We start from the raw sequence: 72,089 nt of genomic DNA, 5'->3' as shown, positions 1-72,089 counted from the left end.
TTGATCTACACACCACACACACACATCATATACACAATAAAACAAAAGACATAGAAATTCTATGCATCATCTAACTCCAGAATGTTTACATCAAAGGCACTGTGAAAGTATAAGACATTGCTGCTCCATTTTTAGCATAACTGACAGTATCAAGCCCCTTATATGAAGTTCTACGTCAGAGATAGATGGCTGAAGTCACTATAGCTTTGGTACATAGTTTCCTGACTAGGGAGTCAATCAATGTTTAACTCTAGTATACCTCATGAGGCTACTCAGCAACCAACAAGCACAAAACATTCCGGGAATAAAAATAATTACACACAGAGTTCTTCCCTAACAACAGATAACAGTGCTACTTGGGAGACGCATTATCTCCCTAACACAATACAGCTAAAACACTTTCCACAGTGAATCATCTGCAGTTGCTGCTGGGAAATCGTTAATGCCATCCTTTGAACATATTCGCTGCTCTTTGTCATTGCCTCAGCTATCTGAGAAAGAATACTTCTGAACCTTTCCTTATCCTTATATTTAGAAACCTAGCTTCCCTATTCCCCATGTAGAAATATACTGGGGCTATTTGATAGTTTCTTTGCAAGGATTTGAACTTAAGTCCCTGTTTCTTTATATACAGAGTGGGGTACCAGCCCGGTATTTACAGAGTAGATATAACAATTCATGAAAATATTTAAAGTATTGGTCACATCTACCAAAACATTAGCATTCAATAAGAAGCAACAATTTCTAATCAGATCTTCCATTTCCAAGGTACTGTCCATCTCCCTGCCAGGGAGCCTGCTATAATTCTCAGAAGAGTAAAAGATGATGCAGGGTTTGGGATGTAGCCTGCCCCACTGAAAGGTTTTTATTGCCAACCTCACATTTCAATCCTGCTAGAGATCGGTGTTGAGAGTCATATGGCACCTTCACCCTGTAGCTGAACTTGGAAAACTGGATCTCTAATTAAGATGCTGACGTCCCACCTAGCATTGGGACACATCCCTTCATGTCACCTTGACTCCATACCTGCATCCCCACTTGAACAAAGTACCCAGCGCCACAATGACACTACTTATCTTCCTCTGATCCAGAGTAGCTGCCTTGATTTCTATATATGACTATTCCTTGTGCTTCTCTAGACTATCCAGCCATTCTACAAAAATGTCTACATTATGTATCTGTTAGAGAGCAAGATGTCAACCATCTTCCCAGAGTGTACCTGCTGTTAGTTTTCTACCATTCGTGGCTGTGTTACAAAGGAGGAACTAGTCGCAATCTTGATCATTCATTGTCTTTTCGCTTAAGTGATCGCTTGCTCTAACACAGACAAACTGAAAGCAGCCCTTTCTAGCTTTCACCAGCATTAACCACCTTTCAGCTAAGTGCACCCAGATGATGTTAATTAAGCCTGACTGTGGGACAAGGCTGTGCAGGGGCCACAGACCAAAGAGCATGCTGGAGAAGGATGCCGCTCCCATCGAGTTATCTTCAGCAAAGAAGCGGAGCTGATATAGCCAAACACACTGGGTGTTTGTTGTTAATCCCTTCCTATCTCCCCTATCCCCTGTATATCCTACATGTTCTACTCCTTTAAGCCCAAATTTTGTAGAGTACCTAAAGAGCTCCATCTGCTCCCAGGTTTCCAATGAGGTTGGCAAATGGGAAACAGGGGCTGAAAGAAGGAGAAGCCATGGAAAGAGAGCTGGAGTTTTTATGGCTCTATTACCTTCTTGTAGACCTCTGTTTACAATAATGACATCATTAAACCACATCCCAACCCTACCACACAGCCAGTGTCCCCTTATTTCTAGAGACTAAGTCTATTACCTCTGACTTCTCTACATTTTGCCTTGGTGATGTTTGGCACCTCGGTCTTGCTCTCTCAGGTTGGTTTGTCACTCTAAAGTCTTCCTTATAATGCTACCAACCGACTAAAAATGAAGTTTTCCCTTTGCATCCACAGAGATTACTTCCAGAGCTCCCAGATACTAAATCCACAAAAGCTCAGATGGTTGTATAAAATGGTAGTGTTTGCATGTAACCTAGGCATCTTCTCGCACATATTTTAAACTTCCCCTAGATAACTCACAACATTGAATTTGACAGCTCTATAAATTGTTGTTAGGCTCTTATTCAGGGAATAATGGCAAAATATGTCTGCACAGCTTCACTGTAAATACTTTCCCCAATACTTTTTATCTGTGGTTGGTTGGTTTCTCAAATGTGGACAGTAAAAGACACTACCTGACCATAGTGAGCTCTGTAGTGTGTTTGTCTAAACATGCCGTGTATGGTATGCACTACTAGAAGGAAGATTGCTGTGTCCACCAGTACATAATATTATGTCACCCAGCATAAGCACTATGAGCTCACAGTGGTAGGGTGAGTTTTCAGATTGAGAGTGGATCTCTATAGGAACTGGAGCAAGAATAGATAGTTATGGGTGACCAAGGGAAAGGGACAGGAATGAGAGGATCAAACATGGAAGGGAGGGAATATGGAGAGGCAAACACTGAGGGTCATTGAGAAACTAATATGGAAGAAGTTTCCTAAAATATATACATGAATGAAGGTGATCTGAATGAAATCCCCAAGTAACAGGAGAGGCAGAGCCTCATCTAGACATCTCTTGCCCCCAAATAAAGTTTCCAAGGCAAAAGATAGGTTACGTCCAATTGAGCTGTTTGCCAAAGGGGTTCCATGGAAACTTACCAACATTCCAGCCTATTGCCAAGACTGTTGGTGGCTCCCTAAAAACGGATGGTAAAGCCCTATTGCTGAAGACAACACCTACACAACTAAGTGAACATGAAGTTGAGTTAGTGCCTACCTAGAGCCTTCACCACTATGTAGTAGTGGTAGTGTTCATGGTACGTGAAGGTACACTGTATGCTACGAGAGGAGAAAGGTAAACACCAACCTAGCTACAAGGTCTTTGATCTACAATGCTGACCTTCCCACAAGACATCTTTTAACAGAATTGACTGTTTGTCTTCACTGAATGTCTGATAAAGTCCTGCCATGGATCCATCTGGCTCTGAACTCTTTTCTAGCTGAAAGGTTATATTTTTTATGACTATTTCGGTTTCCTCATTTGTTATGGGTCAGTTTGTGTTTTCCATGTCTTCTTGCTTTGATTTTGATGGTTTGCCTGAATCTAGAAATTCACACATTGCTTTTAGTTTTCCAGACTTTGATTTTGATGGTTTGCCTGAATCTAGAAATTCACACATTGCTTTTAGTTTTCCAGCCTAATGGAGTACATCATGTTTTATTCTTTTTTAATATCATGAAATAGCTACAAATACAGATATGAGAATTCAAATACTTGCAAACAGAAATTCCTTTCTCTAGCTGACTAGACATAAAATTTATTAGATCATCAGGGGACAAACACAGCTGAGAAAGCTAGAGCTCAAATTCTGTTTTGAGAATGATATCAGCCAGCTCCGAATCAGGTTCTTCACTTCAAATCCTTCCTTAATTCCATTGACATCTCAGACCTCACAGGTACCCCCTGTGAATCTGCTTCACTACAGTAACAGGACATATTGCTTTAAGATTCAGAGAGGGAAGAAATATTTCTGGTTTGTCTCTCTATCTCTAAAGAATCTTCAGCCTGGTCCCTCAGACAATTTATATCATAACAAAATTTCATTTCAGGACAACTGTCTTCAGAAAAATGGAAGGGCAGAACATAATCATCTCTCACCATGCGATCTCAGGTACCAATAACATTTCTCCCCTGGAGCATTTTCAGTTTTAAAGTTACTATAAGGAAAAGTATTCCTTAAAGACCTTTGCATACCATGTGGCCAGCGTTTTGGTTACTGATTAAGCATCTATATGAACAGAGTTTGCCCTGTTACATGGCGTCTACAAAGAACCATAGAGAACAAAGACATCAGTGGACATCACAAGAAGAAACTCCCTCAGTAAATAAGTAGAGCATCCAATTTATGCAGTAACAATAAGCTATCTCTTGCCATTTGATTCCAGAGCATTCAAACTGTATCTGCAAATAAGCAAACAGAGGAGAAAGATTGTTTAAGCTGATTTCCAGAGGCAGGCTAGGTTGCATCAAAAAAGCAGTGTGGGTGGACTCAGGAGCAGCTTGCACCTTTTCATGTCAACAATTGGGAATCACAGACCTTGTTGAAAAACGTGTCAACTGTGGGATGACCAAAGGTAGATGAGTTAAATCTCATATAGCTTCAAGTAGAGCATGGTGATACACGCCTGAAACATGAATAACAGAGGCTGACACAGAGCTTAGTCAAATTTGATGTCAGTCCATGCTTTGGTCTAGTATCTCCTCACTATGCTCCCTTCTCTATGCTTTGGAATTATAATGTGTATCCTGTGCCACTATATGTTGACTAAGGAGTGGAATGTGGTCATTTGAAAGACAATGTTTCTCAAAGTGAGTGGCACTATTGGAGGTGTGACATTCTTGGAGTAGGCGTAAACAGTTGGAGAAAGTGTCACTGTTGGGGTGGGCTTTGAGGTCTCCTTTGCTCAAGATCCACCCAATATCACAGTTCACTTCCTGTTGCCTGTGGATCAAGATGGAGAACTCTCAGCTCCTTCTCCAGCACCATGCCTACATGCCTGCCACCATGTTTCTTGCCATGATGAAAAGAGACTAAACCTCTGAAACTGTAAACCACCCAAATTAAATGTTTTACTTTACAAACGTAGTTGTGGTCATTGTGTCTCTTCACAGCAATTGAAACCGTAACTGAGAAAGAGTCTTAAAGCCTTTTTTACTAGGTAACTGCAAAATACAAGAATCAGACCTTCCATTGCAATAAATTAATATTGATTTGAAGAGAAGCCAAACATCATTGTGGACCTCAAGCTAAAGTAAGGGCTAGGGAAGATTAGGTGAGGAAATAACCACAGAATGAGTTTGGGAACTTACTATGTTGTGATTATTTCTCAGTTTCTGGAGGTATAGTTGAGATAGATGTACTCAGATGTTGGCAGAATCTCCACTTACTTTTTGACCTGTGCATGCAGACTACAATGATTTAAAAGGTCAAATGAGAGGCATTAAAGCTACCTTTGCCAAGATATTTATTTAAGCCAAATCAATATTGTATTCCTTGAAGGATTAGGGAGATTAGTTCTACAAATAAGAACCTTAAAGATGCATATATTAAGGTTCCATCAAAATCTCTCTTTAGTTGTCCCAATTAGCATATGCAGAAGAAGTATAGATCACAGGTAATGGCAGTCAATTATCTCAAACCTAAGCAAGTAGTGACTCTACTTGCAGCTGCTGTACAAGATGTGGTACCCTTACTTGAAAACAAATTAGCACTCTCCTGGTACAATCTCCTGGCACCTTGTTTGCAGTTATTGCTCTCCTAAATTTTCCCCATACCTGTCCATAGGAAAAAACAGTAGCAATTTTCTCTTATCTTGCAAAGCCAGGAGTACACATTTATTGTCCTTTCTCATTGGTAAGTTAATTCTTCATCACGATGCCATGCCTTAGATCATGGGGATTTTAATCACTGCTATTTTTCACAAGGTATTACATTGACCTATTATACTGATGATATTATGCAGATTATGTCAATGAACCGGGAGTTATAAACTATCTTGTACTTGTTAATAAAGCACAAGCACATCAAAGGATGATAAGTAACTATGACCAAAATTACCAGACAGCAAAGTTTCGGAGAGTCTAGTTGTAAGTGCTATGATAGTCCTCCTAAGGCTAAGGACAAAGGTTTCCATCTGGTCACACCTGCAACTATAATAGAAGAATGGTGCTTAATGGGCCTCTTTGAATTTTGGAAGCTCCACATTCATCACTTGGGTGTGTCACTCTCTAGCCTCTATACCAAATTATAGGGAGAGTTTTCAGTGGGACCTAGAACAGAAGACTCTTCAGCATGTTCAAGCTTCTGTATGGGACATTTTGTCATATGAGTATACAATTCAACAGAATCAGGGGTACTTGATGTGTCTGTCAATAGTGACTTCAGCAGAACCCAGTTGCAGAATCACAGAAGAGGCTCTTGAAATTTCAGGACAAAGCAACACCACCATCTGAAGTTAACTATTCCCCTTTTGAGAGACAGCTAACAGCCAGTATTTAGCCTTTAGTGGAAACAAAATGCTTGCTGGTGGGCAACAAAGTACTGTGCAAACTGAAATATCCATCTTGAGCTGTCATCTAGCCCATCAAGCAATAGAGTTGGATGTGCAAAGCAACAATTCATCACCAAATAGAAGAGATGCATCTGTGATGGATTTAAGTCAGTCCTGTAGCCATGGGTAAGAAATACAGACAAGTTGCCTAAATGGTTCTATCTTTGCTCCTATTATAATTTCTGGTCGCTCAAGCATGCACTCATGGTCTCATTTGATGTGTCTTATTTTCAATTGTCTAAGAAAGAGAAGACTAGGTTCTAGATTACAAACAGTTCTTTGACCTCTTCAGGTACCACCTAGAAGCAGACAGATAAGCAACACAGTCTCCTGAACAACCCAGAGATAGTAGTCGAAGCTGAAAATGGTTGGACATTTTGCTTGGAAAGAAAAATGGTCATCTGCATGATTATATACTAATCTATGAGCCATATAGTTGGGCTAAATGATTATGTATGGGCTTGGAAGAAAAAGGATTGAAAAGTGGTGAAACAGACATTTGTTTGAAGAGTGTATGTATAGCTCTCTTCAATTTACCTAATAGTATGAAGATATTAGTGTCTCATGCAAAATCTCATCAAAGTTGTCTTCAGTGGAGGATGACTTCTACAATCAAGTATATAGAATGACCTTTTCATTTTGTTAGTAGTCATACTCTTTTCTTGGCCATCTTTGTCATTACTCAACAGACCTATGAACAAAGAGTTTCATGGTGGCAGAGTTGGAGGTCAACAACATGGACTTTCATTCACTAGGTTGATGCGGCTATGACTATTTCAGAGTACTAAATCTCCCAACAGCAGAGGCCAACACTGAGTCTCTGCTATGTCACCATTCCCCCAAGGTGACCGTGCAGTAACCTGTAGGCAGGGTTGCAGTGGCATTTCATTGGTATCTTAATAAATAAAGCTTACCTAAAGATCAGAAAAAAAAGCAACCACACTGGCCAGCCTCACAGACCAGGCAGAAATGACACACACTTTTAATCCTAGTAACCACAATGACATACACTTTTAATCCCAGTAACCACACTAGCTTGTCATAGAAACCAGGTTGTACTGTTGCACCCCCTTAATCCCAGAACTAGAGAGGATTGTAAAATGGGAGGAGAAAGCTTTCAATCTCAGTCTCATTCTGAGTTTTCCTGGAGGCTGGATCACCATTTTAAGATTGAGGTCGAGGTAAGAGCCAGTGGCTGGCTGTTTTGTTTTTCCTGCCTTCAGGCTGAACTCCAATATCCATCTCTGAGTTTTTACAGGGTGACTACTTTATAGCATTTCCACTGTCAAAGGTCAGTACTTAGTCATTGCTGGAATAATTATTCTAAATATGCATTTGCCTTTCCAGCATATAATGCATTGTCATATCATGTCAAAACTACCACATATGATTTGTGTAATGCCTAATCCACCATTGTGGATTTTACTCAAATTATTGTTTTGTTTGTTTTGTTTTGGTTTGGTTTTTCGAGACAGGGTTTTTCAGTAGCTTTGGAGCCTGTCCTGGAATAGCTCTTTTAAACCAGGCTGGCCTCGAACTCACAGAGATCCAACTATCTCTGCCACCCGAATGCTGGGATTAAAGGTGTATGCCATGCCACCACCATATAGCCTCAAACTATTGCTTTTGCCCATGGAACTTACTTTGCAACAAAAGAAGTGTATCAGTTGGCTCATTCATGCTCATGGAATTCAGGGTCTTACCATGTTTCGTGCCAATTTGAAGATTCTGCCTTGACAGAATTCTGGAATGACATTTAAAAGATATAACCATATCATTAATTAGTTAGTAATTGCCTTGAGGCCCTGAGCATGCCCCTTCAAATGGCTTCATATGTTCTGAATCAACATCCGATATATTATAGTGTTTCTGTGAAAGGATTCAGGGGTCTAGAAATCAAGGGGTGAAAACTGGAATGGGTCCCATTCATCATTATCCTCACTGGCCTACAAGAAAATGTCCTGTTTCTTGTCCCCATGACCTATGTCAGCCTAGAAGTTTGTGTTTCAGTAGAGAGTTGGCCATGCTTCTACCAAGAGGCACAACAAACGTTCCCTTGAGCTTGGAGCTAAAGCTTCCCTGTGGCTACTCCAGGTGTCAAATGACAGATTAAGAAAGGAATCACAGTGTTAGCAGTGTTGACATTGACTACCAGAGAGAAATTTGAGTACTTTTCCATAATAGAGGTAAGGAAGAGTATGTCTGAACCACAGAGATCACTTTGGGTATCTCTTAGTGTTGCCATGCCCTGTGATTAACATCAGTGAAAAACCACAACAATCCAATCCAGGCAGGATAATAGATGACCTAATCACGTTTGCAGTGAATATGTAATTTACCTCTCCAGATACAGAACCTAAAACTATTGAGGTGTTTGCTGAGGGTGAAGGAAACATAGAAAAGGTTATTTTAAAAGATGGCTATAAATACTAGCTACACAGACGAAGATCAAATTTGCCATGAGTATTTCCCTTCTACTTTTAAGAATATATGTTTCTCTAAAGGAGATCTCCTGGGTGGATTGGGGGCAGGTGGGCATGGGAACTTGAGGGATCAAGGGTGGTCTGCCTCACTTCCTCTTCCTCCCAGCATTCTGTTCTGTTTACTCCACCCACCTATGTTCTAACCTATCAGGCCAAGCAGTTCCTTTATTAATTAACCAATGAAAGCAACAGATTGATATATGACACTCCCACATCAAGAATATATAGAGAATAATTTCTATTAATCTCTGAGATTACTCTGGGAAATACTCTACTTGTATAAGTTTGCAAATGAAACAAAATCCAGTTTGAAAATAAGTTTCAGCTGGCTGTGAGGGCGCAATCTTCACATCTTAACCCTTTGGATATCAGACTGTAAACAATTTTTAAAAGCTGAATTATGTTCCCAAAGTTTAGCAACCAAAAAGGGAAAATATAATGTAAAAAGTAAGAATTAAATATCAATTGAAAGCATGCAGTATCTATCAAGATGAAGAGAACTATAGAAGAACAATTTATGAAAAACTAAAATTATTTATGAATAAAATAAACCATATCAAAGTAGGATGCTCAATAACATGAGGATTATTATCTTTTGCATATTGGTACTTAAATGTCATCATAGTTACAATTCCAAAAGTTTTTAGATAGAAAACTTCAATTTATACATTCAACATAAATTTTAGAACATGCTTAAAGCAGTGTTGAACTTGTAGGACCCAATTTTGATGAGTACAAATATATATAAATAATTGATACAGTATGAAACTCTTATAAGGACAAGTCAATTCAATGTAATAACAGAGTAAAAATAAATACACATAATACACTGAGATACCTTTGGATAGATATAAGAATAGAATTTTATATATAAAGTCTTTTTAATTAGTAATGCTCAAACCATTATCTCTATCAATATTTGAATACTGACTCAGCTCATTCCAAGTGTTTGTAAAATATATTTTGACATTGGTCATAGGCTTAAATATAAAAGTAATTTTGTCTACTTGGGATCAAATTTTGACACTTGGTAAAAAAAATAAAGTAGTCATCAAAGGCAAACAAAATAAGAAAAAAAATGACTATATAAATATCAATTGTTTTTCAATAAAATGATGCTAAAAAATGTAAAACCAAGCTAGGAGAAAATATCTAAAACACATGCCTAGCAAAAATAATGTGCTTATGAATCAATAAAAGAAAAGCAAGTGATTCTTTTTTAAAAATGAGTGAAAGAGTTGAAAGGATGCCCTAAATACTGGGCATCCAAGGGCTAGTGCCATGAGAAAGTTCATCAAGTATCCAGGGAGGCTAGTGACAAAATACAAAGAATACTTCACATACCCCAGAATAGCTACAGGAAAACAACAACAGCAAAGAGTCCTTGACAAGAGTCAAGCGATAAGGACATCCTAGAGCTACTGGAATTTTTCTTTTATATTGCTGGTAGAATTAGCAATTCTATGTCTTTGTTTACCTAACAAGTGTAAAAGAACATATCCTCTAAAAGACCTGTATATGTTTTTCAGTCTTTAATTCAAATAGAAAACTGAAAGCAACTTTACTGTCCAGGAGAAGGATGACCTAAAATCAGTATGGGGAAGATTCACACAGTGTGATGATGCTTAACAGGAAAGGGAAGTTCACCAGAGCCAGGAGTGACAAATATCAACTCTGAGGTATTGTCTTCAATGGAGTAGATGCCAGAGAAACACCCCCAGTGCACTGCTTCACTCTTGGGGAGTAAGGACCAAGAAAAACTACTCTTGGTGATGGCCTTCAGAGTATGCGTTGTCTTTTATTAAGATGGGACTGAAGGGGTCACTGTGAGGACACAAGAGAGGACCAACATCAATGGAGATATTCTGCATCTAGTGGAGGTGGGTGTCGGGGTCCAAAACTTTAATCTGCACATCTAAAGTCTTTGAACTTTATTTTCTGTAAACCACATACTCCTTGTAAAACATACAGGAAATCAAAAGTGTTTATCACCCTTCTTTCCTATTAGCAATTAAATTAATAGGTTTCTCTAAAAATTCTCTTTTCAATTTTCAAAAACTGACTTTGGCAATAAAAGCAACTGAACCTTCAATAGCTGTAAAAACTAATAGAAAAAAAGACTTGATTATAGAGAATAAGTTGTCCAATTCTATGCATGTTTTTAAATGGATCTTTTAAACTTTTCTTCTCCAATATGAATAAATTATACAATAAGTTCACAAAATGAAGATGTGTCCTGAGTTTTGCTACATCCCAACTGTGTTGATGTACCTACCCTGTTTTGATGTGAAGCAGATGGCGCTTTATGCCTGAGGTCTGATATCACACTTGAACAATATTTAGATATACTAACAATGACTCCAGCAATAGAGATTACTATAATAATATGTTCTTGAATTGATGTTATGTGCCAAGTCCTTTGCTCAGTTTACAGAAGTCAATATACTTTATGTGGATTGATCATTTCCTTATCAAATATCTGGTCTTTTTTCAGAAGACATTTCAGAGATGATGACTGAGTCTAGAGGGACATGGAAGTCTATGGAAGGTGATCGTTCATGTGACCAACAAGATGCTTAAAAATAGATTCTTTTCAAGCACTTAAAATTCCCTGCTTATTTTACTTGCAAGATTGACGATTACACACAGCAGTCAAGTTTACCCTCTTTAGCACATCTACATCTCAGTGATTTTGAACACATTATTTATCACTTAGTCACCATTGTAAGGAATATGCATATTTCCATCACTCAAAAATCTTTCCTTGCTTCCTCCCTAATCGTAGTCTTTACTCTCTGCTCTCATCCCTGTAACAACTGATCTTTATTGTCTCTGTAATTGACCTATTGTTTGAGACTGGGGTGATTCGTTAGACCTTGGTTTGTTAATTTAGCTAATATTGAATGCATCTGAAGTTTATGTTTTTTTGTTGCTGTTATTGTGAACAAAAAATGCTTACCTATTTCTCACTTGTGTTGTTTGGAGATAATTGTCAACTTTCATATAGAATCACCTGAGACAGCATTCTTAATTTAGTTTTCTTATTGGGAGACATATGGAAGATTGGCTAATTCATGTTCATTGAAGTGGAAGGTTGTACACACTATGGGTGGCACCATTCCCCAGGCAGGAGACTCTAAATTGTACAGGAATAGAGAAAGAAAGCTAAGAACTAGCATGCGTGTGTTAACTCATTGCTCTCTGCTCTTGACTGTGGATATGATGTGACCAAATTTTTGCTGTAATAAGAAAATTAGGATATATTGCTTCCTTAGGAGTAAGGAGTGAGTGTAGTGGGGATCCTTGGTTAGTCTCAGAAATGAGTGGTAGATTCAGGGGGGGCATGGTGGAAACAAGTGTGAGTCATTTGGTCTTTCCTAGAACAAGAATTGCTATGAAATGTGTCAGAAATTAAGTCTCCCCTCTCTCTGACTCATGACGTAAGACTTGGTAAATGCATGTAAAGAATGGTGACTCATAAATGTGTCTTTTCTGGAAGTGACTAACACGATCTGGTAGTGTGGGATGAGCCGCTTTGAGGGCTTACATCACAAAATAGAACAGGATTGAACAAAACTTAGAACCTAAAAAGATTTTGAAGGGGTTGTTGAGCACAGTGAACTGCTTCGGTTTTAGCATGGTGAACCACCATGGACTGAACAGTGCAAACACCATGGCCTCTACCATCCTTCATGGCTCTTAATTTGGTTTCCTGACTATGGAATTTTGTTTTCACTTTTCTCATCTTGTTTTCTCTCCCAAATTACTTGGAAGATGAACTCCAAGGCAGGACTCACTTTGACCTCATTCTAAAGAAGAAAGGGCTAAATGACTGGATTATTATTTCTGAACTGGATGATTTAAAGATAATGTTACATAGATGAGATTATCTCTTCAGTTTGATTAGCTTGAAATGGTGCTATCTTGAGGAAAAATAGATAAAGTAGATTGTTTCTTAAATGAAAAACTTGAATTAAAATAATCTGTATGTGGACATTTGAAAATGTTGATAAAGAGAGAGAGAAAGAGAGAATGAGAGAGAGAGCATGTGCAACCAAAGTCAACAAAATCTATGACTGACCTTATGTGAGATGTAGCAGTCAACATAGGTACACTGAAATCAGTGCATAAAATTTTGTACAAACTATACTAATAAGATCCACATGAAATGCAAATAAAGCGAGCTTCGCATTTAGAGCTCCATCCAATCCTCAATATTTATTATGTATTTTTAATATTTCAAAACTTAGAATTAAACAAAAAACTGGAAGTCTCCAAAATTTTTCTCTCTAACTTGTGTTTCCTGTCAACTTGACACAGCCTAGGATCTTCTGACAAGGTAATCTGGATTAAGGGATTTTCCAGCTCAGATTGCCATGTAGACGTGTTTGTGGGAGGTTGTTTTGACTGTTAACTGATGGAAAAGGGCCCAACCTACTGTCGGTGACAATATTCCTTAGGCATATGGTCCCAGGCTATACAAGAAAGCTAGCTGAACCAGGTGGTGGTGGTATATGCTTTTAATCCCAGTGCTTGAGAGGCAGAAGCAGGTGGATCTTTGAGTTAGAAGCCAAGCTGATCTGTAGAGTGAGCTGTAACTACAGTCAGGGCTACACAATGAAGTCCTGTCTCAAAAAACAAAAACAAACATAAAACCAGAAAAACCCATTGTCTGGGCATATGCGTGTGAGTGAGCTGGCACTATGCCTCCATGGTTTCTACTTCAAATTCCTACTAGAGTTCCTGCCCTGCCGTTGCTCACTCAGTGATGAACAGTGGAGGCCGAATAAAAAAGGTTCCTTCAAGTTGTTTTAGGTCAGAGTGATGGATCACTGAGACATGAAACTAGGACAGTGTAAGTGTGTATGTGTGTGTGTGTGTGTGTGTGTGTGTGTGAGAGAGAGAGAGAGAGAGAGAGAGAGAGAGAGAGAGAGAGAGAGAGAGAGTTACAATGAGAAACAGGTAAGAGTTACCCCTTTGGAGTTACATTATTCCCCTTTTCACTCCCAGAAGTAACATTCTGTGTATCCAAATAGGGGGTGGGACAATGAGACAATGAGGCTTTACAATTAAAATGTAACAAAATGTGAACTCTTGAGACTATTGACATCCCCTGGGAACAGCTGGTGACGGCAGCTCTCTCTCAAATGCGCTTGCCCTGAGGCACAGTGCTAGTCCTTATCTTACAGACAGCTCGGTCGCCTGGAGGTGTTTCTGCTCACTAACTACCAGGACCACCTGTAATCAGCTCCAGTCTGATCCACTTGGGCAGAGGTTCAGCTTCCAAGTGTATTCCAGGCACGCACCCTTCTGAGTGGCACAGTAGCAGTTCGCCAGTTGGTCAGTCTTCTAGTCACAATCAGAGCATTTGCTAGAACAGAAGTTTCTGGTACCATTCTCCTTAATTTTTGACCAATTGTATTGAGTGAGGGTGGAGCCCAACATTCTCGTTTTAGTAAGTTGCCAGAAAGTGATAATTCTTAAGTCATGTGATATAAATAGCTCACTTCACACTCCTAATCCATCTATTCCGGCTATAAAGAGAAAATCGTTTAATATATTTATCTTGATTTCCTGATTAGTAGGTAATAATATCTATCTTAAGGTAGATATAAGGGTGAAATGTGCTGTTGAACCTGGGTCAAATCTGGTCCATATCTTCAGCCTTCGACTAGGATTGGTTTGTACGTTTTTTAGAGCTGCGAAACTGGGAAGAATGATAGGTGGAGAAAGGGAAGAGAGAACTAGAGAGAAAGGAATAAAAGCAGGAGAGAAAGAAAGGAGAAAGGAAGCAGAAGAAAAGCAGAGGCAGTGTAATGGAGACAGTGTGGCAGCCCAGAGAAAGCATCCACTGTGCAGGGCTTACAGAGCACCTCTGTCGGCCCAGGTTATGTCACAGAGGCCTGGAGAGCTACCTGCAATGTTATTGTAACTTGATGAATGTTAGCTGTCAGGAGAAGTGTAAGTGGGGGTGCAGTGAAGTCACCAAACTGGACCTTCCACAGCTATAAAGAAAAGTGTACTGTGGCTCAAACTGCCAAGGCTGTTTCCCAGGGGCCAGAGAGAAGAGCAAAATGGTGAAAAAGCGGGCAGATTTTATGTCACTGGGATGGGATCCTTCAGTTGATTCTGGCCATAGATTGACTTGGGAACTAGATGCTCTTGCCTGAAGTAAGCCTTTGGGGTGCATTGAGGCAAGTTCCACATCACTTCAGGGAGGTTCCTGGTGAACTGAACCCCCTGCAGGCTTTTACTTACCCAAAAGCAACCCTCTGTTTTCCCAATCATATCTTTCTGTTTAGGACAATGCCATCAGCTCTGCCATTTGGCAGGGCACTTTGGAATTAACAGTAAGCAATCCCATTTTATTTAATAGATGGTCCTCAGTTTCTTCAAGCTCCTTAACTGTTCACTCACAGGTTTAACAAAGGCAGCTTTTGAAGAGGCAGGGACTGACCTGGTGGCAGCGATCATAATAATCACATATGAACAACTGAAGTGCCTTTGGTACTCTTACTTTGTTGAATTAAAAATAAAAATTACCACTTATTAGATAATCTCCCATTTAAAAATTTATAATCTCATCTTGTGATCTTTAAGAGCCTTCTGTGTTCCAGCCCCAAAATTCTCTTTCCAGCTGGTCACAAACATTTGGGCTCTGGTTTGCCATACCATCAATAACCACTTGTCTTACTGTCCTGAAGGGGGATGTGGTATCACAAACAAATCAGTGAATTATTTAGAACCAGTAAGAGAAGAATACATGGACAAATATGGTAAAACATCCCAAGAGACTAAGTAACTCTCAAAACTAAACTTTTTAGTTTTGTATATTAGCCATTGACTGGAACTATGCATGTGGTCTCCTCGTGGCCATGTGAGGGGCAGCCCCTATACTACCCAGACCAGGCAGTACTATCCATTCATTTACCCATTAAACTATTTTTATAAATATATAAAATATATATAAACCTTTTATTTATTTCCTAACTTCAAATGAAACAGAAATATAATACACAAACGTTCATGCACCCACACAAATATGCATGCATATTCATGCTCATGCATATGTCTATATATGTACTACGTCTCATATATACATATACATGTGCATATGAATATATGTGCATATATATGTGTGCATTAATGTATATGTATGTGCATAAGTCAACATATATACATGTATAAATAAAGAGAGAGCTCTTAAAAAAATTTCACATAAAAACTGACAAAATTAAAACTATTCAGGGTGAGCTATTTAAGTGGAGACCCAGGGAGGCCCAGGGTATCAGCTTAGATCATGCTGACTGAATTCCCTCCTGCTCCAGGGAGGCCAAGGTTTTGATTCAGCTGGGCCTTACGCCTATTAGACATACATCCCACTCTTTTAGAGAGGCAAGCCTGCTTTACTCAGAGACCACCAATGCCAATATGAGTAGTATCCATGGGAAACACCCTCACGGAAACATCAATAGCATTTAGTCAGATATCTAAGCAATATGCTAACTGTCATAAACCTGCACCTGCCAGGAAGAAAAGCATAGTGATGAGCAAAACACAATTCCTAAGGCTCCATCCCACTCTACCTTCCAGGAGAATATGCATCTTGTTGATGATACAGGGGGGATTATAGCTCCTTACACTGAAGAAAAAAACAAATGCATGTGAGCAAAGAAACGTATGTGATTTCAGGAAGTATGACCCTAGTTCCTTATCATCAACATTGGCATGGTCATTTTAAGGCGTGAGTGATGTAATCTCTGTCCCCACAGCCACATGTAACCTGATGTGGAAACGCCTGAGAGAGGCCATAGAAGTTTCAGAAAAGACATAAAGCACTCAATATTGGCTAGGTACTGAAGGCTCTAGTCTTAAACATTCACATATTCATTTTACAAACAGACTATCATTGAACTACATTTATCATTGGGGTTTTCAAAGGCTGTCAAATGAAGAATCTTTAATAAGTAAAGGATCTCTCTAGCAGATTTAATATTGCTAAAAATCCTCAAGTATTTGTCAAACAACAAAGGTATAATGCCGTTTCCTAATACTCTCAATCACATTGGAAATAAATCTCAGGTCTGAAAGTTTCTCTGGTATCTCAGCTAAAGTCTGTGCATCTATTGAAGACACTTTCAATTCTCACTATATTTTAGAGAAATAGCTGTCATGTTTCATAAAAGTTTTCATTAAGCAGTCATCTAATATATAGTAATATTTTCACAGAGTACTTTTTAGTAAAGCACTGCCTATTTGACTGGTAAATGTATTTCTATGGTCTTATTTTCACTACAAGTAAAAGAATATAAGCAGGACACTATTGACTTAAGCTTCGTACCCAGTTCTATTGCACTGAAATATTATTTGAGTTAATAGTAATGATGTAACTGTTGGCAGGTCCTACGGTCTGTACTCAGAAACCCTGATAAAAATGTGAAGTCTTGCTGTGCACAACACCAGCGATTCAACTAAGCACAAGTGTCAGTTTCTTCTTTGAGAAAAAAAAAAAAAAGCTATGATGTGGCTTCTGCTTGTTCTTGCTCTTGTTTTAGTTTTTTTTCCTATTGTCATAAAATACTCTGTCAGAAGCCACGTCACGGTGTGTAGGGAGTCGGATGTGCAGGGACTCACGGAACAATTGGGAGACAGAGATGGATGCATGCTGTTTCTCCACTCACTTTCACCATCACACAGTGCATGATCCATGGTGTTAAGGGAATGGCACTGCTTTTGAGGGCAGGATTTCCCACCTCAATTAGATACTCAAGATAATGCCCCCACAGCATGCCCAGAGGCCGATGTACTCTTGCCACTCCTTCACAAACGTATACAGAAGCCCATATTGGAGATTCTAGATTTTCAGCAAGTTTGCAGTTGATATTAAGTATTGCCATCTTATTTTCCTTAAAAGGTTCAGGCCTGTTTCCAAGTGTTCCTTTCTAAGCATGGTGCTTCCAGGAAGGCCTACGGGCTATTGCAGTAAAGCAGGGCATCCACAACAGTCTTCGTATTGTTCCCTTTTTATCTCATGCTTTGGTGTGTGTTGTGGCAGAGGTCCGTGCCTGCAAATTTGCACTGCTTCACGGTGTGAGTGCATGTTTCTGGGCCCAAAGATGCAGGTGGAGAGTGGGGAAAATATGAAAAGCCTGATTTCAGTCACCTTTGCAGCTACTGTCCTGAGAAAAGCTGGAGCTCCCAACCCCTTTTTCCTTAAAGCAGAGGCTGTGTTCTTGTGAGCACAGATCTATCTCAGTCTGATCATTCCGAGCCCTTTCCACTGGGATGCCTTCACTACAGTTTCTGGTGATTAACAACTAGTGTAACGCTCCCCAAGTGCATCAAAGAGATAAAGGGCTCAGGCACTACTTTTCACCAATGAAATATCCAATTTAAATAGAGGCAGTAGCTCTCTCCTTACCTGTGGCAATGAAAGGTCACCTTTTCACAACTTGCTTTACATTTTCTGATGGAGCCTTCTGTGTAAAGACACAGAAGTCCAGCCAACAAAACAAGTTGGCAGCACTCTATCTAGCTTTTCAGATTCTCAGACACCTTTGAGCCCACACACACCGCAGAGGAAGCAAGAAGAGAAGGGAGGAAGGACAGAGAGACATCCAAATTGTGAGGTCATGTAGAACACTAGGGAAGAAACATCAAGAAGTTACAGGTAGAAACAGTGCCATGCCAGTGTTTTCCAGACATGGTTTTGTTTTGTGTTTTACCCCATGTGTGGTTTTAGTTGCTAAACCTGAATAATTTAGACCAAGAGAAAAAAGCAGATTGGGCCACCAGGAAGACTGAGTCTGGCAATTGGTAGATGATCTACCCTGGGTGATAAACCCCTCTTGCCAGGACCACCTTCGTAGGCCTGGGATGCACAGCGTGTGGGCTCTGCTCCCATGGAGACCCATCAGCCCATCAGCTGTAGCGCTCTCAATGCAGGGCGCTATCACTGGGATTACTCACTTTCTACTCCTGGCCCGGAACTATCAGAAACAGGCCTAGGATAAGATCTCACACCATCCCCTAACTTACACATAAGGTTCCCCACTGGTCTATTCCACTCTAGATCCATTGGATATGGAGAAGGTTCCAGCACCTATTTTGAGTAGGTAAAATCACAACTGATACAGAACCTATTTGGTAACCTTGAACTCTTTTCAAAATTCTAGCCGGCTAGCTAGAGAAAAAAAAAAAAAAACACAGCAAATACATATGATTCATAGTTCGAACTTTCCAGCCCTCTGTAATCTGCTATCATAGTGCTAACCCATTACGTGAATGAAATCCATTCTAATTCTCTGCCTCATCTAATAACAATTCCATTATAGCCTGCATTCTGAAAGCATTTTATTGTTTTCTATTTTCCAGTGATGGTATAATTTATAAACAAATTATTTTTCAGGATTAAGCAAGTGTGGAATAATATATGAGGCAGTTTTGAAATGTTTACTTTTCATGCATGTTGGTTTTATATTCTTTGCACTGCATGAATTTGTCAACCAAGTCTGTTCTCACCAAAGGATCACAGTCCATACATCTGTGTGCTGTGCTCATCAGAGAAATGTAGCATTCATGGGGGTAAGGCCCTGAAAACACAACTACACTAGTCTCAAATCCATAAAATTCAAACCTGCTGGGGCAATTACAGAACACACCTGAACTTGAAGCCCTGTTAAGTTTTTCAGAAAGAACTGGAACAAACCAGCCAGTCAGTCCCCAGGACAAATATAGAATTGTAATGAGGATGACATATGCTCCCAGAATTCTGGAAAGAAATGAGCATAAGACAAAGATGAGCATGTCTCAAAAGCCAAAGACTCTGTTTTCAATCCTCAGTGAATATATATGTGAGCACACACACACTCATTAAATCCATACAGCCACACACAATCATACACACGTCCACACATATGCATACAGACACACGTCCACACGTATACAAATGCAAACAAACACATAATTATACAGTATAGAGTCACCCACACAAACACACGCACATAAACATGCACAGTCAAACACACACACAAACACACAGACACATACACACACTCATATATACTCACAGAATCTGTACAGGTTCACATTTATGCACCATCAAAATATACATGTAAACATACATTCATATACACTCACTCCCACTTTTACACTCACACTAACCCATTCCCATGTACACATATCCACACTCATAGTAATAAATTCTCACACATGTACTCTCACACTCAATCATACACATACTCATAATACAGAGTCACACACATCTACATACTCCATTCACACTGCTATATACTCACACTTGCACACACTCAAGTATTCATAAACACACACTGGAACACAAATACACGTACACTAAAACCCTCATATACACTCATATATACTCATACTCACTCATAGACACAAAAGTTCAAGTTCAGATTTTATAATTCCCTGTAGAGTGACAGCATAGACAACGTGTGTATGTGTGTGTGTAGTATATACCTAATGTAGTTATGGATATATATATATATATGCATAAAATATGCCTCTGGAAATACTGAATCATTCAATGGCATATATTGGGCTTCATAGTCTGAGTTGATGAGGATGATAGACCAAGTCTCTTCCTCAAATATATATATATATATATATATATATATATATATATATATATATATATATGCTGTAGTAATTTGAATGTAATTGCCTCCATAGTCTCATAGAAAGTGCCACTATTAGGAGGTGTGGTTTTGTTGGAATACGTATGCCCTTGTTGGGGGAACTGGGCAGGGGCACAGGCTTTGAGATTTCTAATGCTCAGGATACTGCCAAGTGTCTCACCCTCCTTCTTATTGCCTGCGAGATGTTGGACTATCAATTTCAGTACCACATCTGCCTCCTCACTGCCATGTTCCCTACCATGATGATAATGGACTCAACTTCTGATACTGTAAAAGAGACACCCAATTAAAATTTTTCTTTATAAGAGCTGCTGTGGTCATGATGTCTATTCACAACAATAAAAACCCTAAATAAGGTATATATATCATATATATATATATACATATATATGTGTGTGTGTGTATGTGCGCGTGTGTGTGTGTGTAAATACATATATATGCATAGATATAAATGCACAGTCATGTATATATTGAAAACTTGTAGAGTTTAAAAATATAGCCAGAAATATATTGGGTTGGAAATATATCTTTTGGATTCCATGTGAACATTCACTCAACTGACCAAGGTTGTCTTCCTGCTAGTGGATCAAGACAGACCACCCAGAGGAGAGGGAGGCAGGCTTTATCCTAGTAAAGGGAGGAGACATAGACACTAGCATAGAGATGGATTTTTGTTGCACATATCAAAGACGAATGGTGGATATTGGAGTTCTAAACAACATTTAGTATCAAACAAAACAAGCCATATTCCTTTAAATAAAGTTCAAAATTATTCCTTGGCGAACTATACCCTACAGAGGAGACAAAGAATAAAAGTAGTCATTTAAGGCCTAGTGCCCTGCTGTCTTTGAAGAAGAAACAGACAGGTAAAAGGAAAGCTAATTTCATATTTTGCAGCTTTGATTAGGAATTATAAGGAACAATTCTCTGTGCCCCGTGCCCTGTTAAAAAGAAATGGACCCAAACCCCATGCTTCAAGAAGAGAAGCTCACAGGTAGCAGGGAGGTGTGTACTATATCCCACCCCTCAGAGGCTGCTGCAATAGAATCAGAATTCCAAACTAACCTCGGCTGTATAGAAGGTCCTGTCACATAAATGAAAACCAAACTAAAGGTACCATTCACAGGGCAGAAACAGTGAGACCGAAGGATGACTGCTCTGAAGAAGTAAAGACACCACAAATCGGGGAAGAAAATAAAAAGAGGCTGAGACAGGGGATTACTATGGCTCAGGAATTCAAGGCAAGCCTTGGCAAAAATAGATATCACAAAAAAATAAATAAAATCTACAGTACAGTACCTTGGAATACAGCAGTACCATGCTGAAGCACCTAAGTAAACTGAAGCATGCTGCACACTTGAATTACTCATCCTTTGACCAATATTACTCTAACCACTCCCAATTAATATATTCTTTTTTATTGACTTTTTTTCAAGGTTATAATTACATCATTTCCCATTCCATAGTCTCCATCCAAACCTTTCCTGAAATCCCCAGTTTACTCTTTCAAATTCGTTGCCTCCTTCTTCTTAAATTGCTATTAAATATACATATAATATGTTTAATATATATCCCTAATTATATAAAAACATCCTGCTTGGTCTCTATCTATATAACATTACTTACATGCATATGTTTATACGACTGACTATTGGGTACAGAAGAAAAAATTTGTGTTCTCTTCCCTGGGGAAGACTATCTCTCCTATTCTGAGAATTCATTAGTTACCTGCAGTTCTTTGGCTAAAGTTCAGACTTCCTGGGAACTCACCCTTCTACATTAGCATGTCTGCATGTCCATTATTCTCGTTCAGCTTATGTTTAGGTAACCATGTTTGTAAGACTTTATGTGAGTGGTTTCTGACAATTCTAGAAGATGCAATCTCAGAGCAAACTCCCTGATCTTCCGACTCTTACAATCTTTCTGCTCGTTATTCTACAATAAACTCTGAGCCTTAGGTGTAGGAGTTGTATTATAGATGCATTAATTGGGATTGGGATCTAAACTGCATTTTGATTGGTTCTAGTCTTCTGTAATGGCCTCTGTGTGCTGCACAGAGAAGTTTCCTTGATGGATGGTAAGGGCTACACTTGTAGTGTAGGCACAAGGGCAACTATTTAGATGTAGCTAGTATTATGTTGCTTTCGTAATGTGGTGGTCGTAGGTTCTTCTCCAAGATCCATGACTTCACTAGTCATAACTCCAAATCTTCTGATGTTAACACATAACCTAGAGTAAACTCAGGAAATACCAGGAAAGTAAAATTGGGACATTGCAGGGTTTGGTGAAGCAATCTAGATGGGAATTACATGGTAAAAGTGATCTGAAGGGGGAAATAAGAAGACTACAGAGCTATATTTATGCAGCAGGAGGATAGAAATACAGAAGAAGGAGTAAGAGGGTAAAATAGCAGTAAGGACTGCTGAAAATAGATAAGGAATTACACTATTGACTATCTACCTATAATATATGTGTCAATTTATAAATATACATTTATAGTTTAAATTAAAATTTTCCATCTGTGGTGAAATGCTTCCCGTAAGACTCACATCATCTAACAAAATCCTCAACACCAGGCATGAGAAGCCCTCTTTCAGTTGTTGGTCAGGGATGTCTAAGAGACTCCCAGAACATTATGGGCTATTACAATTGCCCTTGGTTACCCTAGAGGTGTTGAAGGTTTCTATTGCAGAAGACAGCACCTCAGACTCAGGGCCTAGAAACCCATGAATGGGAACTGATCTGTATGCTTCTTTCTGAGGACTAGTTTTCAGGACACCATTAGTTGTCATGCAAGCTTCTAAAGAATAGAAGAAACTAACAGTCCTATACGCCATGACAACTATGAACTGCAACAATGACCAGCATGGCAGGATAACTCTAAGGGTGCGTTACTGGCAAGTATATCTTGATGGTAGCCAACAGCTCTCTACTTGAACCTAAGAAACTCTACATAAGACTAAACTCACACCTGGCCCTGGAAACTACTGTTACCTGGGGGACCAGTTCCAGCAGCACAGGTTTTGAAAGGAATTCATTGAGTTAGCCTTAAGCTAGATATTTCTGTATGAGGTTATTTAGGAGAAAAGACAGTCACACACTCTTGACGGCTTCCTTCTTTCTTCTCTGTTCTCTCGTGTTATTCCTATGCTTTTTCTCTGCTGTATCCTTTTATTTTCTATAATATGTACTCCAGCAACATTTTTCAGGCAAAATAGGAATTACAATGTGGTTACATTCTATTTTTAAGTGAATGATTATAATGAAACAGGTAAAACCATGTTTCTCGTCTCCCTTACATGGTTAAGCCTTTTATGTATTACATGTGAAAATCCAATTATCACAAAAACCCATACACATTCATAAGTAAGCAACTTGTTATAGATTAACTGTGTGAGCAAGCAAGATATTCTTTTCAATTAGGTCTTTTATTGGCAGGCTACATTTTGCAGTTACAAAGAAAGGATCAATTACTAAATTATTTACCTGGAAAGGTAATCATATAAGGAATCTTACAGAAATCACAAACCTAAACTTTTATATATGAAAATGAGTCAGTAAATTCTACTTTAAATCTTTAGGATACTTGTCCATTTATTAATAATTGTTTTGTATCAGGAGATTGAGGGCATACATGAGTATAAGGAATTAACTGTCACCTTTGATCATCAACCATATCTAGCAAGGTAAGTATACCAGTAAGTAATAACTGGGCTGCTTTGTTCTTGTTCCCTGACCTTAAAGAGTTCAATATTCATCTGTGTGACTTTCTAAAACTTTAGATTGTCTTCTTGGGTTTTTCGCTTAAAGCTATTTAACAACAACAACAAAATGTTACTCTAACTTTGTTATTTTCAAAGCTTTGTTTCAGCTGTGATGTACTCTAAAACCTGTAAACACATCTCCCAATGTTAAGGTTAAAGAATTTAAACTAGCTGGGCTATTAGGACTCAAATGTTAGTCATTAACTTCAGCTACAATCTAAGCAACTCCTTAGATGACACTCACAGGCACTGGCTATAGAGCATTTCCTTGTATTTATTATTATTCATCAAAATGCTGTATTAGCTATCATTATTATTATCTATTAGATAGTACAGATTGGGGAAGAATCATTTTCTTGACAATCCACAGATAAAAATATCCAGTAGAATGGGTGGTTTCCAAGAGATCAACATATTATATTATAAGCAGTAATATGTCCACTCATATCATGCTAGATACCGAAGAAATATTGCAGTAACAAGCATGTAAAGGCACAGCAGAAGCAAAAGACATTCTGGGGTCTGTAGTCTCATGATTCAATGATCAGAGAGTTTCCTCCAGGTGAGCTGATACTGTGAACTTCACTTACCACCTGCTGTTCCTCTGATATGGCCACTGGCAGGAAATAAATAATTTTCTTTTCTTTTTTTTTTTAAATGATGTTTCACAATAGGGTTTCTCTGTGTAGCCCTGGCTGTCCTGGAACTTGCTGTGTAACCCAGGTTAGCCTCAAACTCAGAGATCCTTCTGCTACCAACTCCCAAGTGCTGGGATTAAGAACATGTGCCACCCACCACATCCAACACATTCTTTAAAAATGTAAACAGATGCATGTGTGGTACAGTGTGCCTGTTATACCAGCACTCAGGAGGCTGAGGTAGGAGGATGAGAAGTTTGAGAACAGCTTGGGCTCCATAAAGAGACCCTGTCTCAAAAATGTACAATATATAAATAGATGGGTGTTAAGAGCATTTGCCAAAAAGGTAAAATTATACTAATTACATAGCATGTGTAAAAATTATACATGTGTCTGTGAATACATATATATGCACATCCTTCGTAGCACTGTGTTATATATAATAAGCACATGCAATGTTAACTGTCTTTTTTTTTTTTTTCTTTTTTTTTTCCAGGTGATGCTGTCTTTCACTTTGCTGTATATTTGCAAACTCTTGCATGTGGCTTTTCGGTTTGACCCTCAGGAAAACACAACATTCCAAAAGGATTCACCTGCTGAGCATCCATCAACCCTCTGACTCCTAATGAGTGAGCTGGGTCCCCTGTCACCATGCTGTGATTATGCAGGCTGTAATTGTATGCCGTCTTTTCAAAAATAAAAGTTAATTAAGAATTTCATGCATGAGCTGCATTGCCCTCATCTTTTCTGAGTGATTTCACACATTACGATTTTACTCTTTTTTTTTTTGTTTTTTTTTTTGAGTTCTTTAGGAGTTTACCTTCCAAGACTTGATTTTTCTGGGAAGATAGGAACTTTCCTAGTCTTGATACTAGACGCTTGGTGAAAATAAATGTAAAATACCCATTATCCTTCAGCAGTTTAATAATAATACACATTTTCTTTCTTCCTCTTATATTTTCTTTCCTGTTGCTATGTTGAAAATACTGGGACTTGGGCGTTCCTGCCCATGATTTCTGCTTCCAGTCCATCCTGGCAGGAAAAGCATGGTGGAGTTCCCTGCTGTGGTGGAAAGGGGCATCACCTCTCATGGGTCAGGAATAAAAGACAAACTGCATTTTTCCCAACTTCACCCACAGTAACAGACTCCTGCTGACCAGACCCCACCCACTAACAATTCCATGGCCCTCCAAAAAGAGCACCACCAACTAGGAAGCAAGCGTTCAGGACATAAGACTATGGGGCGCACCTCGGTTTCGCTACAAGCACTTCCTTCAAACACCTTGTAAGTCTCCAAAAGTGTCCTCATCAGCTTCAGCTGTCAACTTGATGTCAATCTTGAGTCACCTGAGAAGAATGAACCTCAGGGGAGAAACTGTCGCCATCAGATTATTCTGTGGCATTTCTGTGGGGGCCGGTTCCTAATTGCTAATTGTTGGAAAAGGGCTCAGAACACTGTGGGCAAGGTCATTCGTAGGTGCTGGCAGTGGTGATGGTGGTGGTGGTAGGGTGGTGGTGGTGGTGGTGGTGGTGGGGTGGTGGTGGTAGTGGTGGTGGTGGTGGGGTGGTGGTGGTGGTGGTGGTGGGGTGGTGGTGGTGGTGGTGGTGGGGTGGGGGTGGTGGTGGGGGTGGTGGTGGTGGTGGGGGGTGGTGGTGGTAGGGTGGTGGGGTGGTGGTGGGGTGGTGGGGTGGTGGTGTGGGGGGGTGGGGTGGTAGGGGGGGTGGGGTGGTGGTGGTGGTGGTGGTGGTGGTGGTGGTGGTGGTGGGGTGGTGGTAGTGGTGGTGGTGGTGGTGGGGTGGTGGTGGTGGTGGTGGTGGTGGTGGTGGGGTGGTGGTGGTGGTGGTGGTGGTGGTGGTGGTGGGGTGGTGGTGGTGGTGGGGTGGTGGTGGTGGGGTGGTGGTGGTAGGGTGGTGGTGGTGGGGTGGTGGTGGTGGGGTGGTAGAGGTAGGGTGGTGGTGGTAGGGTGGTGGTGGGGTGGTGGTGGAAGGTGGTGGAGGTAGGGTGGTGGGGGGTGTCCAGGCTCTGGAAAATAGGTAGATGAACGGGAACTGGAAAGAAGCTAGTTGTGGATGTTCCTCTGTGGCCTCTGCTTCCGTTCCTGCTTCCAAATTCCTGCTTGAAATTCTTGTCTTGGCTTCCCTGGATGATGGAGTGCCATCTGGTAAGTCACTGAAAACCTTTCTTACTAAATTGATTTAGCTCAGTATTTTATCAAAGCAACAAAACTAGAGCTGAGACACTGCTATTTGCTCCACTCCTTTGCTGTGTGTTCTTATATCAAGTCCAAGGCCTTGCAAATGCAAAGCAACAGCTCTACAAATAAGTGCTATCACCAGCTTTGGACTTTTTGAAACAGAATCATAGTGTTGTGGCTCAGGTTGACCACAAACACAGAAATCCCCTGCCTTTCCCTCTTGGGTGCTGGAATTATATAGCTATACAATAAGGGTAGCACTAAAATCTTTTTTTAATAACCATTGTGCTGGATAATTTTTTGTCAACTTAACACAAAATAAATCATCTGAAAGGAGGGAAATGTTTCTATATGATAGAACTGTAGGCAAGCCTGAAGGATGTTGGAGGCACAATTAATAAAAGTTCAGAGTCAGAAATTGGGGTTCAACTTGAAAATCTGGAAAGCAAAACATCCAGCCACTGACTCTTACCTCAACCTCAATCTGAAATGCTGATCCTGCCTGCCAAAATCTCAGAATGAGACTCTATCTGAGAGCTGTCTCCCCCCTCCCCCATCTTATATTTCTTTCTAGGTCTGGGATTAAAGGCAAACACCACTGGAATTAAAGGCATGCACCACCCGATTTCTATTGCAATTAGTGTGACTCCTGGAATTAAAGGTTTGTGTTACCATAACCTGGTCTGTAGGGCTGACCAGTGAGACTGTTTTACTCTTAGATCTTCAGGCAGCTTATTTATTAAAGATGCAATTGAAATGCTACTACAGATGTGATGTTTTCTTAATTAATGATTGATGTGGGAGGAACCACCACCATGGGCAGGTGGTCCTTGGTGTTAGAAGAAGGCAGGCTGAGCAAGCCAGGAAGTAGCACCCCACCATTGCTTCTCCATCATCAGTTCCTGCCTCCACATTACTGCTCAGTTTGAGTTCCTGCCTTGGCTTCCCTCAGTGAACTGTGAATCTGTACATGCAAGGCAAAAAAAAAAAAAAAAAAAAAAAAAAAAAAAAAAAAAAAAACGAAACAAAACAAACAAAAACCCTTTCCTCCGCAAGATATTTTTGGTTATTGTATTTTACCACAACATCGGGTTGTTTATTTCCGCTTTTTGTATTTTGATCCTGTAGCATGGTGTACATGTGGTTAGATGGACAATAAACTGCTGCACACTGAGGGGAGACCACAGGTTCGTTCACCTCTGGCCGCTGTGAAGAAGATTATGTTGGCCTCGAAAGCAAAGGATCTTTAGCAATGCCCATTTTCTTAGATGTAGACAGCTCCGTTGGGAATGATCCCTAGAAAATAGCCAGAACTGGAGGATGGTCAGTCATGGACCACTTACTACAAGGCATCCCCAGATGCCTTGACTTGATTCCCAGTGAAAACAGATAAGGATCTGTGAGCTACTGTGTTTATCAGATGTCATTGTATAGTAGTGAAACATATAAGAAGGTAAAATACACACTGCTAGGGAGATACTAAAATAAAGATGTTGCATTTGCATATGAAGTATTTTATAAATATTTCAAAAGAATTCAAGGGGCGTCAAATGAGAAAATATGTTCCTCATATAACTGGAAATAAGCTAAGGGACTGATCAGAGCAGTGAGGGCTGGGAAATCCAGTTATGGAAACCAAGCCGGTATAGACTGTGGTAAATAAACTAGCAAACATTTCAGATAATGCAGTTGGTGACTTTGAGTTTTCTCTTTTCTATCATTATTTTAAAATGTTCTATGAAGAATATTACCACTTATCTAATGAGAAAAATCATCAATTGAAATGATTGGTGTGTAATGCAAAGGAATTGCAGAATCTATACTTGCTACAAAATTGTTACTGTTTTCTAGAGCTTGTTGTTTTTGTTATGGAAAAATCTATTATCAGTTTTTACAATGCATATTTTGTAGAGAGATCTCTTCTGGTAAAGTGTTTACTATACGAGCATGAAGACCTGAATTTGAACCTCAGAACAAATATTAAAAAAAAATCAGATGTGATATATTTGTAGCCATCTACAGTATGGTAGATTCAGTGTGCAGTGTATTCACAGTGAAGTGCTTTTGGCAATAGTGATAAGAACAATATAGAATATGATAGATCTATAGTCCCAAATATTCAGGAGAAAGAGGCACAAGCATAACAGCTTCAAAGCCTTGTGGACTACCAAGTAAAATTCAAAGTCAGTTTAGACAACTGCAGGAGACCCATTTTAAAACTAAAAGTAACAGGAGAGTGGGGGTAACATCCAGTGTCTGTTTCTTCAAGCATGTAAGAGATCCTGGGGTTGATCTTCTGAACCACAAATAAACAATATATAGAGATGAGTCTTGCAGTTCAGTAGGTGAAAGAAACCATCCCCCCACACACACACACCCATACCCATCACTAAAGCAGAGAATGTCAAGCAAAGTTATTTAACATCACAAGTGTGAGCCTTTCTGATTGGAAAGAGTGATAAGTAGGAGAAGAGAGGAGGGCGATTCTGCAGCCTCCCGAAACAGTTCTTTTCCTAGTCTAAGTGCTCTTTACCTGGGATGCTAGATTTCTGAAAATTTGTTTATGGTACAGATAATCTCTACTGCTTGCAATACACTTCAGCGGGAAAGTTCAAAACACAGTGTTCTTTAAAGGGTTAGAATTTCACTTCTGAAAAATGTGCTAATAAGTAATGATCCAGGTTGGGGAAAAAAGAGGACCCAACAGGAAGGAAGGAGGACTGTGGACTTCAAGGTGTCCTCCTCTGTCTCCCAAACACAGTCAGGAAGCAAGCCTGGCTGATAAATGCTTTAACTGACTGACAATTTTTCTTGTAGTGTGACCAAGAAACTATAAATCCTGACTTGATATTAAAGAAAATTAACAATTGTGAAGAAAGATGTTGTTCTGAGAGCCAAAGTTACATTTTAAGTTTAATTACTATGTCTTAGAGATCCTTGAAACAAGAATGCCTCTGCTCTACAAGCCCCTTGTCCAAGGACTGATAGATAGCTCCTGAAATGCTGGAGGCTATTGTTTATGGGAGATAACAAGTCACGTGTTTTCATCTGCCTAACCTAGTCTGTTTGAACCTTCAGCACTGTGTCACATTGAGTGGGAGGTTCACAAACACGAATTAGGATACACTCTTGCCTCTGATTGGATATAGGATGGAGGTAAATCAGGATATATGCTTGGTTTTCCACTGATTGCACCTGATGGAAAATACTTAACTCAGTGCAAAACTTGATTCAAGACCATTTCCTGGGACCATGTCCTGGAAAACTGCGTATGGACCTGGCCAGAGCCCACCCACCTGACCAGTATTTACTTAAAGCTTGCTTCAAATTTGACTTTAAATTGTGGTAATGGTCTTATTCTTTTTTACCTGTGGGTTAACACTGTAAGAACCAAAGTTAAATGTTGGAGGCTATTGTTTATGTTTTCAATCCCCTAAACAATTTTGTTTAATCCATCTGTACCAGATGTGCTTGGTTACATGAGGATGGGTGGTACAGAGGCAGGAAATATGTCAGGGTATTTGCTTGTTCTTGATTGGACCTGGTGAGAAATGTGGTAAATTACGGGGGTTTTGCCTTTTTAAGCCTCTGCAAAGCATGGCACTTGACCATTTTCTGGCAACTCAGAGATGGATCTGGCCAGAGTCCATTAATCTAACCAGTATTTAACTAAAGTAAAGCTTGCTTCAAATTTGTTACTAATTTTGACTATTGACCCATGTATAATTAACAGGGTGGTACAGTTTGAAAAACAAAGGCTCGACACTATTCAGCTTGTGGTTCTGCGTACTAATACTAATGTATATTATTCTACTTAATATCCCCTCCCAAATGAGGATGAACTAGAACTTGCCAGTTACTCCCATCATATTGAGAAGCCTAGAGTTCAGAATTGAACTCCATCTAGAACTTTTAGGGAGAAATGTGAGATTGGAAGATTCCATTTCTGTGTTGGGCACTCTTGGGACCTTGAACTATACCTCAGCCCCCAGAATAAGCTGAAGGCTGTGGGACTCCTCTTTAGGGGAAGTATTAGCTAATGAAGAAACCTAAGTTACACAGAGTTGCTGACTGCAGGCCATTCGGCCACCCATAGTCATACAGAGAATGTTGACCACCCAACTTTCCCTACCAGCTGGGTAATATTTCAAAGAGTCCCTGTGGTTAGCAAAGGGTCGACAGATGTCTGAATGATGTAACCAGGAGGGCTGTTGTTATTCCTCTCAGTCTAATAGCCTATTAGGAACTAACAGCTCAGCTTTACCTAATCTTTAGTCAATTAATGATGTAGGTTATGTTATTTTGTATTTTGAGACTGTAACTTTGCCACTGCTTTGTGATTTTTGTCTTTATAAACCCCTTATGATAGTAGACAGGGTCATTTTCCCTCCATCTGTTGTTCCAGATTGTGAAGCAGGGGCCCCATGCTAACCTGTACTTAATAAACGAAACCTTGCTTTTGCATTCAGAAGTATGGCTCCGTGGTGGTCTTCTTGGGGGTCCTTGGACTCAGGCATAGCAAAGCTTGCTTCAAATTTGGCTCAAAATGTTGATAATGGTCTTATTCTGACAGGTGGAATTAGCAGTGTGTGGCACACACCTGTCATTTAAGCATTCAAATGCTGATATAAGATCAAGGCCAGCCTAAACTAGTTAGTGATATTGTCTCAAAAAATAAACAAACAAAGACACCAAAAATTGAGATACCATATTATCACTGAAAAACATGAATTGATCTAAGTACCGTACTTAATTATGCCTGTGATAGAGTCCCTCCTTTTTCTGAAGAGTCAAATTTAAGGGTCTGTAAATGTGTTTAACTGATGAATTCATGTGTTGTAGGGTGCGCGTGTATGGGCTTGTGTGTATATGTCGTCCATGTGTATGTGTGTGGCATCTACAGATGAGTCCTCTAAGATCCAGTACTTTCTCGTTTTTGTTTTGGCTTTGATGACCCACAGGAGATCCTTGAGCTCTGTAGTTGTTGGCATTCTGGAGAAAGGTTTAGAGATGTTTGTGCTGAACCTTCCAGCAGGGTGCAGCATTAGCACCTGCAGCCCCCGTTGGCAGTCATTGTTGTGGCAATAGTCAGCTGGGAGAGGCTGAATATACCTGCAGTTGTTGAGGTCAAGCCTGTTGGAGAAGATCTCCAATCAACAAGAAAGTGTAAAATGTTGAAACATGGCAAATGGGAAATGGTTTTCCTGAATTCTGGGCAGTGCTGAGATACACAGAATTTGCCAGTGGCGCACTGAGTTTCAGTGCTCACAGACCTTTCCCAAGAGGAAACCTCCACCCTCTAGATTGTGTGCTGCTCACCTTTTGCAATAAATGACTGGGCTTGGCCTCTCCACAGCTCAGACCACCAAAGGCTAACCAAGTATTTAAACAGCCTGTTTTCAGACTGCATTGGGTATCTTCCAAACTGAATATCTCTGTCCAACCACCCACTGCTTGGGAGAGGGTGTAGCGTTCATCTGCTCAGCCTGTAGCTTTCCTTGCATTTTCTCCTCTCAGCTGTCAGGAGAAAAGGAGTAATAAAATTCCCCTTTCGAAAGCAGGCCATTACCTCACTTTCCCAGGATCCCATGAGGAGCAAATTAGTTGGGAGTAACTCAGAGAGAAAGCCCAGCCTGTGCTCTGGCTGCCTCCAGCTGTAAGGCAGATGTGGTGCTCACTCCTCTGCCTTCAACCTGAATGGAGATATGCATCTCTTTAGAGCCTTGCCCACAAGTGTAACTTCAATGCAATCTCTGACTTCCTAATGCCGAAATTTATAGAGAGGTGCTAGAAGTCACCTCCCATGGGACCTTGCACAGAGAGCAGCAACCTACTTTTATGGAATTTTTTTTTTTTTGATGGTGCAAATGGAAAGGGTATGTGGTGCAATGGAATGAAACAGATTTCCTGATGGCAAATCATATATTCAGCCATCAAACCACCCGGGCAGAAATTTATTCTTTGGCTAATGCCCTTGCTGTACTTGTTATGAACCCCCACCCCCTTGCTCTGAACTCATCCAATTCACTCCTCCCAGCAGTAACCAATCCAGTCACGTAAAAAATATTATTCAAAGAACGCATTATTTTTCTACACCACTGGTTCTCAACCTGTGGCTCATGACTCCTTTGAGAGTCAAATGAACCTTTCACAGGGGTTACCTAAAACCATCTGCATATCAAACATTTGTCTTACAATTCATAACAGAAACAAAATAATAGTTATGAAGTAGCAACAAAAATAATTTTATCATTGGGGGTCACTACAGCAGGAGGGACTGTATTAAAGGGTTATAGCATTAGGAAGTTTGAGGACTACTGCTCCAAACCCTTGGAAATAAATTTCCTTCTTTCTCTCGGTAATATGCCTCCAGCAGATGAGGCCAAACTATTGATAAAGGTTTAGAATTTAAGTGCACTTTAGAAAGAAGTCCAGAGAACTTTTCCCATCAGCCTGCAGGCATGGGTAATGAAGCTGTTATCTCCACTTTGCAGAAGGTGACACTGGGCTCAGGAAGAGCATGTGATGTGTTGAAGGTCACATAGCAGAGCCCAAACCAAAAGTCAGACTAACATTAGAATCCAGGTGTTTTTGATCCTGGTCTAATTATTTGCCTCATGCTAGTAGATTCATCTGTTGTAGGCACGTCATGGATTTAAGCTAAATGTTCATACTGTTGCTTTCTGTCTCCCTATTGCCCACCCTTGAGATCAATACCTTTAGAGACGTTTATGGGCCAGAGATTTTAGTTGGCTTATCATTCTACTTTCTAAACAGAAACAATTCTCAACAAGTAGTCATCAAACCCTTTCCTATGTACCTCAATGAACCAAAGAATTAAAGTTTTAAAAAGAAACTTCTTCCCACCTCAAAAGCTGCTTAGCATTGGACCTATGAAGCCACCAAGGATCTACAGCATCCCTAAAGTCACTCAGGCCTTGTGAGATGCCATCAACTTTGTGAAGGTCTCAGCCTACTCCTCAAATGTGGACCATTCTAATTGCTTCTGTGCCTTTGGAAAAGGTTAAGTGCAGAGCTCTGTTAACTCCAACACAGTCCTTTTCAACCACGGAGGACTATGCTATGTGACTCCCACAACTTAGTATGTAACCCTTGTCTAGACATGTACAAAGAATGTTGTAAGGAGTTTTTCTCTGTCCCACCAGCCAGCTCCCAAATAATGACATGGAGACTTCTTATTAATTGTGAAAGCTTAGCCTATATCTTAGGTTTGTTCCTAACTATCACTTATAACTTAAGTGAACCCATTTATAATCCTCTAAGTCACATGACTCATTACCTCATCTCTCCATAGGACTCATGCTGTTTCCTCTGTGTCTGGCTGGTGATTCCCCTTTTATCTTCCCAGAGTCCTCTCTGTCTGCTTGGAAGTTCATTCTATAACTCCTGCTTAGCTATTGGCCAGACAGCTTTTTGTTACATGAATCACAGCAATACGTTTTCACACAGTGTACAAATATCTCGCATTTCCCCCTTTATGTCTAAATAAAAAGGAAAGATTTTTAACTCTAATACAGTAAAACGTTATGCAATAAGAACAATTATCTAGTTAGGGTTACATTCATGCTGACCAGTCCATTTGTATTTGGCAAATTCAGAGAAACTACTCTATTATCTATCCTATCTTGGTGAGTCCAAAGTACCTAATTCACTTTCTACCCTATTTGGTACATATTTTCTGACTTCATTTCGAAGTTAAGACATTCTTAAAACATATAGGTTGGTTTAAATTTTGCAGTTTCTGTAATCCAATGTCTCTCAGAAGCTACTGTTTTTTATCCATTAGCATTTATAAAATTCAAAGTCAACCACACCATACAGGATTCAGACATCCCATATATTTCCCATTTCTAGATGACTAATTTATTTTTTATTACATGACTCTCTCTTTAAAGATGTTATTGTTTAAGAGTCTAGTTGAAGAGAGGGAGGAGAGATGATATGAGCAAGGGAGACCAAGATCGTGATGGGGAAACCCACAGAGACAATTGACCTGAGCATGTAGGTCCTCACGGACACTACACCGACAACTGTTGATTCTACAGGGTTCTGAACCAGGCCCTCTGCATGTGGGCAACAATCATGTCGCTTGTTCTGCTTGTGGTGACCCTGGCAATGGGACCAGGATCTATTCCTTGTATATGAGCTGGCTTTTTAGAACCCATTCCCTATGGTACATGGCTTGGTCAGTCTTGATGCAGGTGAAGGGTAGGGGGCTTGGTCCTGCCTCAATTTAATGTGCCAGGCTTTGTTGACTCCCCATGACAGGCCTTTCTGAAGAGTGGATAGGGAGGGGTGGATTGGGAGAGAGGTGGGAGAGAGTGGGTATGGTAATTTAAAAGGCAGGCTATTCATTTCACGCTCCAATGAAAAATCATGAGGAGAACCTGGCTTTCTCAGTTCTTGAGAACCTGAGATCCCAAAGGACTGAAATTAGGTGGTGCTGAAAGTTTTAATTTCCACTTCTGAACTGGTACAAAGAGGCGATGGTATTGAGTGCCCCTTGAATCATAATATGCATTTAAAAAGTAATCTGTGGATTTAAAGATATACATCAGGGAGGGTACTGCAGTAATGCCGAGTTAATTGGGGGATTTGAAGGTGAGAAGCCATAATCTGTGTAATTGTGATGTGCATTCAGAGCAAACCAGTACAGTGATGTGCCCACGATGACTAGAAACACTGAGTATCTTTGCATATACTTCTTAACTATTTTCTGTCTGATAAGGAGAATGTCCATTTAGGGATATGCTGGGTTTTTTTGTTTGTTTGTTTGTTTATTTGCTTGTGATAGAGTCATACGTTTAAACAGGAAGGGCTCCCACATGTGGTACATGTGCCTCAACTTCTGATACGATAATTGCTAACATGCACTGGCCTGCACAGCTTCTATTGCCTATTTTCAAACTGGATCATTTGACCTATGCCATTATGTTTGTGAATTACTTAAGTAGTCTGGATATCACTTACTTGTTAGGTGCGTCGTTTACAAATATTTTATACTAAATAGGTTGACTCTGTTGTTGAATACACTGCTTAACAACAGCCTTTAATTTTGATGTGATTTATATATCTTTTGTTTTTCTTTCCCACACTTTTGAAATTAGCTTAAAAACCTCCCTCACTCAGTCCACTATCTGTAAGCATCGGTTCCATTTCCAATTGGTTGCTCTTTAGCACAGGTATGTATTTGCTCATATCCAGATAGAGTTTGGATGTAACGGGTACACAGCTTTAACTACACAATTGATTGCAAACAGGATATGGAGTGGCTGAATGCTGAAGGGCTTGCTGCACAACCCTAAGGGCTTGAACTTGAGTCTTCAGAACTTTCATGAAATGAGATGCTGTAGCACCTCCTGGAGGATTGATGGGAAACAGAGCTAGTAGAATCCAGACGTTAATGAGCTTATTATCCTAGAATACACAGTGACAAACAAAAGTTTGTAGAAGGCAATGACCAACACCAGAGCTTGTTATTTGACCTTCAGATGCATGCCATGCCATAAACACCCACATTTACACACACAAACACATATACACAGATTTGGAAAAGCTATATTAATGTATAATACATGGTATGCAATTAACTGCTATTCATTTTTCTCTCATATGAAATATAGTCATATAATGAGCTGATAAATTTCAGAAACTGGTCAGCATTTTTAAAAATATCAATTGTTAAGATTAAGAAATAATAAATGATTCAACATTCACTTTAAGGGTAGTGTAGAAATAGATGTGAGATGGGACATTGATTCTAGATAGAACGGTGTCCACGATAGAAACACTGTGACAATAATAAGCCAAACAGAACAATAAAAAGGAAAACACTGAAATATCCAGGACCCTAATATTATACATAGAAATAGAAGGAGAAAAATACTATACCACGGAGTAGAGAAACATGGTCATGCAGAGAAGAAAAACACTAATACATTTTGAGACCCTGAAGGGAAATGTTTTCTGCAACTTGCTACCCTACTGTCCAATACAATAACCACTGTGTGTCATATGTGACTTTTGAAGTGAGAAGAAATTGAAATTCAGTTTTTTCTGCCAAGCTTGCAACCTATCTGTGTTCATTAGGCACACATGACAAATGATTGTTGTGCTTTGAAGTGCAGACATGGGGCATCCCTGACAGGTGGAGATGATGAATAGGGGTAATGAATAGCAGTGGACTTGTTTGTAATCAAAATATTCATAAAACAGACTTATACAATTCTAATGAGTGCCTACTGGGAAAGTTTCTGCTGCTTGCCTAGTGACAGGGATGACTAGAATTCTGACCCACTGTTTCATGGTGTTGTATTAACTTCTAGAGTGATGGTTTTAGGTACCCTTAAATGTTTCCCAAAAGATTATGTAGTCAAGACTTAGTCCCCAGGATACTGAAAAATATTGGAATCTTTAGGAGTTGGGTCAAGTACCAAGTAAAATGAAATAGGGTCCTTAGAGAGGTGGCTTTGGAGGTGTGTTAAGAGTGCAGTTTCCTCATGTCTTTCTGTTGTGCCTCAGCTGCATCACAACAAAGAGATCTCTTTTAACACATGTTCTCCATCAGGTGCACTGCCTCCACGCATCCCAGAAGCCATGTCAACAAATAGGACATGGAATCAAGCCTCAAAAACTGTGACATAAAATAATAATTATTTTCTTCTTAATCGAGTTATTTCAAATGTTTAATCACAGCCCAGAAAGCTGACTTACATAAGTGACAGAATTAATATTCAATTAAGAGCACAAGACAGAAGAATCACTCTTTACTATCAATAGTGAACAGCAAACATTTCTTATGAAGCAGTTTCCTTGATATTAACAAGAGACCTATATTTTTCCTAAAAATTTTTATCCAAGAGATTGAGAGTTGAAACCTCATAGACCAAAAAGAAACTATAGAATGGTAATTATGTAATAAAAATGAGAACCTAAAAGAAGAAAATCACAGGCTCAGCAATAAACACATAGTTTGAACCATCAATCAGATTTTTTTTTTATCATATTTAGTAAAACACATGAGCAAACACTAACAGAAGATGCAGAGCATTGATGGAGGCATGGCTGGCCAAGGGAAGGAAGGTGGTCCCTCGGCATTCAGGACACATCCTTCATCTCAGTGAAACAAATACCACATTGCACACCGGAAAGCACATGTCTGTTCCCAGATGTAACTTGGTCATTCTGTAGCAGAGCATCTCAATCTTTAGCCTTACCTCAAAACTGTGCCAATGTTGTACCACAGACTAGTGAACATACTTATGCATGCTAGAGCTTGTTAAAACTTCCAAGATGACATCAACATTCAGCCAAAGTTCAGAAGAGAGCATATACCACCACTATTTATAGAGCAACAACAACAACAAAAACACTAGGAATTTACAGATTTATAGTTTGGGCTTGCCAAGTAGAGTTTATAAATCAACATCAATGCTCTCATCCTCAGTACAATATAAACACTGAAAAATCTAAATAGAATTCTCTTCTCAGATCCATTGGAGGATGGCAAACCACTACCCAAAAACTGGAGACAGTGGGAGAGAAACATAATGTAAAGGGAACAAACGTAGGTGCTGGGGCGGGTCTAGCAGTGGACACCTAGAGGACAAGGGGTGATTGAAGATGATTGAAGATTGCTTTAGGCAGGGATATGAAAAAGGATGCTGCAACAGCCTTGCAACATTTAGCCCTTTCCTGAGGCTGGCCTTGTCACATTGTTTGATGACAGATTTTGTTGACTCCCCAAGACAGGCCTTAACTCCTCTGAGGAATGGATGGGGTGCAATCGGGGGGAGGTAGAGGTAAGAGTGGGAAAAGGGGAGAGAGGGAGAACTTGGGTTGGTATGTAAAATGAAAAAATTTTAAATTAAAAAAAAAATAAACATGAAGAGGAGAGCTGCTGCTATGCTAAATCCGGCCATGTGACTTTTATGTTGTGATCATTCTGGGAAAGAATTTGAAACTTTAGGCTATTGGGGTCATTTAGTATTTGGGGGCATGGATTAAGAGGCCATTCTTGTGCAAGTTACAACTCAGTCTCACTGTTACTGAGACAGTAGAGGCTCATCTCATGAGGCTTCAGAGGAAAGCAAGGTCTCTTTCAAGACCAGGAGTAGGACCTATTTGTATGATACTTTGGCTCAAATTCTGGCTTTATTCTTCCCATTTTGTGAGAATTTGTGTGAATCTGAATTTGAAAGTAGTAGACAAGTTTGTCTGGCAGAGGAAATTTCAAGACAGTGTAGCATTGTTACAGAGTCACCACTGATCACACCGATACAGGTCTACAAAGAGAAAGCACAAGTTGGGCAGAAGAAGTATAAAATGTACAATTTGGAAAGGAAAATAATACTGGGAAACTTGAGTTCTCGGTCAAGTCTGGTGCTGAAAAAGCTACAATTTTAAAAGACATTAGAGCCATTAAATAGAAGCTTTTGACTCTTTACTGGAACCACAAAGAAGGTGTGAGACTCCATCCAGCTAAGACTCCAACTGATGAAGGGAGAGAAGCTAAAGGGTTTCTAATGCTATAAGACAAGCAAACTTTTCACCAGCTTTCAGCATATAGAAATTGCTGGATCTGTGATCAAAGGGGATCAGGCTTCATTCCAAACTATAAGCAGCACTTGGGAGTGTTGTCTACTTGAAATTGCTTTCGAAGAGAAGAAAGATGCAAGATTGAGAGGATTATGGATTCTTACCTCACAGTTTCAGAGATCAACTGAGACCAGGCAATGTGTGACTGGGCTTGAACTCAAGGGTGGAGTCTCTGAGATCCCATTTCATGAAGCTATGAAAACCAAGCATAGATTGTGGCATAGATTTCAATTTGTCTTCTCAGCACTATGATTTGTACCACCATGCAGCTCTTGCTATATTCTCTGGGTGCAGGATCATCTCTCTTTTTTTTTTTTTGGCATTTTAGCCCTTCTTTATAACCAATTCCAAGTATTATAGCACATCCACTTAAATCAGATACATGAATTTTTTCCTTTGTATGTTTCCTAAGTAAAACTTACTATAAGTGTGTTAATTATAGGTGGATTATAAATTATAATGCAAATCACTCACACTATATCAGAAACTATTAGAAATCTTATGGAATAGCTATTTTTACTGGGTTCCCAATATACAGACTTTTTAATTTCAAAGATACATTTATATATGACTATTTTCCAAAATGTTAAGGTATGAGAAATAGACTTTATTATTTCTAAATTAATTTTAGGTAAGAAATTTCAATTCAGAGATAATTATTTCCAGTAGGAAAAAAAACTGTATTAATACACATATTCTAAAGAAGAGAAGTGCATCCCAAGCCTCGACCTCTAAAGATGCCTTTTCCAGGCTTCCTCCATTAGAGTGAGTAAGGAGATGTAAATGCCTTACTGGGTCCCCAGATCCATGTGGTTGTAAGAGACAAGGAAACACACTCCTTCCCCACTTTGCATGTGTATTTGAAACTTGGTATTAGCTATATTCATTTAATTTTGTTACCCTGGATATCACAGTGGTTGTGTGACAGCTACTCTGAGGCCCACAGTCCATGATCAGCCCCTTTAGTTTGAAAATTCAAAGTTTAAGGTTTTTTAATGTCCAAGTACTGACATGGTACCACAGAGGAAAATTTCTTACTATGCAACTGTTTCACTTAAATGTCACAAACAGCATTACTGTACATGTACTCTATGCTGGTTTGTTTTTGTCAACTTGACCCAAATCTAGACATATCTGGTGAGACACGATCTTAGTTGAGAAAGTATTAATGCAGCTCAAGGCAAACAGAGAGCCCAGGCTGTTAACAGGTTGATAAATACATTATTAGAATAGGTAGGTATTGTGAAAATGTGTGTACATATGTGTGCATGAATGTGTGTGTGTGTGGTGTGCGCACGCACGCGCATGTGACGTACATGCAGACAAGAGTCCTGGTTTCTCAGATGCATTGTTAGAAGAAAGGTGTATACATAGTCCGAGACAAATCTCAGGTGGCTAAACTATTTTCTCTCTTTGCCTGCCTCACCGTAAGTATCAGAAATTGCTTGAACCATGGCTCCCTGAATCTGTTATTAGTTCTCTGTGTGGTAGTAGAAATGTTCCAAAGTTAATCTTCAGTGATATATGCTTATATCTGTCTTTGGAGTCAGATTTCATAAAAATACAGATAATCTGCTCATAAAACACAACACCTGACCCTTTATTGAAGCTAGAAATATACCTAGAGGGTAATGAGTTCAGGTTGCAGTGAATGTAGTCATTCTCAGAATAGTTGGATCTAACACTCCTTTCTGACTGCTCATCAAGATCAGAGACATTCTTACTCAGTACAAATGCCTTTAATCTTCATAGCCACAGCTTTATGTTTAAGACCTAACACCCAGGGCTATGATTCAAATCTGACCTTATTACCAGTTAGTTTCTCTCTAACCTTCTCTGACTCACATGCTCAGTATCATTTCCTCTACAAACTCTCAGCTCTGGCAGTACACCCTAATTTTCTGAATTTATCTTATTAATAAATCTTTTGATATTTTCCTTTCCCTCTGAGCATCTAAGACTCACTAAAAATTTTCCTTAATTCTGTGGCATTTCTAAAGGCTCCATTCAACTTCCAAAATTGACTTTTATTTAGATTTTAACTGAGTATGACATTTGTTCATATTTATAAAGCATAATGTAACAATTGTTTACATTTGTACCATGTGCAATAGACAAATGAAGATAATGAACACTTTCATTTCTTCAAATACTAGCCAGTTGTTGTAGTATTGCTTTTTTCCACATATTTAATACGGTCAATATGAAAGAAACATATGCTCTTCTGCTCCATGTTAGCCTCTGATTTGGAAGGAAAGTTGAATACAATAAGTTGAGATCATGGTTCAGCCTTATAATTTCTTAAAGCTGTGGATCAAAAGAAGGAATAGAAATTAGATATGTGTCAAAGAGCCCCTGTTGGAATCCAAAAGTTTGGAACCCATTAGAAGAGACAGTGAAGAGGGAAAGAATAAGATAAAAAGTGATGGAAGATATGCCTTTAATACAAATGTTTAATGCAGAGGAAAGGAAAATATTTGATTGAACATGCAAGTAGGGGCTTAATAATGGTCTCATTTAGGAAACAATGAATGTATGAATGTCGTGCATTGTGTCTCTGAACTCCTTATATCAATTGGGTAGGACTTTTAAGGGAAAGTATAAGAACCTCTCATAGTCTAATTCATGGGGCTACAGAGTATAGGAACATGTGGGAACAGTGTGAATGCTATGGAACTGGATCATACTCAGCCTTTTGTGAGTCCTTCCATCATGATACAGGGATAAAGGATAGTCACCATCTAAGGAAGACAAGAAATTCTCTTCCTAGTCTACCTAGAATTTATGTCCCTCTACCAGCAATTGGAGAGAATTCCTTTGTCACAAGCTATTTAATTTGAACAGTTAGATACTGAAGGACATAAACCTTAAAGAGAGACTGAAAATATATAGTCTAAGAAAAATGAATTTTCTCATGTCAATCAATGGTCTCAGGAAGGGCAAGAGCTAGGAAAATTGAAGCCATGCTTGTCATAGGAGACCCAACCTTGTGTAACTTGCTTCAGGAGAGTTTTCCCCCAGACAGTAAAGATAAATCCTTGTGGGTATGTATCAAAAATGTGGCAAAATCCAAAAGAAGAATTTCAAGATGGAAAAAGCAAATATGAAGCTCTGATTGTTGAATACATGCTTCCCGCCATGATGATATTGAACTAAATTTCTGAAACTTTAAGTTAGCCTCAATGAAAAGTTTTCTTTCATAGGCATTGCCATGGTTGTGGTGTCTCATAACAGCAATAGAAACCTTACTAAGAAGGTCTTCATCTGTTGCAAAGAGAAGTTTTCTTGATGAAGGTTGATAACTACACTTAAATTTGAAGATTTGGAGCTGGATGTCTTTGATGAGAGAAAACATGAGGCATTTGTCTTTCTGGGTCTGGGTTACCTCTTTCAATATGATCTGTTCTAGTTCCATTCATGTAACTGCAAGGCTCATGATTTGCTTTTCTTTACAGCTGAATACACTTGTCAGTAACCCTCACCTTTAAGTGCCTAGTTCTCTAAGAAGTCTTTTGAGGTGAATTTCTCTATTTTTTATGGGCTTTTTTGGGTTGGTTTTGCTTTGTTTTTTGCTGTTGTTGTTATTTTTTTTGCTATGATCTGAAATTACCCTTCTCTATAACTTGTACTAACTTGTGCTTTTACTTCATGTCTTACAAACGACTAATGTCTCTATTGCCAGTCCAATAAATCTAGAAAGGGGCGGAGGGGGGCACACTGAGACCAAGCTCAATGACAAACTCAAATATACAGATATTTTAAGTTTTTTTCTTTATTTCTTTTTTATTCATTTATTTTTTGAGACAGGGTTTCTTTGCATAGTAACACAAGCTGTCCTGGAACTAGCTCTGTAGACCAGCCTGGCCTTGAACTCACAGAGATCCTCCTGCCTCTTCCTCCTGAGTATTGGGATTAAAGACATGTACCACAGCACAGCTCTAAGTTTTCTTTATTAATGTGATTCGAACTGTTGATAGAATTGAGATAACACCAATTTATTCTTGCATAGATTGATTTTAAGTTTAACCTTTAACATTTCAGTAATATATCCTAAGGACATGAACACTGAATTCCAAGACAGTGATGGTAAAGAATGTACCATCACTAATAGCAAATCCTGTCCATTTTGACTTTGTAAATAATGAAGACTTCAATCAAAAAAGGAAGGGGGTTCTTTAGCAGTCAACACTGTAACCCACAAATTCTCTGCTACCCCAGGTAGTTGGGGCAATGTTTACCAAGTAAAGGAAATTTTGTTCCACACTGGTAAATGCAAAGGTCAACTAGTTAGTGTCAAAACAGTATAGATGTGTGAATCTTCTCAAGTGATAGAAATTTTTGCTGAAATATAGAGAAATCATAAAAGTAAAAGTCATTGTGAATGACTTTCCCCAACCAACACAAACACCAAAGTCAAGATGAAAGAATAAAAAGCTCTAAAATTTTCGGCCAATCAAAGAGAAAGAGAGAGAGAGTTTTCAACCTGGCTTTGTGAGTCATTTACAGAGTTTGCAGATCAAGCCATTCGGTGGCTTAATTTTCCTTGATTAGCAAAGCAATTTGCTTCAGCTTCCTCTAACTTGATAATCAATTTTAGCAACTGCGAAAGTGAAAATGCCACACCGATTGCTCCCATGACTCTGAACTGCTAATCAATTTTGAAAACCTAAATCTAGCTGTATTTTACCCTGTCACTTCTGGCTTGACATCGTTAATATCTCTCATGACTTGGAATGCTGATGAATGAGTTTCCACGTGAAGTACTGCGCTAAAATGATACTTCACTTTGGCTTAAGGATTGTCATCTTATCTCCACACTTACTGTTCTGCCTTATGAAATTGTTGGGTGTCTGTGAAGAGAACAACATTTTAAATAAAGTTATCATGAATTAATTCATCTTTCAGTTCTCATTTCTGAAGAAAAACTGCACATCTAATTTTTTTGTTATAAATAAGATACAGATGCATTATTAAATGAATGCTAGACACACGTAAGCCATAGAATGAAGAATGGGAAGGCATTGGGGACACCACCCACTCTAGCCCCTGACTTAGCTAAACAACTGAAAACACTAGGCAGACACAAACTGTCTCATGGCCACCTGCATTCAGTTTTCAACTTGCATTAAATGGGAAAAAATGACCCAACAGTGCCTTAAAATCTTGCCATGCAAAGCTTCAGGAAATATGGGATTACTGTAAGGAGAACCGAGAGACTGAGAAGGCTCCACCTTAGCCACACGGTCTGAAAACCTGCCTGTCTTGTGTGATCGTGAGAAGCAGTGATCTCATCATGTCCATCAAAGTGCTTGAAATATTTTAAGGGCATCAGCCTGCTTCCCTAAATTGAAATTTCTTTGTCTCAAATGCTCATAAACTAAACATTTTTTCCCTTCATGTTTAGCAACTGAATTAACTCATCAACCATCTGGACCCTCCAGCCATATGACACTTCTTAGAGAAAGATGTAGACAGTTCTTTGGAAATGGGGTCTGAAGAAGAAAGTTCTGAATACTCAGTTAAGGCATTACCAGAGTCTAGAGGTAACGTATGCTCCGAAGTCTCTGCTTAATAAATAAGAATTGTTGCATGTTGGGTGTCAAATTTCAAAATTTCCTGTGTAAGCAATGTAGCCACAGGGGCCATTCTTAGGCAACCAGAATCTCAGTACTTCAGAAAGGCACAACACACAGTACATTGCACCAAAGACCAGGTGAGAAGCACAGGACTAGAAACATGCTGGTGGCCTGCAACAAGCAGTAACTGCAGAGAGTGGGATGTGTGGCACATGGGAACCAGGATGTGGCAAGGGTTCTTCTTTAGTGGGGTGTGCAGGTTAGCTGTTCTCTCTGTCCTCATTTATTCTTCAAAAATGACTTTTCATTTTTAGTCCTCAGAGATATTTAGAGTTTAACGAATACTAAGTTGACAGTTTTTCTATTCGATACTCAGATATATTGCACAGCCTGTTGACTTCCATAATGCCCGTGACCACTCTCTGATTCTCTGATTTTGTTTTGTTATCTTATTATTCCATTGTGCTAACGATGCATCGTAGGATTTCATGCTTGTTTGGAAGAAATCAGTCAATAAGCATAGCCAGTTAGTCCTTTCCATTTTGAAGAGTAATCAGATATTTCCTGGCTTTGTTACCTCTCCTTATGTGATTCTTAAGTACCAGATGACAAGCTATAACCCCGTGGTGGAGAAATTTTAGCAATAGCATTAGGCATGGCCTTAAAGTTCCCTTCTTCAGGAGTGTGATCTACTGGTACCTGGCATGAAAGGTGACAGAGAGAGGATGTGCAACACTGACTCCCATGGACTCTGATGAGAGGGACCCTCCTATTCTCATGTAGAGGACCCAGCTACTCCGAAAGCTAAAGATACTCTTTGGTGATGCCTGCCTATGATCTCAGCACTCAGAAGGCTGAGACAGGATGAACTTGAGTTTTAGACTAGGTTGGGCCACTTGGTAAGACTTAAGAAAAGACAAAAATAATAAAATGGAAGATAATCTAGGAAATAACAAGGATTATTAAGAGTTCAGAAGAAAGTGTGTTTAGGAGAGGCAAAGGGAGGGAGAAGGGGAAAGAGAATAAGAGAGAGAAGATTAATGTATTAGGGGATGGAGGGTGGGGAGGAAGAGGGAATGGGAAAGGGGAGGAATAAAACATTGAATTAAGCAAGTGAAGTAATTATATAAAAATTAGAAATAATGATAGATACTTGGCAATATTTTAAATAGCTTTACTTATTTCTGTGTGTGTCAGTGTGAGCATATGAAACATTTATTCAGGAACCCTCAGAAGCCAAACAGGGCATGATGTGTCCTGAGCTAGAGTTATCGGTAGTTGTGTTCTGCTCAACGTAAGTGCTGGGAACTAAACACAGGTCCTCTGGAAGAGCAGCAAGCACTCTAAACCATTGGCCTATATCTCCAGCCCCAGTAGATGGCCATTATTTGAATTCTTACATCTGTCTGTACGTCTCAAATTGTGTCAAAGCATAAATGCAAATATAATAGAAAATGATCAATAAAGAACACAAAGGAAAACAGATCTAAGACATCATGAGTTTCTTTTTAAAAATAAATTTTAGGGTATAAGTTTAAGTAATAGAACATGGTATTTTATGATGAATCCATGTATATACTGTCGAATGATGATAATATTGGAACCAAGTATTGTGTCCATTACTTCAAATTACCAACTGCCTCATGCTAAAAGCAGCTACAGACAACTCGTTTAACAAAATTTCCAAGGAAGAGACATTATTATGAAGTACAGCACTCACCATTGTATATTAAACTAGGGTTTCTTACATTATCTATTACATAAATTTATCTACATCAATTGGTATTCTGGTAGACCTAGAGAACATTTCAGCATACAATATTTGCTATAATAGACAAAAGTGTCACATTGTGGTGATTTGAAAGAAAGTGGCCCCCAAAGTGAGTGACACTATTAGGAAGTGTGTCTTTGTTGGAGTAGGTATTGTCTTGGAGGAAGTTATCACTGTGGGAGCAAGCTTTGAAGCCTCTTAAGCTTCACTAGGTGTGATAGTTTGACTTCCTGTTGCCGGCAAGATGTAGCACTCTCAGCTCCAGCCCTACATCTGCCTGTACACTCTCATGCTCCACTTCATGATCATAACGAACTGAACCTCTGAAACTGTAAGTGAGCCTCCTCAATGAAATGTTGTCTTTATCAGAGTTGACCAGGTCATTGTGTCTCATCACAGCAACAGTAAACCGTAAGACACACATCCACATGATAATGATTCACTTCACATTTAGTAATATCACACCCTGTGTATCTTTTCGTTACCATGTATTAGTTATAGGAAAACAATTGTATCATTGTGACACTGCCACATATTCATATAAATATCCTTTGATCAAGTTCACTCCACTCTTTATTCATTCTTCTCCTCTCCCTTTCATCTTTTCCAACTTCTCTTCCAAATAGTCTAAGTTCCAACTTGAATGATCATGTACTTTATGAAAATTTAAATCCTATTTATGGGAGAAAGGATTCTGTACTTGCTTGTGTGGGGCTGGGTAATTTGTTAATATAATCTTCAGGTCCATTTGCTTTCCTCTAAATATGTTTTCATTCTTCTTTTGGACTGAATAATATTCAACTATGCATATATACCATATTTCCTGTCATTCATTCATCCATGATGGATGCCTTGCTTGACTTTTAGCTATTATGATTATTGCTGTAATAAATATGAATATTGTCTATATTGTCTGCCATCATTGGTTCTTTTAACTATACATTTAACTAGAGTTAGGTATAGTAAGACCTTATAGTGATTGATATTTCATTTTGTAAAAAGCTCTTTTTACAAAATAGTAGCTAGATGAATTTATGCACCAAACTGCAGTATCCTTTTCTCTAGCATCCTTTCTAGTATTTATTATATTTTGTTTCCTTGACAATAGCTATTCTGACTAGATCAAAATGGAATCTGTGTATTATTATTATTATTATTTGTTTGAGAATTTCTGAAAGTGAGTTTTAACCATATTCAAACTACATCCCCAGTTCTTTCAGAACCACAGCCACCTTTCCTGATGACCCTTTGTGCCCTCTTTTTTGGTTAACACCCACTGAGTTCAATATGTGCTTCCTTTATATTCACTGAGATGTGGCCTTCCACTGGAGCATGACTGGCCTACCAGAGACAATATTCTTAAAGAAAATTGACTGTCCCGTTTTCAGTGGCTAGCAGTTGATCCTGAGCTGGGGATGGGACTTGATGTCCACCTCCCTTTTCCACGTGGGGATTTGGTCTGGACTGAGCTTGCTTGGGGCATCCCTGTGCTGTTTATACCTGCTGTGAGTTCACAGGTGCAGCTGCTCTGCTGTGTCTGAAGGATGCCGTGCTCTCACCACTTCTGCCTTTTTCTGTCCTACCTTCCCCTCTTCCGAAAATACCTCTGAGGCTTGGAAGAGGGTGGTGTAGTATAGTGGCTCCATTTAGGGCTGAGCAATCTACAGGCTCTCTTTCTGTACACTTTGGCCAGTGTGGGTCACTGTGGTCATCACCATCTACAGCAAATAGCAACTTTCTCAGAAGAGGGTTCAGATATCTGTTTTGATTTGCATTTCTCAGACTGCAGAAGATGTTGATCAGATTTTTATGTATTTGTTGGTCACTTATTCTTCTTCAGGTATTAGTCATGGAATTATGTAGGACACAACACTCATCTGTGCTCTTTGTGCTACCATACAGTTCGCGAGCCGGACAAGGGGCTGGAGATTGAAACACACAAAGACTCACAGACAGAGACACGGGTCATCCTTGATGCCAAAATCCTTGAAACAGGAATGCCCCAAGAATTCCCTCTTTATTGTGTGCAGGGGCAGCTTATATAGGGATAGCCACGCCCCAGCCAAACACAACAGAAACCATTCTCCTGCCATCAGGAACTCCTGAGGGTCTCATGCTCAGAGCAGCTGTAGGCACTCAGATCAGGGGAAAATAGTTTAGAAGAAATTCAGGATATGGGGGTTCATAGCTCCCAACAGAATTAGATCACTCATTTAATGGGCCATGTGTTTGGGGGTAGTTGATGTTTGAAGTCTTTACATTCTGGATAACTGCCTTCTGTTGGAAGAAAGGGCAAGTATTTCCTCCCACGCTGTCTCCATCTTTGTGCTACACTAAATGATGCTTTTAGTTTTGCTTTCAGCACCACAGTTGCTTCACAGCCTTTCACATATAACACCTCAGTAGATGAGAAAGCAGTAATCATACACAGGGGATTACATGGGTCAGAAACTAATTGCCGGTACAAGCAACAAATAGCAAGAAATACAAATAAAGCATGAATTTAGTAGAGGGGTACATATGACAATATTTTCTACCTTCTTGGAAGAGTAAGAGTACAAGTAAACTATAACACTGAATTTGATAATTTAGAGGCTATTAATTTCAGTAAATATCACATGCCCAGCAATAGAGGGCCAACACAAAATGAACTCAATGATATCTCTGGAGGGTGTGGATTCAGATGAGAGGAGAGATGTTGAAGATCTTGGAAGAGTTGGGGGAGGGGAGACCATAATCAGAATATACTGTATGGAAACAATCTATTTTCGATGAAAAGTAGAAAAACAACGAACAAAAAAATAGTAAGATTGTCTTAAAAGAAAAACAAAGTTTTAAATTTGCATGTAATTTGTTGAAAATTATGGCAAATTTGATACTATGTTTTAAGAAAAACTGTCAGTATCTTTATTTTTTTCCATATTTGTTTATCTCTCACCCCAGCGTGTGTGTGTGTGTGTGTGTGTACCATAGTGTGTATGTGAATGTTGTAGGATGATTTTCTAGAATTGGTTCTCTCCATCTACTCTGGGCTCCAGGGGTTGAATTCAAGTAATAAGACTTGAGTTGCAAGTACTTTTACCTACAAGGTCATCTCACTGACCCCCAAATTGAATTTTTATTAAATGTATTTTAACTGCAAAGTAACATGAAGCTTTAACATAAAGATTGAAAATCTGCATTACTTAGACACTGGCCCGAAGGGAAGAATGTAGAGCAATGGCAGGACTTTTCACCCAGATGGAGAGCTATTTCACAATGGTTAACATTCTATTATAGAAGAATAAAGGCGATCCTACTCTGGGTGCCTTTAATACAGCCAGACAACACAAAGTAAATATTATCAAATAGAAGCAAACATATAAGCACACAAATCCTAGCTATTTACAAATGGGTAAAATGATCAGTCAGCGATTTTAGCATGTTTTATCAACTGAGATTCTTTTAGAACTCATAACACTGCTTAGCCTATGAGATACCTCTTCTGTCCTTGAGACATGAATGAGCAACTTTTCAGTTACGTACAGAACAAGTGATAGGACTACCACCATTTCCAGCTGAAATGACAGGCTGGTGAAGGGACCAGAGATCCCATGCCAGATAAGACACATGAGGCTCATATTAGCTCAACATCTCTGAAATATCACGTTTTGGTTTCTTTTTGCAATTTTTATAACCAAGTCAAAGTCACCTCAAGGGAAATACCCTCTTTCAGTTTGAGAGGAAACTCATTCTCAGTGGATATTAACCAGAGATGATTCTATATCTCAGAGATTTTTGGTCATATCTGAAGATAAGTTTTAAGTGTTTTATCTGGATCAGCAAGTGCTGTGTAGCTGCTAGGTTCAGAGAATATAAATCAATGTCCTATAATGTATGGGGGCTACCCCACAGCAAGGAGTCATTTGACCTGAAATCTCAAAACTGTTAAACCCAAGAACCCAATATTTCAAAGCAAAATATTAGTTCCAAATTCATTTCCTGCATTCATTAATTTATTCAGGACTGTATATGATATGCTAATATTTCTACTAATCTAAAATGTAAGTGAATCACAAAACCTTACCTGCCAGTCTGCTAGAAAAGAAAGTTTAGAGGTCATGGTGTTCATTTAGTCAGAGTTTTACATATCTGCAGGGAATTCCACTCTCTCTTGAGGAGAAGCCTGCACAGTAATATTTATATAATATGTAATATGTGAAATATTGAAATGAGAAAATACAAACAAATATTTGAGAAAATGCTTCCTTGTGGAGATATGGGCTTTGTACATGTTGATTCATTACTACCATGTCCTTCTTCATGTCTGAAGTCTGTCTAAAATCTTTCAGTCCATTAAGCAAATGTCTTAAATAGTCTTAATAACAGTAATGAATCTACTCCCAAAGTGCCTCATTCACATCTGAGCAGCTACAGAATACAGAGTTCTTTTTCTCTAAGACCTTTTCGCTGAAAGAAAAAAACAATCCAAAGAGGAGCAAGAGCACAGCCAGCAACTGCACTTTTGTAGGCTTTATTTTTTAAGCATATAGCCTCTCTGTGTATGAAGACATCACCTTTTCTCTCTGTGCAGTACAAACTCCGGTGTGTACCCTGAACTAATCCTTAGGTTCTAAAACTCTGCAATGATTTAACATTTCTCTCTAAATCCACAGCTTATTTTCTCAGCTTTTTTGTTGTCTGTGTGTGATTTCACCCAAATAAAGAAGATGAACTGAAAGTAGGTTCGTGTTTAATTGATTTTGCCTATTCATAGGGAAGAATTTTCATTTCAGGAATGTGTGTTTATATGCAGCTTCCCCCTTCTCTGAAACATGAGAGAAAAGATCCTGTCCATCAATTGGCTTCACTTTACCTACATCTGTTTAGGACGTCAAATATTTGTGTGAAAATATTTTTTCCTCTGTGGCAAGAAGTAAGGAAACAGACATCTAGGGAAGCCCTGGGAGGCATATAAAATAAAACCAGGACTTTCTGAGGCATGATTTGGTCCAAAATCAACATGTGTCATTAGCATTTATCATAAATGACATGCTAAATGGGTTTGGCTTAGTAATCATGGACAACATGTTTTTTTCCCCTCTCTCTTAATCTCTCTTAATTTATGTGACTAAGGTTTGCTATTTTCCCTGATGTATGCATGGAAACAAATCCAATAGGAAGCTATTCAAGGAGCTAGAACTCCCATCCAGCAGAGCCAGATAGTCAAATAAAAATTGGGAGGTGGCATTTGCCCCACAGAGTGTAACATGAAGACAAAACAAATGAGCCCATAGCTGCACAGTGAGCTACCAGCCAACCTGGAAAGCACCAAGATATAGCTTGAAATTAACATAAACTCAAAGATGGAGAGAAGTTTCCAGCCAGGTGAAACTCAAAACAGTTTCTCCTTTGTGGGCCATTGTGTGTCACACTCAGGTTGAATGAATGAGCTTTAGCACACTTGAGCCCAGTCTTTTAAAATTTTCTGTGTTTGATAATGCCATACATGAGAACCCTTTAAAGAATAGGCCTCAGCCTTCCACTCTCTCTGGTGTCTGGTACAGCAATTACACAATCATTGAGATATTAGTTACCGTAAGGGTTTGGCTATAGCTTGTCTGTAAGACAGGGAAAGAAACTAGAGCCGCCTCTGCTCTTCATCTGATTGTCTCAAGGTACCAATGAAGAACTCCCTCTCCAGTTCTACACTCAAGGATATGGAGTTTGGGAGGCAATAGTCCACCTATGAATGTTATACAAGTGGCTAATAGTAGAGCCCTTTGTGGTCTATAAACTATAATTCTGCGTCAAAATTGTATGGATCTCAATACATAGTTTCCTGGCTCAGGAGCTAGAGGGAAACAAATACCAAAGCATTTTTCATCTTGATCACAGATTCTAAGTCCTCCCCCATTTCCATCCCCTCAAGAAGAAAGAGAAAAGGTATAAAAAGGCTAAGATTTCAGTTTTGATAACAATGGTGGCATGCCTGGCATACAGAGATAATCTTAAATTGTGCTTCAGATTAATAGGTGCTGATAGAGATTAAAATGAGTTGGCATTTGATGGGCTGAAAGAAAAATCCATGATCAGATTTCATGATTATTATTTAAATCTTTGTTTAATATCTACAAAGCTCTCCCAATGGCTTTAGTGTTGTTCATTAAATTATGTAGAGAAACACATGTGGAAAGTGTTATTGCTTTTCATCAATTCCTCCAACTTTTCAAACCATCTCTTCAGAGAAAGTTAACATTGAAATGAGACAAGATGATAATGGATGCTTCCATGTGCAGCTCTCAGCACCATTCACCCAGCTTCATATTCATGCTCTCCTGATTTGGGAAGGAAAAAATTCTCTAGTATAAGAACAAAGATGTTTTAGACTCAGCAGTTAAGTTAGGATTGAGTTCCTAAAATATAATGTACACATTCAGACATCTTAGTGATACATCTTAATTCCTTTGTGATAAAGGGGATTCAAAGACGTATGCCTTTAGAAATAGACTCTTGCTACACCCATTCACTTTCCTTCTACATTTCATAGTAAAGTAGTACCTCTTGTGCCTGAGCCGTCATATCTGAATTCTAACACACAGAAAGGAGAAAGCAAGAAAAACTGATGTTTGCTCATCTGACAGTACCTGATAGAGAACATGCTATGTTATACTCAAGTGCGTGGCAACACACAGCTTCATGACCTGCTTAGAAATACAGGGTTTACTGAGGGCCGGCAGGTGCTAAACTAAAATCCAAGGGCTGTAAGTGGAAGAAGGAAAGCCAGATATGCAATAGCATTCTGTAAACAAGCTTCCAGCCCAGATGCTCCATCCTCATGGAGGTCCTGGGTCTGAGACTTACTCCCCTTTCCCTTGACAGCAACTGGATTCCTCCCTGTGTGCAAGTGCCAAGTTTTCTTGTATCTCACCGCACGCGTGTCTCTTCTTCTCAGCTCTTACCTTGGCTCTGTTTGGCACATCCAACTTCCCTTTCACACTCGACTCTCTGTGACTACAACCTTAACCTCGATTCAGGCTGGGCTCAACGCCATGGCTGAGTGAAACAGAGCAAGCATTCACGTTGGTCCAGTTTGGACTTCAGCTCCGTTCTGTAATTATAACAAGCACTCATGGAACACCTGACTTTCAAGTTGGTGTCTAAGCACAGCCAAAAATCCCCTATCTGAAGTTCTTGAAACTAAAAATGTATGAGATTCTGAGTTCTTTTAAGATGGGAGTACTTACACATGGAAAATGAGGATGTATCTTGCAAATGGCACCCAAGTTTAAACTTGAACTCTGCTTATGCTCATATGCACGTTATACATAATTGCCTGCTGGTAATATTTCAGTGTTTTAGTGTCCCATAAACAATCATATAAAGTCAGTTGTAGAATTTCCTACTCATGGAGTTGTGATTGTGCTCCAAAATCTGAGATTTTGAATTTTGGATTTTGGATTTTTCATCAGGATTTCACCTATGTAGCAATCTATTTCTTCTTTGATAAAACTGGGGTATTAAAATGGGCCTACCACAGAAGGCCTACCCAAATGATTGTCAGTGTTGTAGGATCCTGTGTAAGTAGGATGTAGCCTGTATTTCCTACTAGCAGAATAAAAATGAATAAGCCTAACACCAACACCTGTATGGCTCAATAAGACCTCCATTCCATATGCCCAGTTCTGCTCCAAGAAAGCTCCTAATCCCTTACAATGATACAAACCATTGCTTTTTCATTTCATCTCTGTGTCCTTTTCCTCATTGTTCTCATTTAACACATCTGTCTCCTTTCAGAGGCTTGGCTTAATCCCCACATGAGGCCACCCTCTACACCTATAGGATTTGTTTGAACCACCCTTAGGAGGGCATGACCAATGCCTACAGAGAATGTACAGTAAAAGTGTGCCTCCCAAGCAGAAGGCTGTTTCACTTGAGACTTGGGTGACAAGCTTTGAAGGCTGCCAAAGACAGTGATTTAAAAAATAATGCTGGATATATACCCAAAGGTGGTATTACTGGGTCTTGAGGAAGGTTGTTTCCTAATTTTCTGATAAATCACCACACTGACATCCAAAGGGCTGTATCAGCTTGCATTTCCACCAACAATGCAGGATTGTTTCCTTTACCCCACAACCTCTTCAGCATAAGTTGTCATCAGTGGTTTTGACCTTGGCCATTCTTACAGGTGTAAGATGGAATCTCAGCGCTGGTTTGATTTGCATTTCTCTGATGACTAAGGATGTTGAGCATTTCCTTAAGTGTCTTTCAGCCATTAAAAATTCTTTTGTTCTCTGTTTAGATCTGTCTCCAATTTTTTTATTGGATTATTTGTTCTTTTGATGACCAATTTCTTGAGTTCTTTGTATATTTTGGAGATCAGCCCTCTGTCTGATGTGAGGTTAGTGAAGATCTTTTCCTATTCTGTAGGCTGTTGTTTTGTCTTGTTGACCATGTTCTTTGCTTTATAGAACCTAGACAACAATGAGGACCCTAAGAGAGACATACATATATATAATCTACATGGGAAGTAGAAAAACAAGATCTTCTCACTGAATTGGGAGCATGGGGACCTTGGGAGTAGGTTGAAGGGGAGGGGAGAGGCAGGGAGGAGAGCTGAGAAAAAAGTAGAGCTCAATAACAATCAATAAAAAATGCTAGAATGGACATTTTACCATTTTCTAGCATCAGAGACTCCAACTAACAAGACTTACAAGGTATCTCGTATCCGAGAATTCAGAGTATGGATGCCTCATCAACCCCAAGGAACATAAGTCCAGAGAACTGGCAATGTAACTGTCATGACTTACTAATATAGCAAGCAATGATAAGAAGTCAGACAATGTTATGTTAATGCAGTCACCCTCCAAAACATCAAATCTGCAAGAGAGAATTATTAATATTGGGACTGATCATAAAAAGAGACAGGTAGACCAATGGAATCAAACCAAAGACACTGCTATTAATCCACACACGTATAAACATCTGATTTTTGACAAAGAAACTAAAATTATAGAATTGAAAATAGAAAGAATCTTCATCAAATGGTGCTGACATAACCAGATGTTAACATATTAAAGAATGCAAATAGATCCACATCTATCCCCATGCACAAAACTCAAATCCAAATGGATCAAAGACCTCAACATAAATCCAACCACACTGAACCTCATAAAAGAGAAAGTAGGAAGTAGCCTTGAACACATAGGCAGAGGAGACTACTTCCTAAATATAATACCAGTAGCCAGACACTGAGAACAATTAATAAATGGGTCCTCCTGAAACTGAGAAGCTTCTGTAAGGCAAAGGACATAGTCAATTACACAAAACGGCCCCTTACAGAATGGGAAAATATTTTCACCAACACCACATACAACAGAGGGGGTGGGGTTGATCCTCAAAATATATAAAAAACTCAAGAAACTATATATTAGAATACCATATAATCCAATTAAAAATGGGGTAGAAGTCTGAACAGAGAATTCTTAACAGAAGAATCACAAATGATCAAAAGACACTTAAAGAATTGCTTGACATCTTTAGCCATCAATCATTTAATTTTGTAAATCAAAATGACTCTGAGATACCATTTTACACACTAGTCAGAATAAAAATCACCGAAGATAGCTCATGCTGGAGAGGATGCAGAGTAAGGAGAACACTCCTTCATTGCTGGTGGGAGTGAAAACTTGTACAGCCACTTTGGAAATCAGTACGGCAGTTTCTCAAAAAATTGGGAATCATTCTACCACAAGACCCATTGATACCACTCTTGGGCATATAGCCAAAGGATGCTCAATCATATCACAAAAACATTTGCTAAACAATGTTCATAGTAGTATTATTCATAATAGCCAGAACCGGAAACAACCTAGATGCTCCTGAATGGAAGAATAAATAAATAAAATGTGATACATTTACAGAATGGAATACTACTCAGCAGTAAAAAGCATTGATATTTTGAAATTTAAAGGCAAATGGATGGAACTAGAATGATTCAATTCATGGTTCCAGTTAATGACTTCTCTAAATCTGGGACTTAAGCAAAATGATAGGAAATGATAAAGAAAATGTAATATATATGTATAATTGTTATATATACATATGTATACAATAAGTTGTACTCAGCCATAAAGAATATAAAATTATATCATTTGTAGAAAATGGATGGAATTGAGATCATATTGTTATGATTTCTAGATATACATCCATGACTAGAATAGCAGAATCATACAGCAGTTTTATTTGTCAACATTTATTATTTTATTAATATTGATTTGATAATGAGTCTGATGTTGTTTGCATAGTTCTGTTGAGCACAGAGCAAGCTCTATTTGTTCATGTATCTATAACCAGCTGACAGGTTAAACAGGAGCTACCTGGCTAGGATGAATTTGCTTAGGGCAATTTATATCCATTTTGTATTGTGCCTTTTCATCCAGAGGGCTGGCTTAGGCTTGCTTTTGAGTGGGTGGTGTAGTTCTAGGCAGAAAAACAGAAACATGCACATGGTTCCAAAAGCCTAGGCTCAAAACCATAATCTGATTTTCTTCAGAATTTGTTGACCACAGAAACACATAAAACACTGAATCTTCTAATAAATTATTTTGTAAAGATCATAGGCATCTATCTGTCTGTCTTTCTGTCTGTCTGTCTGACATCTATCTATTATCTGCCTATGTATCTTTAGCTGTCTGTCTCTCTACGTGCATATGAAGATATGCAAAGTATGGAATACACTAAACTATTTATGGTTTTATTTTGTCTTTTATTATGTGCATATGTATATAATTCTACACGTGTACACATGAGTGAAGGCCTGATGTGTGACAAACTTTTCTTGGAGGTAGGCAACAAACACATGTATATTTACAGTAAAATTGGAGGCCTAGATAGACCTAAGTAATGGTTCACTGATGATAAATTTGGTGGGTTAATGGGGGTATTGCCTACAAACAACAGGGGTGATTCAAGAGCAGCTGCCTCACTAGAAAGCCTGCCCTGGCATAAATGAAAACAGCAACCCTGGGCTCTATATGAAGTTTGCAGGCAATTCCACAGACTGAATATCCTTTCTCTCTATAGCTTCACAGCTCAGTTTCCCAACCCCGGGCCACTGTTTACTATCTTTATAGTGTTGAAAGGGAACTTCAGGAATTTTTCAAGTTGTTGTTCTCTTAGACATATGATATTTATGTCCTTTCTCCTGGGACTCAGGAGTTCCCTTCCCTCCTGGAGGAAAGGTTTTAACTAGGAAGAAATGTTTCACTTCCAAGGTAAATGCTGTAGAATTGGCCAAGAAAGGCCTTTAGATCCCAGGAGCTAAAGTTCCATGCAGTTGGGACCCAACCCATGTGGGTTCTGGGAACCAAACCTGGGTCTTTAGTGAGAGCAGCACACACTCTTCATCACTGAGTCTTCTCTCCAACCCCACACTGAAATACTTTAATCATTTTCTAAATACGTCTCTCCTTTCCTGGGCCGTTGGTACCTTTTTAAGTTAGTAGTTCCAATAGAATACTGTGTAGCTTTTATTAAGTTATTCACATGGTTCTTCCACATAAGTTACAAGTACTGTATTTGAAATCAGGCACACAGTTGACTTACTTGAGAACCAAAATGTTTTAAAGGCAATAAAAGCTTTTCTACCAATTGTTGGGACTTCTGATAAATTCAGATCATGTGCTAGTAAATAATGAGTAGTCTCAATATTATTTTCATATGAAAAGGGACACAATTCTAAATACACTTCTTCAACAAATATTGCAATAAAGGGGAAAGAACAAAAGATTTTCCTAATGTTTCCTGGGAAATAGTGTTCAGTTAGGAGATCCATGATGCAAAACTTCTCATTTTTACTATATGGTCGTTATAAATATATTTTTTATTAAAAATAGGAATATCATTTCTCCCACAAGTAAATGTATTTCAAAGTGGATCCACACCACCATCACCCACCGCATCCACCTGAATGCTCATTGGTTTTGCTTTCATCTTTGAGCTTTATTTTGTAAGAATAAAGCATGATTTCTTCAGTGCTCAAATTTTGTTCTCAATAGGAATTTACTAAAAACTCTGAAAAAGTGAAGGTATGAAGGCATTTCTTTTTTTTTTTTTTTTTCTTTTTGGATTTTTGAGACAGGGTTTCTCCGTAGCTTTTTGGTTCCTGTCCTGGAACTAGCTCTTGTAGACCAGGCTGGTCTTGAACTCACAGAGATCCGCCTGCCTCTGCCTCCCGAGTGCTGGGATTAAAGGCGTGCGCCACCACCGCCCGGCTGGCATTTCATATGTTTAATGAATGACTTTTATCCAGTGTCCATTATAGTAAAAGTAGTACATAAAAGTTCTTTCTACCAATATACTCAATATGCTGGGCATTGAGAGCCTTTTGCAAAAAATTCTGTAACATGTAAAAAACATTTTCTAAATCTTGATTCTCGATAAGCCGCAAAGTTTATACTTCAAGAATGAGGTTTTATTTAATTACCTGCTAGTTAGATCAAACATGAACTTAAACAGAAAAATATGTCAATTTGACAATGTTTAGAGTTCTGTAATTTTGGAAAACTACAGGTTTTATTTCAGTGCACAGAATAAATGTGTACTGTCTGGTTGCCTCTTTCTTTTTTACTGTTTCAATATTTTTTGTCATACATGATTCAATCACAAATTAACATTATCATTTATGTTCATGATTAACTTAATTTACAAAGTGTTCACAAATTATGGTAAATATTTAATCATTAAAGGGAAAAGTATTTTCTGTAGATTCATGAATTGCACTAAAAATGAATGTTTTTGTTTATTTTAAATGATTTTACATTTGAGGCAGCCGATATCACTGTTAAAACTATAATCAAATTTTTGCTCAAAGTTCAGTGTAGTGGTTTGATTGAGAATGGTCCCTATAGGCTCATATGTTTGAAGATACAATTCCCAGTTGGTGGAACTGTTTGAAAAGGATTCGGAGGTAAGGCCTTTTTGGAGGAGATTTGTCACTGTGGATGGAATTTGACAAAACCCATTTCCAGTTGGATCTCTCTCTGTAGCCCTCTCACTTTTTCTCTTTCTTCCTCAGTGTCTCTGTGTATGTACATGTGTGTTCCTTTGTTTATGTGTGTGTGTCTGTGTATGTATACTTGTTCTTTTGGATAAGATGTGAATTCTCATCTTCTGTTGCAGTGCCATGCTTGTCTGCCTACAGTCTCTTTCCTTACCATGATGGTCACGGGCCATATTCCTGGAACCTTGATTTGCAAATTAATTGCATGATTTTGTGGTTTTTTGTTCAGTGGGTTTTGTCATGGCAATAGAAAAGTAGCTAAGACATTTTGTTGTTGGAAATTTCAATAACTACAGATCAATTTTAATATATAAAATTATATAGTAAAAGTGTGTGATTTAAAACAAAAGATACTTACTATCAATTAAAAGAAATGTTTTACTGAGAAGAATCTAACATATAATCTACCTATCTCCAGGAGCACTCAGTCAAGGTACACCTATGGGACAGACTTCATAAACTAGATACTAATATCTTTCAGTGGAGAACTGTACTAGAAATCAACAACAATAAAATTTGTAAAGTCCTCATATACCTTAATATTAAACAATATGCGTGCATCTAAGTGATATGAGTAAAAGAAGAAACCTCAAGGCAAAGTTTTAAATAATTTAAACTGAATAAAAATGAAAATACAGCTTTATCAGAATTTTAGAATATTGCAAAGCAAGCCTGAGGGGAATATATAGCATTAAAGGCGAGTCTTAGGAAAGAAGTTTTTATAACTAATAATGCAGTTTCCACCATAGGAAGCTAGAAAAACAAAACAAAATTTAAAACCATACTGGACAGAAGAATAGGCATCAATGAAGAAAAAGATAGGAAATGAATGGAGATAGTCAATAAAATCAAAATGTGGTTAGAGACAAATGACAAATCACTGGGAGCAGAAGCAGAAGATGAGCTAACACTACAGACTCCAGATACTCTAAAGAAGAGCAAAGTACTAGGAGACTCTCTATATTCAGGGATTTGTGGGCCTGTAGTCAGAGGCTGCTCATTCGTTTCCAAGCTTCCTAGACCCAAAATATTCACACACAAACTGTATTATTTAAAATACTCTCTGGCCAATAGCTTAAGTGTATTCCTAGCTAGCTCTTACATCTTAAATTAATTCATTTCTATTAATCTGTGCATTGCCATGTGGTTGTGGTCTACAGGTAAGTTTCTGTCCAGCATCAAGGATCTTTCTTATGTGGTGGCTACATGGCTTCTCCTTGACTCCTCCTATTCTCTCCTCCTCTATCTGCTTGGAATTCCTGCCTTCTCCTATACTGTGCTGCAATAGGCACAAAGCAGATTCTTTAATAATTAATGGTATTCACTGCATACAGAGGGGAATCCCACAACACTTCCCCTTTCTGTCTAAATAAAAAGGAGGTTTAACTTTAACATAGTAAAATTGTATATAAAAAGCAGTTATCAAGAATTACAGTTACAATATTTATATCTATTTTATATTTTATCATAACTAAGGAAAACTATAACTATCTATTCTTCAGCTCCATCAAAGACTCCAGAAGGATATAATATTACTAAATATACAGGAGGTGCATTGTAAGCAACTCCCAAAACTCTAGAATTGATAGAGACATCTCCCTGCCTGGACAGTTACCCAAAGTTCTTCTGCATCATTGAAAATCATCTTCAGCCTAAAGGCCCATAATATCTGGCAGACCTTTCCATGAGGGAGGAAATTTGACAGTCTCTTTTATCTTTTACTGGCAAAGCTCATCAGTTGTTTTTTTTTCTTGTCCTGAAAAATGTCTGGCAGACTCTTTCATGAAACAGGAACCCTGAAGGACTGTCTCAAGTTCTTTGGGCAACTTCAACAGTCATTTTTCTGTGGGTCATGCATATTCAGTTTATACAGCATAACATCAAACAGTTCAGGCAAGAGAAGTTTCTTGCCCAAATGCTTACAAACTTGCAAATGAAAAATTAGTTTTCTCTAATGAAATCCCCTGGGGATGCAAACCACTTTTAAGACCATGCCTATAAGTAAATGACTAAACCAAAACAAATTCAGTGGCATCTTTGGAGGTTCCTCATCTCATAATGTTTTATCATGGAATTTCAATTATATTTTATATCTTACAGTTCCTTCATCCTTCATGTATTTATTATTACTTCTGGTTTTATGTTTTTATGGGATTCCTATGCATATTAATGTGTGTGTATGTGTTTATATGTTCCTTTCTTTTGCTTTTCTTTTCTCTGTGTTTGTTTTGTCTTATCCCTGATTGATCTTATTTTATTTTATTGTTATTTTTACATTACTGTTTGTTTTATTAAAAAGAGACAGAAAGGGTATAGATTTAGATGGGAGGGGAGGTGGAGAGGATCTCAGGGAGGAGAAAACATCAGAATATATTGCATGAAGAAAATCTGTTATCAATAAAAGGAAAATAGGAAAAAAAAGTCTGAGAAATCTTACTAGGTATGATGATCTGCATATTTAATCCCAATACTTGAAAAATAGAGGCAGAAAGATCTCTGCGAGTTTGAGGCCAACCTGACCTACATAGCAAGGTCCACACATTAAGGTTGCATGGTGAGTTCTTTTCTCACACAAACAAAAATATGAGGCTGTGACTGTGGCTAGGACACAGGATGGGAAACATTTGCACATTCCCCTCAGTTCACTGTGAACTTAAAATTCCACTAAAAAAAATAAAAAATTTCTTCATTTAAAAGTATAAAAACCCAGAACAAAAAAGAGTTTAACTGTTAAGAAAGAAACCACTACATCACTGATTTCCATTTTTGGTGCTGAGTCTGTCTAGAATTTAGCTTTCAGCTGGTGGCCTTTACACCATTACAAGTGTGATTTTCTGATTGAGGCTAGTAAAATTTTGTCATTGTTAAGAATGGTTCTTTTCAGATCGGAGAGCTGATTCAGCAGTTAAGAACACTGATTGCTCTTCCAGAGGACCTAGATTCAAGTCCCAGTCATGGAATCTCATGACTGTTTGTAACTCCAGTTCCAAGGGCCCAGACATCCTCACACCAGTACAGATGCAGGCAAAACACCAATGCGCGTAAAATAAAATTAAACCATAAAATTTGTTTTAAAAAATGGTTCTTTTTCTGTCAACGGATCGTGTCTATTTTTATCAATAGAAATAATAAGTATAGGCATGTGACTTGATGATGGACTAGGAATTTACTCACCTCACATAAATCAGCACTGATAATTTTGTAGCCAATCACAGACAGAAATACTTTTGCATGAGCCCTGGGATCTAGGGAAAACAAAACTTTGAATGGATCCCAAAACCTATAAGGGTCTGGGGAGTAGTAAAGACCACATACATAGGCAGTGAACTCAAGACTCCAGCCCCGGCTCTAGACTTGGAAATGGCCCCGGCTCTGCAATTCCTGGCTTTAGCACCTTTTCACTCTAGCCCTGCTATCACAGACTGTTTGTGAAGAGCCCAGGAGATGTCACACATTGTGTGACATGAAACAGACTAACCTTGGTTCTATCCATGGCTCCCGAAACAGCCCTGCATCTTCTGCTGTTGAATCTAGAGACTGGTTCTGCTTTGCCTAAGGCTTTGGAGAAAGACTCCCGTTTGAGGCCAGGGGCAGCCTTCCTCTCAGGGTTTAGTATTAGCCCTCTCTGCTGAGGCGAAGCAGACAGCAGAGACCTGGGCATCAGCGTAAGCAGATGGGCATGTAAGTTGAGGTGCTGTCTGTAGCCAAACCATGGTTCTCACAAAGGCCTAGAAATAAAGCAGTTTAACTCCGCTTCTGTTTGTGAATCTGCATGCCCGCCCCGAAGGCGTCCAGAGACACACCGTCCATCATCCCAGAGACAGGTGTAAAGTCCTCAGGCAGGAGTCCTATGACTCACGCATCTCAGAAAGGCTAAATAGTGGCATCAGGTGATGTTTCCTAAGCAAGTGTTTGTCTTTTGATTTGGCATATCATCACAGCAACCCTGCGATGCATAGCCAATCTTCCACACCTGTCTGAGACCATTTTCCCCAAAGCACTTTGCAATTTTCTTCCAATTAGCCAGTCCTGATAAGCTGACACCGTGTGCTCTTTCCTTTCACGGATGCTTATTCGTGGGTATGTTTGAAATGTCATTCACAAACCTGAAGGTAATGTGACCTGGGTAAGCTAAATATAAGCTATGGCCTCCTAAACGCACATACGTTCAACCTGTGTTTCAGTGTTGCGTTAGTTACTTCTTTTATCCCTGAGACAAAATTCCTGATGTTATTTAAGGAAGAAAGGAAGGCTTCATTGGGCCCACAGTTTAAGAGCATACTCCATCATGGTGGGAAGTGAATCGCAGCAGGAGAATGGGGTATGCAGTCTCATTCTACCAATGCTCTGCTCGCTTTCTCCTGAGTGCCAGCCCATGCTGTGGCGCCACCCACATTTAGGGTGAGACTTCCTATCCCAATCAAGTCAGTCTAGAAAAATCTCTCACAGACATGCCTAGAGGTTTGTCTCCTATGTGAATCTAGATTCTGTTATGTTGACAGTCACCATCGTCAAATTTCCCATCTATGGCAGGATTGCCTTCTTAGGAGAAGGAATTTTCCCTGTCAAGCCATTGTCTCCGCAGTTGCTTCATGTTGTCTTGTAACTGGTGTTGGAAATTTCTGGCTCCTGAGGGTCCTCTGACACTTGTCTATGTTTAACGATAAAGTCTACTAATCGTGGATGAGTTTCAGCTTTAAAGGCTTTTATCCTTCGGCAGATAATAGTCCCAGCATGTGACTTCAGTGAGGATTTAGAGTTCAGCGAGATTTGCAGGAAAGCTCAGCATTTTTATGCACTGATAATTTGCCTACGTTTCCACAGAAGTCAAGACCCGCAATAAAGCTGCCCTTAGAGTTCAGAGCGAGACACTTGCTCCACAAGAAAGTTCAACTTGAAAACACATATTTTTCTCATTGTCTCTGCTCCAGATTCTGTACACACCTGGCAAGAAGAAAACAGAACACTCTAAAAATGCTCCTGCAAATGACAGTACTGTCACTGAGCTCCTACCTGGGAATGGTGGGAAGCGCAACCAACCACACCGGTGATGCGTGTGTACCCATGTACCAGCGGCCCACTGGAACACTGTGAGCCTATAATACTCCCCCGAAGTGGGAGTAGCTCGTGCTGGATTCCGGAAAAATAAGAAGCTATTATGCAATGTGTTCTGTGAAATTCATAAAGCCACAAATGAAAAGGGATTAACATGCAGACATAGGGAAGCCTGGATGATCTTGAGAGCTGTCCCCAGGCTCTGGGCACTTAGAATTAACTGCATAAATACGTGAGCCCCTATAGATTTAAAGATGTCACTCATGCAGGGGTATATGCCAAGGCTCAACCCTGTGGAGAGCCCAGTGGGTGGGTGCTCACGGACTAAAGCACTGGGTGGAGGGTAGACACTGCTGAGGAGGAACTGAGGATGAAGGCAAGGAGAGAAATACTTTAGAAAAAGCACGTTCAGGAAAGGGACCCTGGGGAATGACTATCATGGGGGCAACAAAGATTTTTAATTTTGGAAGTGAAATGGAAATGTCTTGGAAAGCCAAAATGAATGCTGAGATTGAAATCATAGGTCGCGTCAACATTTTGCTGAAAATAATGTCCATTAGTGATCCTTGAGCTGAATTCTCCATTTCCAGACACGACCTTTCTTTCAAGTAACAGACTCTGTCCCTATGTAAATGGTAAGAATTAAGGCTGCAACCACCTTCCTAGTCCATCAAGGAGAAAGAAAATCTCTAAAATGTGTAATCCCTCGAATCCTGCTTTCTATGAAGAAAAAGAATGGAGAACTTGCATTGCTACTTCAGTCATTAAAATGAGACTTAAGAGCTGAATATGACCAAAATAATCACCAGGTTAGTGGGCTCTGTTGAAATTAGGGGCGGGTCACCTCCTCTACTACAAATCTCTGTCCTCGTGGCTCAGAGTCCTGCCTAAGGAGCCCACTCTGAACTCTTCTGTAGCACTTGGAACATTGTAAAACAAGTCGTGAACTTGTTGAAAACTGTAACCGAGGAGCTGATCTATAGCGAGCTGCCGACATGGGTTGCCGTATTTGCAGCTTTGACTTCTTGATCCTCTAATTGCTTTTCCATTGCTAAACAGGTGTAGCTGGTCCGGATCCATTGTATTCACACACCGAACTATCAGGCTGCAGAAGACATTTTGGCACACACTCACAATAGCAGCACCCTGGTTGCTGAGGCAGGAATATCTCAGTTTGAATCCAGGCTGGGCTACTTAGCCAGACCTTCCCTAATTTAAAAATGAAATACCACTCTCAAAATCACTTAAGAAGCGATGTGTTTAGTCCCATGTTAACAATGGAACAACCTTTCATCTCCATTCATCAGGGCATCCCTGCAGCCAAAATACCTCTGATCCTAGACTGCACCATTGAGTAAACAGGCAAAACCCATCCTTTCCCCAAAGGCAGTCTGAAGAGCAGAACACTGGCTTGTTTTTAGCCACTACCTCTTACTCAACAGACAGAATACAAACCCTGCTTCTGACGTCACAGGTAGTCTCCACCTGTTGCTCATGTTGTTGCCATCCCTTCCTTCTCTCCAGTGCTGCTAGATGGTCCTCTTCAAGTACATCTCTGTTTAGTAAGCCCACGCCCAAACCTCTACCAGCTTCTCTCAGCTCATTGGTTGCTTTGCTTTTCTGATCAACAAGTTGAACCCCAATATCTATCTCTGGGTTTTTATTATTCATGCTACATTTGGTGGCCAACATGTAAGATTTTCTTGTTTTCTAAAGCTTACTCATATTCTACTGCATACTTCTTCACAGAATGCTTAATTCCATGTCCATTGTTAAATTGACAAACTGCTTCTACATATTAGTATCATGAATAATGTTTTCATAGGTGTGTGTGTTCTCTTTGAGATCTGGTATTAAACCGCTTTGGGTATATACACAGATGTGGGCAGATAAAGCCACAGCAATTCTACTCTAAATTGTCGCCTGTTTAGAAACATTTAATTTAGAGTTCTATTTAACGGATACAGGAAAGCATAATGTATGTATACGGGATATCATGTGATATTTCGAGACATACATACTTGATTATACAGGCAAATTGGGCCAAGCCCGTCTAAGTGTGCAGATTCTTCCCATCCCTTCATGTTACAAATGCTCAAATCCTTTCCTCTAGATTTTTGAAACATGCAATATTTGTAGACATTATATGGGCACTGACACACCGCATCTTCTTGCTACCATCTGACACTAACCTAGTATGTAAGTAGGATAGATGAGATTATAGTTTCGAAGCATAGGACACAGAGGATAAAGTCGTGGGAAACTTTGATGATGCAATGGAGTAAGTTTCATCTCCTTAAGAGTCTAGGATTTAATGAACACTTAGGACTTTTTCTTACTACCCAATCATACTGGACTTTGGGAGTTAGGCATACACAAGGGTGTAACCCTCAGACAGTTAGGAGTGTAGAGATGCTTAAAGTTTACAACTAGATACAAGAGATGTTTAAATTAGAACTCAAACTTCCTTGACTATTTGACCCTGAGCAAATTATTTAGACTACATAGATCTTAGGTTCTACACATGTAAAATGAACTTAATATTAAAACTTCTCATATAGCTTTATTGCAAGAAACAAAGTGTGAAATACAGAAAGCTCTCAGTGGCTGAAAAACACAGCCAGGAAACATTGTTTACTTTTTTTTTTTTTACCCTTTAAAAGGGAAGGCAGACATAAATAACTACAACTAACAACTAATGCATTAAATGCTAATTGGAATACCAATTAGCCCCAAGGATATAGAATATTTTCCATTATAGATGCTTTTATGGAGGAGGTGATGTTTGCTGATGTATTTGATGCATGAGAAGGAAGAGAAATCAAAAGGAAGAAATCATAATTAATTGCTAATTTTAATAGTTATTTTATGACATCTAGAATCCCCAACAGAGAGGTCCTATGAGAATGTTTGTGCAGGATCTTTTTAATTATAGTAACTGAGGCAGGAAGACTTGCCCATTGTGGGCGCCATTCCCTGGGTTTGGGGGTCCTGTACTATACGAGTACAGAAAGGAGGCTGAGCTCTGACATGTATGCATGTGTCAAGTTCTGTCCCTGATATAGACACAATCATTGTCTTAGGTAGAGTTTCTATTGCTGCAATGAAACAACATGATCAAAAAGTAAGTTGGGGAAAAGTGGGTTTAATTGGCGTGTACTTCCACATCACTGCTCATCATGAAAGGAAGTAGGACAGGAATTTATACAGGGCAGGAACCTGGATATAGAAGCTGATACAGAGGCCATGAAGGGGTGCTACCTACTGACTTCCTCCACTTAGTGTGCTCAGTCTACTTTCTTACAGAATGCACACAAGACCTTCAGCCAAGGGATGGCCTCACTCATACTTTGTTGGTCCCTCCCTCTTCAACCACTAACTAAGAAAATGCTCTACAGGCTGACCCACAGCCTGATCTTATGGGGGCATTTTCTCAATTGAGAATCCATCCTCTCAGATGACTATACTCTGTGTCAAGTTGGCATAAATCTAGCCAGTATAATCATGATTCATGTTTAATTTGGAGAATAGTCACACTCTTTTCCACGGTGGCTGTACAGCTTTCTGTCATCCCCAAGATTGCACAAGTCTCCACTGTCTCCACGTCCTCATCAGCGCTTCTTACTTTCTGTCTCTTGCTGTCCCGTTAGTCCAATTTCATACAAATCTTCTGTGATTTCGGTATTAAATGCAAGAACTTATTGCAAAACCAAGATCATAAAAGATTTTCCTCCTCTTTTGTGAATCTTATCACATCTATTCATAGAATTATGAATAATTCTACAAAATACAAATATAACTGCACTTATTGGCATGTGGGTATCAAATCTCCTCAGAACCATGACTCCATTATCACAGAGTTTTGAGCTACAGATTTATAATATGTTTTGATGCCACTAAATATGAGACCAAAATTGAATTCTGGTTTATCTTTGGAAATTTGCTTTGTTCTTTAGGGTTCCTATGGTTCATAGGAATTTAGTCATTGTTTTTCCTGTAAAAAAAAAATGCCTTTGGATTGTGCTAGGGATTGCATGAAATCTGTTACTCCCTGTAAGTACTAGCACTGACAAATTTTGATATTATAAAGTCTTCCAATCAATGCAGACAAGGTGCTTATTTTGTGTAGCTGTATCTTTAGACTCAGAAATATCTGGAAGTTATTTTATAGACTTATTTATTTATTATGTACACAGTGTTCTGCCTGCATGTGTCTTTGCAGGGCAAAAGAGGATACAGAATCTCATTAGGGGTGCTTGTGAGCTACCATGTGGTTGCTGGTAATTGAACTCGGGACCTCTGGAAGATCTATCTGTGCCCTTAACCACTGAGCCATCTCTCCAGTCCCCAGTATGGAATATTTTAGTGAATAAGTTTTTCTGTCACGTGGCTGGGATTATTCCTATTTTATCATTTTAGATGTGGTTGCAAATGATATTACTTTCTTAAACTCTTTTTCAGATTATTTACTGTTAGTATACATACGTGCAGACAATTTCAGTTGTTGATTTTGTATCTGCAACTTTGCCGAATATAATAACTATAAAAGGCTTTTAGTGGAATGTAGATCTTCCACATAGAATTATATCACCCATGATGAGATGATTTTACTACTTTATTTTCAATTTAGATGTCTTTATTGCATTTTCTTGCTCATTTTTATAATTTTTTTACAGCAGTCTCTGATACTGTATTGCTTCGCAGTGGCAGGGTTATCATCCTCCTTTTGCTCATGACTGTAGAGGTTTATCCATTAGTCTCTCACCATTTAATGCTGTAACTGTGAATTTTTCACACAGATCCATCAAGGCATCTTCTAGGATCCTTGAGCAGTTTATGAGGGTGTAGAAGTTTTTCAAAGATTCTACTGCTTCCATTGACATGGTCATCTGCTTTGTCCTCCCTCTTGTTGATGTGATGGTAGAACAAGTAACTCCCAAAACAATAGAAGCTGGTACTGTTTCTCTTGATTGTCTTTTCAGAGGTTAAGAGTGGGTCTCTATTGCTGAAACCCTCGTACATTTCAGACACAAGTCTTAGAAGATTCAAGTTAGTTCAGACATGAAAGCCTTCTTCCTGTGGTCCACCTCCCACAGTACCAGAGATTACCATGCTAGCTGCCAGGAGAGGAGAGCAATCAGTCGCCCTACCCAACTGTGATACCTATGAATTCTAACAATGACTAGCATAACTCCAAAGTACAATGGTGGCTCTCATATGGAGATAGCAACCAATAGCTCACTAAATGAACTCTAGAACCACTCAACACTATAAAAAGCTTACATGGCATTAGAAACCCACAACGTCTAAGGCTCTTGAAGTCACAGATCTTAGAAGAAAACCCATGCTACTTGCTAGAGTAACATATTCCTTAACATTCTAATACTTATCCTTATACCCACATATAAATGTAGCTTGTACCCTTCATCAAATAAGCTCCTCTTTACAGCAAATAGAGTCAATTAAAGAACATTACAATGGGATGCTCTGTAATGACCAGCAAATCCTGAGGAACTGCACCCCAAGGGATATGTTAATAGCGTAACTCCTGCACCTAAGACTCAGGGAACACAATGGAAGAGGGGTGAAAAGATTGTACATGTTGGATGATCAGGAAGTCTGACATAAAACGATGTTGCATAGAAATGACTGCTTAACAGGATTTGGGCAAGGTAATATCAATAAATTTGCAGAAAAGGGAAATCTTGTCAAATCCCACACCTACACAAAGGTAACTAGTATCTGCTAAGAAAGAGACAATTAACCTCTCTCGTGGATAAGCCCCTAATTGTTTAACCCACACAATGTGGTCAAGCCTGAAATCATATACACACAAACAATAAAAACAGACTCAGTAGGTTGTATTTATATATCTGTGTATCACATCTCTATGTAAACAAAAATGGCAAAACTAAAAATTTAAAAAACCCAAGACCTTCAATCTGAGAGTAAATGATAGAGTGTTGTGGGAGGGGTTGGAGAGAGGAAAGCGAAAGAAGAAGTGATGTAATTAGATTTTAAAGTATATATTTTAAAATAAAATTAAGTAAAAAAACAAAATCCACATCGGTATAGATCAGATATGTAAAATACATACATATCACATGTATACTACACACACATACACCACATACATACACAGTATACATAAGTAAAAACATACCACTTGTATAAATACCACACGCTCACAAACATAGATCACGCACACACACACACACACACACACATAAGTTAGAATAAAGCAAGAGACCTCATAAGTGTATGGCTTGCTGAATATTTGTGAATGGTGAATCCTGGTGTTACCAGCATTTTAGTAAGAAAGCATATTATTATCAGTGCTCCTACTGTCTGTCGGTAGCTCCAATCAAGTCATTCTTGGGGTACCAGGACACAGTAGAAGCTCAGCACTAAGGACCTTTATTGTTAATCTTTCAATCTTTCCCCAGGACTTTCTCCTGTCCTCTAGAGAACTTTTCTCACCAACAACTGCCCACAGCTGGCATTTGTCTCTGCTCTCTGGGAGTCTGTAGAAAACTCTACTCTTGCCTGTTATTTGTCCCGTATCTCTCCTTCTCCTTCTGGATTGACCTTCCTAAGCCCTTTGCAATTATAACCTGCCAACATGTTTTTCCCATTTCTTTTTGCATATCATCTGTAATCTGTTCTTCTCTGAAGTTTCCACACCATGATCCCTTAGGCTTTTCTGGTTCTATGATTACTCCATGCAATGTACTAGATTATGAAGATTTGGAGCTAGGAACCATAGAACCATGAAAGAGAACATGTAGCATTAATCATTCTAATTCTGGGTTATCTCACTCAATATTACCTTTTCTAGTTCCTCCCATTCTCATGTAAATTTATGATTTTTATTTTTCTTACAGTTGTAAATAATCAACCTTGTGAGAACACTAAATAAAAATTCTGAAATTGTATGTAGTTAGTTGTATGGCTATAAAATATATTGAGCAGATATTCTATGAATAGAAGGAAATGAATAAATTAATTATTAGAGGAGTCAATTTGAGCATGAATCTCTTAGTATATACAAAAAATCAAGGAAGAAAAATTCAAAAGAACATAGAGATTTGAAGCGTAGCTAACAGACAGGGATAGGGAAGA

This window comes from Chionomys nivalis, chromosome 19, assembly GCF_950005125.1.
Source record: "Chionomys nivalis chromosome 19, mChiNiv1.1, whole genome shotgun sequence".
Classification (NCBI taxonomy): domain Eukaryota; kingdom Metazoa; phylum Chordata; class Mammalia; order Rodentia; family Cricetidae; genus Chionomys; species Chionomys nivalis.
The sequence above is the reverse complement of the archived record's forward strand: the minus strand, read 5'-3'. Positions refer to the sequence as shown.